Source organism: Phyllobates terribilis, unplaced genomic scaffold, assembly GCF_046119375.1.
Source record: "Phyllobates terribilis strain yellow unplaced genomic scaffold, ASM4611937v1 Scaffold_10__3_contigs__length_209671492, whole genome shotgun sequence".
In the NCBI taxonomy this organism is placed as follows: domain Eukaryota; kingdom Metazoa; phylum Chordata; class Amphibia; order Anura; family Dendrobatidae; genus Phyllobates; species Phyllobates terribilis.
The window spans coordinates 41460017-41532105 of NW_027362770.1; the positions used below are offsets into that span (position 1 = coordinate 41460017).

The 72089-nt window shown below is 46.1% G+C and overlaps 1 protein-coding gene across 1 annotated transcript; it reads right to left on the minus strand.

Moving 5' to 3' along the window:
- Positions 1-32539: 32539 nt before the first annotated feature.
- On the minus strand, positions 32540-59237 carry NUDCD2 (NudC domain containing 2). The gene is made up of 4 exons (XM_073649534.1): positions 58965-59237; positions 54025-54073; positions 49392-49543; positions 32540-34833 (listed from the first exon to the last, which is right to left on the minus strand). The coding sequence occupies exons 1-4, from the start codon at positions 59151-59153 to the stop codon at positions 34750-34752; spliced, it is 474 nt and encodes a 157-aa protein (XP_073505635.1). The 5' UTR covers positions 59154-59237; the 3' UTR covers positions 32540-34749.
- Between the last annotated feature and the right edge of the window lie 12852 nt (positions 59238-72089).

A 72089-nucleotide genomic window follows, 5' to 3' on the forward strand; every position in this document is an offset into this window, starting at 1 on the left:
GGGAATTATTTTGCCTATTTGGATATATACAGTCATGGTCGAAAACGTTGGCACCCTTGAAATTGTTCCATAAAATAAACCATTTTTCCCAGAAAATTATTGCAACTACACGTTTATTTCCTTTGTGTGTATTGGAACAGCACAAAAAAACTGAGAAAAAAAGGCAAATTGGACTTAATTTCACACAAAACACCAAAAACTGCTGGACTAAATTGTTGACACCTTCAACTTAATATTTGTTTGCACACCCTTTGGAATAAATAACTGCAATCACTTCCTATAACCATCAACAAGCTTCTTACACCTCTCAACTGGAATTCTGAATCACTCTTCTTTTGCAAACTGCTCCAGGTTTCTAATATTTGAAGGATGCTTTCTCCCAACAGCAATTTTAAGATTTGCCTACAGGTGTTCAATAGGATTTAGATCCGGACTCATTATTGACCACTTCAGAACTCTCCAGTGCTTTGTTTGCATCCATTTCTAGGTGCTCCTTGAAGTATGTTTGGGGTCATTGTTCTGCTCGAAGACCCATGACGCAAACCCAGCTTTCTCACACTGGGCACTACATTGCAACCCAAAATCCTTTGGTAATCTTCAGATTTCATGATGCCTTGCACATAGTCAAGACACCCAGTGCTAGAGGCAGTAAAACAACCCCAAAACATCTTTGAACCTCCACCATATTTGACTGTAGTTACTGTACTCTTTTCTTTGTAGGCCTCATTTGGTTTTTAGCTAACAGTAGAATAATGTGCTTTATAAAAAAGCTCTACCTTTGTCTCATCTGTCCACAAGACGATTTTTCAGAAGGATTTTGGCTTACTCATATACATTTTGGAAAACTGTATTCTAGCTTTTTTATGTCTCCGTCAGCAGTAGGTTCCTCTGGGTCTCCTGCCAAAGCGATTCATTTCATTCGAATGTCGACAGATAGTTCGCGCTGACACTGATGCACCCTTAGTCTGCAGAACAGCTTGAATTTCTTTGGAACTTGATTGGGGCTGCTTATCCACCACCCGGACTATCCTGCGTCGCAACCTTTCATCAATTTTTCTCTGCCGTCCATGTTCAAGGAGATTAGCTACAGTGCCATGGGTTGTAAACTTCTTAATTATGTTGTGCACTGAGGACAAAGGAACATCAAGATTTTTGGAGAGGGACTTGTAACCTTGAGATTGTTGATATTTTTCAATAATTTTGATTATCAAGTCCTCAGATGTTTTTCTTCTCCTCTTTCTGTTTTCCATGCTTAGCGTGGCACACACAGACACACAATGCAAAGATTGAGTCAACTTCGCCCCTTTGTATTATGTTTGAGGCGTAATTTTCATATTGCCCACACCTGTTACTTGCCACAGGTGAGTTTGAACGAGCATGACATGCTTTAAACAAAGTTGTTTACCCACAATTTTGAAAAGGTGGCAACAATTTTGTCAGGCCCATTTTTGGGGTTTTGTGTGAAATGATGTCCAATTTGCCATTTTTTTAATCAGTTTGTTTGTGTTGTTCCAATACACGCAAAGGACCAAAACATGTATATAACAAAACTTGTGTAATTGCATTAATTTTCTGGGAGAAATTCTTAATTTTCTGGAGCAAATTCAAGGGTGCCAACAATTTCGACAAAAACAAAAGACAGATACCTAATCAGGTCCCAAGTAAATCAGAAAAACTAAAAAAGACCCTTCTACTATCTACAACAACTTTAATTACTCAAAATTAAAAGGGTGAGCTTTATCAGACAGGGGTAGATCACATAAACGAGCATTGGGGACTCTGGCCTTAATTTTGGCCTAATGGTTTCCATACTTTGCCATGGAGGATGGCACCCTAAGGAATGATATTTTGCGCACCGCTCAACGTTGGCTCGCCCTCAATGGCCCTGTTATACCCTGCAAAGAAGTAGCATCACCGTGAATACAACAACCAAGTATACGTGAACAAAAGGTGATCCAAATAGTAACCTTAAAGAATTAAGGAAAATAGTTGTGTCCAAGACACTAAATATATTAGTCAGCCTTTGTCAGGCAAGGTGTAGGAAAAACTAAGTGCAACTCAAAGAGAAGGGGGAAAAGGAGGCCCAGACTCTAGGGAAAGGGGGTAGTGGAGACCTCCTAGGCTGACCTCATATCACCCTGTTTCCCCTAACGTCCCTATATTGGTTCCGCACCAATTGCCACGCAGGAACCTCGCCCTGTCTTTCTCTGGCACTTGGCCCTGGCTAGGGAAGGGAGGGGATGAGCGCTAGTCGATCCACACTGACAACTAAAGACAACAAGGGGGAACAAACAAGGGAAGATAGCTTAGTTTTAGTCAACTATCGTATTTTTCGGACTATAAGATGCACTTTTTTCCTTCAAAATTTTGTCCGAATGTGGGGTGATATATATATATTATATACACAGTACAGACCAAAATTTTGGACACCTTCTCATTTAAAGATTTTTCTGTATTTTCATGACTATAAAAATTGTACATTCACACTGAAGGCATCAAAACTATGAATTAACACATGTGGAATTATATACTTAACAAAAAAGTGTGAAACAACTGAAAATATGTCTTATATTCTAGGTTCTTCAAAGTAGCCACCTTTTGCTTTGATTACTGCTTTGCACACTCTTGGCATTCTCTTGATGAGCTTCAAGAGGTAGTCACCGGAAATGGTCTTCCAACAATCTTGAAGGAGTTCCCAGAGATGCTTAACACTTGTTGGCCCTTTTGCCTTCACTCTGCGGTCCAGCTCACCCCAAACCATCTCGATTGGGTTCAGGTCTGGTGACTGTGGAGGCCAGGTCATCTGGCGTAGCACCCCATCACTCTTCTTCTTGGTCAAATAGCCCTTACACAGCCTGGAGGTATGTTTGGGGTCATTGTCCTGTTGAAAAATAAATGATGGTCCAACTAAACGCAAACCGGATGGAATAGCATGCCGCTGCAAGATGCTGTGGTAGCCATGCTGGTTCAGTATGCCTTCAATTTTGAATAAATCCCCAACAGTGTCACCAGCAAAGCACCCCCACACCATCACACCTCCTCCTCCATGCTTCATGGTGGGAACCAGGCATGTAGAGTCCATCCGTTCACCTTTTCTGCGTACCACAAAGACACGGTGGTTGGAACCAAAGATCTCAAATTTGGACTCATCAGACCAAAGCACAGATTTCCATTGGCCTAATATCCATTCCTTGTGTTCTTTAGCCCAAACAAGTCTCTTCTGCTTGTTGCCTGTCCTTAGCAGTGGTTTCCTAGCAGCTATTTTACGATGAAAGCCTGCTGCACAAAGTCTCCTCTTAACAGTTGTTGTAGAGATGTGTCTGCTGCTAGAACTCTGTGTGGCATTGACCTGGTCTCTAATCTGACCTGCTATTAACCTGCGATTTCTGAGGCTGGTGACTGGGATAAACTTATCCTCAGAAGCAGAGGTGACCCTTGGTCTTCCTTTCCTGGGGCGGTCCTCATGTGAGCCAGTTTCTTTGTAGCGCTTGATGGTTTTTGCAACTGCACTTGGGGACACTTTCAAAGTTTTCCCAATTTTTCACACTGACTAACCTTCATTTCTTAAAGTAATGATGGCCACTCGTTTTTCTTTACTTAGAATTTGTATTATGGCAAGAAAAAAGCAGCTAACAGTCTATTCAGTAGGACTGTCAGCTGTGTATCCACCAGACTTCTGCACAACACAACTGATGGTCCCAACCCCATTTATAAGGCAAGAAATCCCACTTATTAAACCTGACAGGGCACACCTGTGAAGTGAAAACCCTTTCCGGTGACTACCTCTTGAAGCTTATCAAGAGAATGCCAAGAGTGTGCAAAGCAGTGATCAAAGCAAAAGGTGGCTACTTTGAAGAACCTAGAATGTAAGACATATTTTCAGTTTTCACACTTTTTTGTTAAGTATATAATTCCACATGTGTTAATTCATAGTTTTGATGCCTTCAGTGTGAATGTACAATTTTCAAAGTCATGAAAATACAGAAAAATCTTTAAATGAGAAGGTGTGGGTGGGGAGCACTGAATATTCATTCTCCTTAATAGCCTGCACACAGTGTAGCCGAAGCGTGGCAGCTGATGTCAACTTGTGAGGGCGCATGGCAGTGATGCCATGCGCTGCTCACATGGTGAGATCAGTGCTGGCAGCAGAGCAGGACGCAGCGCTGGAGCACAGGGAAGAAAGGTGAGTAGAAGTGTTTATTTACAAGGATAGGGATGAGGGGTGCCATGCATACCAGGATAAGGATGAGGGGTGCCATGCATACCAGAATAAGGATGAGGGATGCCATGCATACCAGGATGAGGGGTGCCTTGCATACCAGGATGGAGGGGTGCCTTGCATACCAGGATGGAGGGGTGCCATGTATACCAAGATGAGGGGTGTCATGCATACCAGGATAGAGGGGTGCCATGCATACCAGGATGGAGGGGTACCATACATACCAGGATAGGGGTTAGGGGTGCCATGCATACCAGGATGGGGATCAGGGGTGCTATGCATACCAGGATGGAGGGATGCCATGCATACCAGGATGGAGATGAGGGGTGTGCCATGCATACCAGGATGGGGATGAGAGGTGCCATCAATACCAGGAAGGGGGATTGGAGTGCCATTCATACCAGAATGGGGATGGGGGTCACGTATAATAGGAAGGGGGGGCATATATACCAGGATGGGGGATATTAACAGAATTGGGGGACATTACCACTATACCAGTGTCAGAAGAGGACTCTCTCCCCCTTAACAGTGCACCGTGACCACATTTTTTTACTTACATTTTTTTTCTATTTTCCTCCTCTAAAACCTAGATGTGTCTTATGGTCCGGTGCGACTTATAGTCCGAAAAATACAGTATTTATACACCCAGACCAGGGTGTTAATTAGCAAGAGGAAGGTAGCCGCTGGATCCTAGAGAGACATCTTCTAAGAAGGTGTCTGTAATGCCAAACAAAGAGATCCAACTGCAGGGCGACTGTCTGTCACTTCTGACACACCCGTGACAATACCTCCTCCTCTACGAGTGGCCTCCGGACACTCAGAACCGGGTTTCTCAGGATAAGAGGTGTGGAATGAATGAACGAACCTGGGAGCGTTCACCTCTGATGCTGAAATCCACATCCTCTCCTCTGGACCATAACCCTTTCAGTGCACCAAGTATTGTAGAGAACGACGTTAGAGACGAGAATCTACAATCCTCAATCTGGAACTCCAGATTACCTAAACCATTACTAGGGGTGGTGGTAGAGGTGAGGGCTCAATAGGTTCCACATACTTCTTGAGTAAGGACCTGTGGAACACATTGTGGACCTTAAGGGCCTGAGGAAGTTCAAGACGGTACGCTGCTGGGTTAATGACGGCGGTTATTTTGTAGGGACCAATAAACCGAGGTCCCAGCATCCAAGAAGGACCTTTCAATCTTATATTCTGGGTAGACAACCACACAAAGTCATTCACATTCAGGTCCGGACGTGGCAAGCGTTTTCTGTCAGCCATACGTTTATACCCGTCTCCCATGATCTTTAAATTACTCAGAACACCCTGCCATACTGAGGAGAGCGCCAAAGAAAACCGTTCCTCCTCAGGAACTCTCGAAGATCCTCCCCACTAAAGGTACCAAACTGTGGGTGGTAACAGTATGCACCGAAGAACGGTGACTTGCCAGTGGATTCTTGTCGATGATTATTAATGGCAAATTCTGCCAGTGGTAAGTAGGATGCCCAATCCTCCTGATTTTCGGAAACGAAACACCTAAGGTAGATCTCCAAATTCTGATTGACACGATCGGTCTGTCCATTCGACTGATGGTGGAAGGCAGAGGAAAAGGACAGCTGCACCCCCAGGCTAGAACAGAATGCCTTCCAGAACTTGGAAACAAATTGGGTCCCCTGATCTGACACCACATCAGAGGGAACCCCGTGAAGCTTCACAACCTCATTTATGAACACCTGAGCAAGTGTCTTGGCATTTGGAAGTGCAGGTAATGCGACAAAGTGAACCATTTTACTGAACCTATCTACAACCACCAAAACCACCATTTTGCCTGCAGAAACCGGTAGGTCAGTAATAAAATCCATGGACAAGTGTGTCCATGGCCTACTAGGGATAGGTAACAGAAGAAGAGTACCAGATGGACAGGTATGCGAAACCTTAGAATGCGCACAAATACTACAAGCAGCTACATGTTCAATCACATCCCGATGCAACCCCGGCCACCAAAAACGACGAGAGAGGTTTGCGGTTGCCTTACCACCTGGATGCCCAGCAAGCACAGAGTTATGATGTTCTGTAATAACCTTACGGCGCAGATTGGATTGTACAATTAATTTTCCTGGAAAGCAGGAGGCAGGGGCGTCCCCCTGAGCCTCCAACATTTCACCCTCCAGTTCAGGATATAATGCCGAAATGACTACCCCCTTCTGTAATATCGGGGCAGGGTTCTCATGGTTACCGCCACCAGGCAAGCTCCGGGACAAAGCCTTGACATTTTTGATCCCTGGATGAAAAGTGACAACAAAATTGAACCAAGTAAAAAAGAAGGCCCATCTGACTTGCCTAGGGTTGAGACGTTTAGCTGACTGGAGGTATGACAGGTCCTTATGGTCAGTAATAACAGTAATAAGATGGAAAGCCCCCTCCAACCAATGTCACCATTCTTCGAACGCCAATTTGATCGCCAAGAGTTCCCTATTAACCACATCATAATTTTTCTCAACCGAAGACAATTTTTTAGAAAAGGCGGCGCATGGACATCACTTACCATGGGACAGAGCCTGAGACAACACATCCCCAACCTCACATCCAATGCATCAACTTCCACAATAAAGGGCTGTGAAACATCGGGTTGACCGAGTATAGGTGCAGTAGCATAATATTTCTTTAAGGAAGAAAAAGCCTGGAGGGAGGCCTCCGATCATTTGGAAAAATCAGCCCCTTCTTAGTCATGTCAGTAAGGGGTTTCACAATTACTGAGTAATTTTGGATGAATTTCTGGTAAAAATTAGTAAAGCCGAGTGTGCTGTCCAGCTCTTTGTTTGCAAAGACTTTCAGCCATTACAGGAACATTTTCCTAATGTTACATGTTTATTGTATTTGTTGTACTTTGCTGCCATCTTTACTGACCGTTGTTATGTATTATCACCACTGTGTTACCCACAATCCTTCCTGTCTGTAACTTCTCCTATCTTCTTCTCCCTCACTTGCTTCTGCTGGTCTCAGTGCCATTTTGACAATACAAGCTGCAGGACTGAGAAATGATTCTCTCCTTAACTGTAACCCGTGCTTCTGACTTCATCTCACCTCTACCTCATCTTCATCCCTTCACCTTCCCTCATCTCACCTCATCAAGGACTGTGAATAAACCTGTTGAATTCATCACTGCATCATCCTTCCGGACTAATCATGTGCAGTTCATAAGGAATAGAAGCACAGGTTAGTGAGTTAATGCTATCCCCCATCACTTATACAGAGATCCGTGTTCACATCCCTCAGACACATCTCGCCCCACCTACATTGGTGGCAGAATAGTAAGGAGAGAATCCTTTGTCTTCAGTGTCTGTGTGCATATGCATTGTCTGCTAGCAAGTTTATGACCGTCCACCATCTTAGCTAAAGCATGTCCACAAAAAGCACCATGGATCCCTCTGTGGGAGAAGCACATCATGTTCCTGACACCACAGATGCTCCAGGAGCAGAGTCCACACTTACTGCAGAGCAGGATGTACGAACCAAACATGGAACCAAGCCGACACAAAAGGTCAGAGAGAACCTGCAGACAACCAGAGATGAGCTACATGATAACATAAATCATTTATGGGGTAGAGTTGATCACTATTTAGCAGCTCTTCCACGCGCTAACAATGACGCAGCAGATTTAACCGCCAAATTGAATAGTTTATCCACTGCCTATGATCGCTACCAGAGACTGTCTGTTAAGTACATTACATTCCTGAGTAACTGTAATATGGATGATGCCCCAGCTGGCTGAAAGGGAGACTCTTCTCCAAGAAAAGACCAAATTAGTGTGAGATGCCCAGGATAAGGCAGAACTCCGCATTGCATACCTCCAAAAGGTTAGGTCACATCGTACAACCTCGACCAAAATCACATCTCGGTCTTCCAGATCATCTCACTCCAGGAAGTCAACATTATCTGACAAGTTACTGGAATTCCATGCCACTGCAGAGGAAGCTAAAGTTAGAAGCTCCTTTGCCAGGCCGGAAGCTGAGATGGAAACCCAATTAAAAATACTCCAAGCAGAAAGGGAAGAAGCAGCCCTTGCACAACTGAAGGTCCTTGAACAAGCACTATGTCAAGATACTGATATGGACTGCCTCATTCCAGGAGAAATGGAGAACCCAGCTGACCGCACTACAGACTATGCGCTAGGACATTTACCATCTGTACCAGCGCCACCTCCTATCCACCGCACGGATGCTCCCGCAAACCAAGAGATGTCGCCACCTACTGCCAACAAGGTAATTTCCAGCACTAACCCACAATTTAGGCCGCAGCTAGCAGACCCCACAGAGACTAAACCACAACTTAAAACTCATGTTGCATCATTTCGTCCTGATCCATCTCAGTCATATAAGCCAGAGAACTTATATTCCCCAGGGATACCAGAAGTTAATCCTGCAACTATGAACGGGAGATCGGACATGTCTGAATTTGCCAGATATATGATTCGCAGGCAGTTAATAAACATCAGTCTCTCAAAGTTTGATGATCGTGCCGAAAATTATAGAGCCTGGAAATCAACTTTTCAAGCAGTAATCCAAGACCTTAACCTCATCGGCAAGGAACAACTAGATTTGCTTGTCAACTGGTTAGGCCCTGAATCAGCGGAGCGCATGAAGACAATAAGGGCAGTTCATGTGGACTATTCAGATGCAGGTCTTATTGCAGCATGGGAGAGGTTGGAGCAAACCTATGGCAGCTCAGAAGCCATAGAGTCAGCCTTATTTAAGAGACTGAAAACCTTCCCAAAGATGACTAACAAGGACAATCGAAAACTTCAAGACCTGAGTGACCTGCTAAAAGAAATAGAATTGGCAAAATTAGACCCACGTCTTTCAGGACTGAGCTACCTTGATACTGCTCATGGCGTGACTCCAGTAGTTCTCAAGTTGCCAAAAGGCATGCAGGATAAATGGGCAGACCACGGCTCACAATATAAAAGACAGCATAATGTGTATTTTCCTCCCTTTTCATATTTTTCCAGGTTCGTCGGTGATCAAGCTCTGAAGAAGAATGATCCCAGCTTCGACTTCACTAAACCTACTCCTACCTCGTCATCTTCTACAAGGTATGATAACAATATCACCAAATGTAGAGAGTTAAGGAGCACAGTATCAGTGAGAAAGACTGACGTTCCACTTACTGTACCCTCATTCACTAAAACAAATGCTGTTGCTCCTAAAGTTATGGACAGTAACAGTATGTGCCCTATCCACAAAAGATCTCACCCACTTAAGGAATGCCGTGGACTCAGGGCAAAGACTTTGCAGGAACGCAGAGATACTCTCAAGGAGCTAGGGATATGTTACAAGTGTTGCGCCTCCTCAGACCACCTTGCTAAGGACTGTAAGGCCGTCATTAAGTGCACAGAATGCAGTAGTGACAAACACGTTACATCTATGCATCCCCCGCCAGCTCCACACAATTCACAACCTTCTGCAGCATCCAATCCGGCTCAAAAGCATGGCGGGGAGCCACAAGTTCCTGATCCAGCTGCAATTGCTGTTTCCTCCTCATGTATGGAAATATGTGGAGAAGGGTCTGGTCCTAAATGCTGCGCTAAGGTATGTCTGGTCAAAGTCTATCCAGAGGGACAACCCGACAAGGCCTCCAAAATGTATGCTATAATAGATGAGCAAAGTAACAGGTCTCTAGCAAAGCCCAAACTCTTTGAGATCCTCAATATAAAGGGACAAATAACTCCATACACCCTCAACACTTGCTCTGGTCATATTGAGACTTCTGGTAGGAGAGCCTCTGGGTACATTATCTCTTCAATCAAGGGGAACGTGCACATACCCTTGCCAACTTTAATTGAATGTGACCAGATACCCGATAACAGGGAAGAAATTCCCACTTCGGAAGCCGCGCTCTATCATCCCCACTTGAGGCATCTAACTAACGAAATTCCTCCTCTGGACACGAATGCTGATATTCTAATCCTACTAGGGAGGGACATTCTAAGGGTCCACAAGGTGCGCCAACAATGCTATGGCCCAGATGATGCTCCATACGTCCAAAGACTTGATCTAGGCTGGGTAATCGTGGGCAATGTATGTCTGAATAAGTGTGTCGGCCATTGTTGCTGTGGTTTTGTGCTTGTGGGGCGGCACGGCCTGAAGTCATGGGGACTTGGCCTTGCAGCATGGGTGCTGTGAGGCACCAGGCCGCCCGCCCTGCTGGTGCATTGTCGCTGCGGTGGTGGTTGGCGCACGGCTCCGCTCCCGTTCAGGCAGGAAATGTTAGGACCCACTAAGAGGTTTGCCGTGACGTGGCAGTGGGCTTCATACAGTCTGATCAGAATGTTAAACTAAGAACCTCATGTTCAGTTTTATATAATTTTGCCGAGAGGCATTAGATCAACGTATGTTTTTGGAGGTGCTGTCCATTCTTTTTTTCAGCTTAACCTTATGTCTGGATAAGAGTCACAAGGCATCCGAAGTCAACTCCTTTAAAACGTATGTACTTCAAAATGGTCGCACAACTCACTTCAAACCATGCTCATCACTATGAAGTGAAAGAAAGGTTCTCTGACTTCATCCAAGAGCCGGACATAATTCCTACTCCCTATGGTGACAACTTAGGGAGAACAGTGTTTCGCACAACACAAGATGACAACAAGGTTGCCTTATCAATAGAAGACAAGGAATTTATTAAAATAATGGACAGTGGATTCTTCAAGAATGAATCTGAACGTTGGGTTGCTCCCTTACCCTTTAAAGCTACAAGGGCCAAGCTTCCTAACAACCGAGAACAGGCCTTATCCAGGTTCACCTCACTGCAGAGAACATTGAGAAACAAGACTAAAATGAAGGACCATTTTGTAGCCTTCATGGACAAGATATTTAGCAATGACCACGCAGACCCTGCTCCACCCTTGCAAGCCAATAAAGAATGTTGGTATCTACCTTCCTTTGGAGTATATCATCCAAAAAAGCCTAAACAAATCAGAGTGGTGTTCGATTCAAGCGCCAAACATGATGGTGTATCTCTAAACGACGTTCTCCTCACTGGTCCCAACCTGACTAATAACCTGGTGGGAGTGCTCATGAGATTCAGAAAAGAGCCAGTCGCCATTACTGCTCACATCGAACAAATGTTCCATTGTTTCATCGTGCGACAAGATCACAGAAATGATCTCCGTTTTCTATGTCACTGAGACAACGACACCAACAAGCAAATGGTTGAATACTGTATGAAGGTGCTTGTGTTCGGAAACAGTCCTTCTCCTGCAGTTGCTACATACGGCCTACGTAGGACTGCTACTGATGGCGAATCAGAGTTCGGGAAGGATGCCCAAAAGTTCATTGAAGAGGACTTCTACGTGGACGATGGACTCAAATCCAAGCCCACAGCGGAAGAAGCCATAGATCTGCTCAAACGAACACAAGGTATGCTTTCTAAAGCTCATTTAAGATTGCATAAAATTGCCTCCAATAGTGCTGTTGTCATGAAGGCCTTTCACTCTAATGATCATGCTGCAGAATTCATAGTCTTGAATCTAGGTTCAGACGACCCACCAGTACAGAGAAGTCTGGGCTTGAGATGGAACTGGTTAAAGGACTCCTTCAGCTTTCAGGTTAGTGGTGCAGAAAAACCATTTACTAAGCGTGGGGTTCTGTCAGTGGTGAAGAGTCTATACGATCCACTCGGGTTTGTTGCACCCCTGACTATACAAGGCAAGCTTCTATTAAGGCAACTCTCAAGTCTATTTAGGACTGGGACGTACCACTTCCTGCTGACAGACAACTAAAATGGAAGTCATGGAGGGAATCTCTTTGTGCCTTGGATAAAATCCATATACCACATTGTTATACTCCAGCATCCCTTGGTACGAGTCAAAGGAAAGAGATCTATATATTCTCTGATGCCTCTACTGAAGCTATTGCAGCTGTTGCTTATTTGAAGGTTATAGACTCTAACAATGAAGCCTATGTTGGATTTATATTTGGACAAGCTAAATTGGATCCTAAACCTGAGCACACCATACCCAGACTTGAGCTCTGCAGGGCTGTTTTAGACACAGAGATTGCAGATTTCATACAAAGTGAACTAGCTATTCACGTGGATGACACAAGATTCTACACGGACATCAAGGTTGTTCTGGGCTACATACAGTTAGGTCCATATATATTTGGACAGAGACAACATTTTTCTAATTTTGGTTCTAGACATTACCACAATGAATTTTAACCAAAACAATTCAGATGTAGTTGAAGTTCAGACTTTCAGCTTTCATTTGAGGGTATCCACATTAAAATTGGATGAAGGGTTTAGGAGTTTCAGCTCCTTAACATGTGACACCCTGTTTTTAAAGGAACCAAAAGTAATTGGACAAATTAAATAATTGTAAATAAAATGTTCATTTCTAGTACTTGGTTGAAAACCCTATGTTGGCAATGAATGACTGAAGTCTTGAACTCATGGACATCACCAGACGCTGTGTTTCCTCCTTTTTGATGCTCTGCCAGGCCTTCACTGCGGTGGTTTTCAGTTGCTGTTTGTTTGTGGGCCTGTCTGAAGTTTAGTCTTTAACAAGTGAAATGCATGCTCAATTGGGTTGAGATCAGGTGACTGACTTGGCCATTCAAGAATATTCCACTTCTTTGCTTTAATAAACTCCTGGGTTGCTTTGGCTTTATGTTTTGGGTCATTGTCCATCTGTAGTATGAAACGAATAACCAATCAGTTTGGCTGCATTTGGTAGGATCTGAGCACACTGTATGGCTCTGAATACATCAGAATTGATTCGGCTGCTTCTGTCCTGTGTCACATCATCAATAAACACTAGTGACCCAGTGCCACTGGCAGCCATGCATGCCCAAGCCATCACATTGCCTCCGCCGTGTTTTACAGATGATGTGGTATGCTTTGGATCATGAGCTGTACCACGCCTTCGCCATACTTTTCTCTTTCCATAATTCTGGTAGAGGTTGATCTTGGTTTCATCTGTCCAAAGAATGTTCTTCCAGAACTGTGCTGGCTTTTTAAGATGTTTTTTAACAAAGTCCAGTCTAGCCTTTTTATTCTTGATGCTTATGAGTGGCTTGCACCGTGCAGTGAACCCTCTGTATTTACTTTCATGCAGTCTTCTCTTTATGGTAGATTTGGATATTGATACCTCCTGGAGAGTGTTGTTCACTTGGTTGGCTGTTGTGGAGGGGTTTCTCTTCACCATGGAGATGATTCTGCGATCATCCACCACGGTTGTCTTCCTTGGGCGCCCAGGTCTTTTTGCATTGATGAGTTCACCAGTGCTTTCTTTCTTTCTCAGAATGTACCAAACTGTAGATTTTGCCACTCCTAATATTGTAGCAATTTCTCGGATGGGTTTTTCTGTTTTTGCAGCTTAAGGATGGCTTGTTTCACCTGCATGGAGAGCTCCTTTGACCGCATGTTTACTTCACAGCAAAACCTTCCAAATGCAAGCACCACACCTCAAATCAACTCCAGGCCTTTTATCTGCTTAATTGAGAATGACATAACTAAGAGATTGCCCACACCTGTCCATGAAATAGCCTTGGAGCCAATTGTCCAATTACTTTTGGTCCCTTTAAAAACAGGGTGGCACATGTTAAGGAGCTGAAACTCCTAAACCCTTCATCCAATTTTAATGTGGATACCCTCAAATGAAAGCTGAAAGTCTGAACTTCAACTGCATCTGAATTGTTTTGTTTAAAATTAATTGTGGTAATGTCTAGAACCAAAATTAGAAAAATGTTGTCTCTGTACAAATATATATGGACCTAACTGTATACAACCAGAAAAAACGCTTCTATGTCTATGTCAGTAACCGCATAGAAAGGATCAGGAAATCCTCTAAACCTGAGCAATGGCAGTATGTTCCATCCCATCTTAACCCTCCTGACCTTGCTACTAGGTCAGTGTCTGTTGGTGCTTTTGCAAATACTTCTTGGTTAACAGGACCAAAGTTCGTTCTCGGCCAGTGTGAAGACACTGCCGTTGAGGACAGCTTCAGTCTTCAGGATCCAGATGTTGACCCAGAGATCCGTCCTGATGTCAGCACCCTCATCACCAATTCCAAGGAGAAGTTTGGCTTGGACTGTCAGCGATTTGATCGCTTCTCCAGATGCACAAGGCTTGTTCATGCCATTGCAAGGTTAGTCCACATTGCACAATGCTATCGCAATAAGGACAGTAACACTGAGTGTCGCGATTGGCACATCTGTCATAACCCTCTCTCTGCAGAAGACTGTGCTCTGAGTGAACTGATTGTGATACGTAATGTGCAGCAGAATGTTTTTCACAAGGAAATGAAATGTATAATTAAAAAGCAAGATGTTCCTAAAAAGAGCCCCATTGTCCACTTACATCCAGTAATTGACAAGAAGGGTTTACTGAGAGTCAGTGGTCGTTTAAACAAGGCCAAGTTGGAGGAGGCAGAAAAGAATCCTTTAATCATTCCTGGCCGTCACCACATCACAACTCTACTAATACGATATTACCATGAAAAAATCAAACATCAAGGCAGACACTTCACTGAAGGTGCCTTAAGAGTTGCAGTCCTCTGGATTGTGGGAGCAAAGAGACAAGTTTCCCATTTAATTCATCTTTGTGTTCAGTGTCGCAAGACAAGAGGAAAACTGCAACAACAACAGATGTCTGATTTGCCTGCTAATAGGACAAGCACAGAGCCACCGTTTACCTATGTTGGTTTGGACGTTTTTGGCCCGTGGGAAATCACTGCACATAGGACCAGAGGCGGACATGCAGAAAGTAAACATTGGGCAGTGTTGTTCACATGCATAAGTGTACGAGCAATACACATAGAAGTAATAGAATCAATGGATTCCTCCAGTTTTATCAATGTCTTAAGACGATTCCTCGCCATACGGGGACCAGTCAAGCAAATAAGGTCTGATTGTGGAACAAACTTCATAGGCGCCTGTCGATACCTACAATTAGATTCAACACCAGTCCAGTCCTCCAGTCCACCAGTCCAGGAAACCCTCCTCATGCTTCCCATATGGGCAGATCAGGGGAAAGAATGATAGGCATCACTTGTCATATACTGGAGTCTATGTTGATGGACTCAAACCTCTCGAGACTCACTCATGAGACCTTAACCACTTTCTTAGCAGAAGTGTCCGCTATTGTAAACTCAAGACCACTTGTTCCCATAGCTACGGATTCAGAATCTTCTGCTATTCTTACACCAGCAACTCTCCTCACTCAGAAACTTGGAACCGTTCCTAATCCACCTGAAGACTCTGTGTCCGGTAACAAATATCAGAGATGTTGGAAACATCTACAACATCTGGCTAACTGTTTCTGGAGTAGATGGAAGAGAGAGTACCTTACTCTTCTTCAAGGATGAAGAAAATGGCAACAAGTTAAACCTAGCTTACAAGTAGGAGATCTTGTTCTCATGAAAGACCAGAAGGAGGAGAGAAATGCATGGCCTATGGGAATTATATCAAAAACCTTTCCAAGTGAAGATGGCAAGGTGCGCAAAGTGGAAGTGACAGTCACGAAGCAAGGTGACTCCAAATCTTTCATTAGGCCTGTTTCAGAGGTTATATTACTTATGTCGGTTGAGAATTAAAAACTATCCATTCAACCACAAGGAACTTTCCAGGAACTGTAACCTTTGGGTTACAACTGGGTTGGAGACAGTTTGGCCTAGTGCGGCTTCTCCAATCCAAAGATGGGATATCCTTTAGATTACTTCAGGAACTTGTTATAGACATTTGTCTACCTCGTTAAATGTTATTGTTGCATTGCATGCATGTTTTTTTCTTTCAGGTTGAGGTATCCCTCAGTGTACTTCAGGAAAACACCTCTACCTCAAGACTGTTAAAATAGTGAAATCCAGGGATTTCAGATGGGGATTGTGCTGTCCAGCTCTTTGTTTGCAAAGACTATCAGCCATTGCAGGAACATTTTCCTAATGTTACATGATTATTGTATAAGGAATTAAGGATTAAGGAATTGAAGCACAGGTTAGTGAGTTAATGCTATCCACCATAGTTTATACAGAGATCCGTGTTCACATTCCTCAGACACATTTTGCCCCACGTACATCGGTGGCAGATTACCCAGAATACATTGTAGAGCCTTCATGTTCTCGGGACGGTCCCAATCAAGGACTGCATGGATCTTCTCCGGATCCATCCAAAAACCCGAAGATGACAAGTACCCCAGAAACTGCACCTCCTGAACAGAGAAAATACATTTTTCCCATTTGCATAGAGTTTGTTATTCCTTAATATCTGGTGCACCTGTTTAACATGCCCCCGATGTGTCTCAAAATCAGGTGAGGTGAGTAAACCAAAATATCATCTAGATAGACCACCACAAACCTCCCCACCAAATGATGGAAAATATCATTTATGAAATGCTGGAATACCGCAGGTGCATTGGTTAAACTGAAAGGCATAACCAGAATCTCAAAATGCCCTTCAGGGGTATTGAACGCTGTTTCCCATTCGTCCCCTTCTCTGATTCTAACCAGATTGTAGGCTCCCCTTAAATCCAACTTGGAGAATACCTTTGCTTCCACAACCTGGCTGAACAAATCGGGAATCAGAGGAAGAGGGTATGGATCTCGGATGGTAATTTGATTTAATTCCCGGAAATCTAAACAGGGACGTAGACCGCCATCTTTTTTCTTCACAAAGAAGAACCCTGCTGCCACGGGCAAAGATGAGGGTCTGATATGTCCCTTCTCCAATCTTTCTGCAATGAAATCCTTCATGGCTTGTCTCTCAGAACCAGAAAGATTATACAGTCTGAACTTCAGTAGTTTAGCTCCGGAGTCAGGTTAATAGGACAGTCATATGCACGATGTGGAGGCAATTTCTGACACCCCCCTCTCAGAAAAAACGTCCTCAAAACCAGACAGAAAAGCAGGTAATATTCCCGTAGAGACAGTAGCAAGGGAACTATCTAAACAGTTCTCATGGCAGTAATCTCCCTATTTAATGATCTCCATGGCTTGTCAATCCACCAATGGATTATGTTTAACAAGCCAAGGAACTGATTGTTTCACCAGCCAGGGGAAACCCAAAACCATTGGGGTGGGAAGACTGTCCAGGACATAGCAAGGGATTATTTCACAATGAACGGACACCTTCCTCAGTTTTACATTATGTACAATCTGAGTAAATGCTTTCTGTGCAAGTGGCGCCAAGTCAACGGTGAAGATGGAAATAGGGTATTGCTTGCTGTACTTTAGCTAAACCTGAGTTTTCACAAACTCAGCATCAACCAAGCTGACTCCGGCTCCACTGTCAACAAACACAGAAATGTTCTTGTTTTTGCTCTCTAGCACAACCTCTGCTGACAGGACAAAGCGGGAACTGCAGGTTGGTAACAAATGCACCCCTTGCTTATCCAACTCCAGACTACCAAGAGTAAATCGAGTCTCCTTTTGTTTAGAAATTGAAGGACAGGTCCCAAAAAACGTCCCTTTTTCCCACAAAAAAAACACCTTTTTTCTTTCCCGACCCCGACAAGAAGGCCCCGGAGAAGATGGTCTCACCCGCCTATCCCAAAGGAGTCTATCAAGACGTATGGCCAATGACATAGCAGCCTCCAAAGACTGAGGGGTTTCATATACTGCCAAGGCATCTTTCAACCTTTCAGTAAGACCCTCACAAAATTGGCTTCTAAAGGCTGAGTCATTCTATTTAGAATACGTTGCCCATCTACGGAATTCAGAACTGTAGGTTTCCACTGATCGATTCCCCTGCTGAAGGCAACATAGCCTAGACTCAGCCAAGGCGACTCAGTCAGGGTCATCATAGATGAGGGCCAGAGCCCCAAAAAAACCCTCCACAGACTGGAGACAAACTGAATCCTGCAGTAAAGAAAACGCCCACGACTGAGGATCTCCCTGCAGTAGAGAGATCACAATTTCAACCCGTTGCTCCTCATTTCAGGAGGAGTAAGACTATGTGAGCACGTTCAAGATTTGAAGCAGAAATTTCTGCAGCGTTTCTGCATCTCCTTGGCAGGAAAAATGCTGCGGAAAAAAAAGTGCGTTTTTGCCACTTTTTTATACATTTTTTATGTGTTTTTTTAAAGCATTTTTGTACATCATTGAATGCTTTTTGGGGCTAAAGTTATTTTGGTGGGACATTGCTTTAACCCTTGGATTACCATCAGAACTGGGGTGAGTATATTGGTTAATTTAAATGATTAAAGAATGTGTCTGTTGTATTTCAAATAAAGTGTTTACTCTGTGTCTGTGTGTTTATTTAACTCTTTACTTTACTTTAATTAGGTTTGGTGATATAAGGATCTGATTGATACCTTGTCATCACCAAACAAAAGAGATAGGTGTCAGCTAATTTCATTCACCCAAGCTTCATTAGCATTTCCATTCATTTAATTTCTGGGGCAGCTGTGAGCTGCTATTTTTAGCCTAGGAAGGTGCCATTTAGGTAAACATGGTCCCTGACTATTATTAACAGTTCACAGCTGTTTCGTTAGCCACTACGTCCCCACGAACAGCAACAAGCAGAGCTTTGAACGCAGCATATTTTTGCTGCCTCCAAAATGCTGTGCTCTAATGCCGCACTTTTGTTGTCGGTACATGTGAATCCACCACAAATAATGACACTTCAAATTGGTCAAAATCTGCAGAGGAGACTGGCATGTCCACCACAGAAATTGACATGCTGCGTGTGAGTTTGGGTACATGGCCACGATCAGATGTCACTGCAGGTTTGACGCTGCGTGTATATACAGGGTCAAACCCACAGCGTTCAGATGGTACAGCATAGTGGATGGGATTTCTAGAAATCCCATGTCCACTATGCGTGCATCAGAAGCTGCGAATCACCCGTGGACACTGACATGCGGCACGTCTTTCAGGACGGCAGCATGTCAAATTCTCTTGCGGAGTCGCTAATCTCTGCAACAGAAATTTGACCACTAGAAAGTATTGAAAGCTATAAATCCGCATGGTTCAGTGAACACATGCGAATTTACCTGCATTAAATAGAATGCAACATTTCGGACACAGCAAAAATATGCATCCAAAGTGCTGCTACATCCGGATCGTGGGCACAGAGCCTAAAATGTAAAAAAAATAATGGTGTAGGCTCCCGCGTCATTTTTATAACCTGCAGAGGGAAAGCCGACCCCTGGGGGGAAGGGGCCATTAGCCAACAATGTTCCCTGGCTATTAATATCAGCCCCCAGCTGTTTGTTTAGACTTTACTGGCTAGATTACAGGGGGGCCCCAGAAACAAATTTACGTAGGGTTCCCCTATAAAATCTAACCAGAAAAGGCTAAACATACAGCTGCGGCTGATATTAATAGCCAGGGAAGGGGCCATGGATACTAGCCCCCTCCGCGGCTAATAATATCACCCCTCAGCAATCCCAGAAGTGGCGCATCCATAGGATGCGCCAAATCTGGCACTTAGCCTCCGCTCTTCCCGCTGCCCTGTAGCGGTGGCGAGTGGGGTAATGGGGTTGGGGTTCACGTCAGCCTTGTATTGGTGGCTGATGTGAAGCCCAGGTTAGTAATGGAGGACATCTATAAGACGCCCTCATTACTAACCACATAGTAAAGTTGTTGCCACTTTTTCAATAAATACACGGCCAGAATAAAGTTTTTTAATTAAATAAAATGACACACGGTCTTAAATTTTTTTTTTATTGTATGCTCAGTCCCCGAATCCCTTGACTCCTGGAAAAAAAAAAGTAAAATAAAAACAACCATATCCCTCACCTGTCCGCCGCCTCAACATAGTCCATGATTACAGCCATCACGATTGTCCATCGGTGATCCGGGTCACTTCTACAGCAGTGACATCAGCAATCACTGATGTCACTGCTGTAGAAAACAGCAATGTACACTGACAGGGGTGTAAAATCACTCCTATCAGTGTACATGCTGCTGCAGGAGTGAGGTCACTGGGGTTCATCAGCTGAAGATCAGCTGATCAGCCCCACTGATCTCAGCACCAGTACCACGCTGCACCGATGCTGTAAAGTGAGGTCAAGTGAGCTCTTCAGCTGAGAGCTCACGTGACCGCAGGTCCTGGCAGTGCAGTACACTGCTGGGAGTGAGCGCGCGCCCTGCAGTGTATCGCCGGACTGAAGACATCGCCGGGGACATCGCGAGGATCGGGGGCCGCCAGACAAGTGAGAATGTACACTGCATGCACTCCGGCTCGGCTGAGGACAGTAACACTCCACTCAGCCGCGCCACTCTCGCTGTTGTCAGCGGTAGTGGCGATAGGATGAGGGGAGTAGTAGTCCTCCTCTGCCTTCCCAGGTACACCTCGCAACGTTTCCGCATTGTTTCACCGCCAATTGACTAATTGAAATGCAGCGAATCCGCAGGTATAAATATTATACCTGCGGATTTGCTGCGATTCAATTAAAGTCAATGGGCGGGAAATGCTGCATATAAAGGACATGCTGCATATTTTTTTCCGCAATGGCAATCCTGAGCGGAAATTTCCGCATCATGTGCACAGCACATCAGGTTTCCCATTGCAATAACTGGCAGATCGATTACCAAGCGTTTTTGATGCATTTCCGTGCCGAAAAAAACACTGCAAAAACACATCAAAAACACTACGTGTGCACTTAACCAAAGGACGAAGTTTAAAATACAGTTTGCAGCCTACTTGAATACAAAAAACTTGTCCTTACCTCCTGAAAACCTGTCCGGGAGAGAAACCTTGGGTTCAGGCTGGACAGGCCTACCTGCAGAAAGCCCCACATTAGCGACCGGTAGCCGCTGATGCTGTTGCTGAACCTCACAGCGGAGGTCATTCACCTGCAGAGACAGACTGCTGAGCCGCTCTGTGAGCTCTGCAACTGAACCCATACCAAGGGAGAAAAGAAAAAAAAAGTCCACGCCCAAAACCACACACAGAAAAAAAACAAAAAAGTGTCAGTTTTTTTTTCCTTTTTACAATGTGCACAGCCGGCGATAATGTCACGCAAGGTGTAGGAAAGACTAAGTGCAACACAAAGGGAAGGGAAGGGGGAAAAGGGGTCCAGACTCTAGGGAAAGGGGGATAGTGGAGACCTCCTAGGCTGACCTTATATCACCCTGTCTCCCCTAACGTCCCTATATTGGTTCGGCACCAATCGGCGCACAGGAACCTCGCCCTGTCTTTCCCTGGCATTTGGCCCTGGCTAGGGAAGGAAGGGGATGAGCGCTAGTCGATCCCCACTGACAGCTATAGATAAAAAGGAGGAACAAACAAGGGAAGATAGCTTAGCTTTAGTCGACCAGAGAGGAAGAAGTAATGCACTTGCTCCAAGCCTTCAACAAGGAGTCATGTGAGTATCACTGGCACCTCCCTCTAGCAAATAGCAGGTATTTATACAGCCAGGCCAGGGTGTTAATTAACAAGAGGAAGATACCTGCTGGGTCTTAGAGAGACAGCTTCTAAGAAGGTGTCTGTAATGCCAAATGTAGAGATCTCCTGCAACCAACTGCAGGGCGACTGTCACTTCTGACACACCTGTGACAGCCTTATAGGGTAATTGATTATAGTAGCACCATGAATAAACATCACAGGTTCACGTGACCACAAAGTGATCCAGTTGATAGCCTTAAAAAATTATGCAAATAGGGACAAAATTGTGTCCAGGATACTAACAATGTCCATCATATCTCATTCGTTCATTCCATTTTAAGTCTTTCACATACACCTAATTAGATAGACAATAAGTATTGTGAGTGCTGTTTAATATGACCAGACCAAAACGGGGCCTGGGCTGTGACCCTGAGTAATCCCTAAGCATCGTATAGAGGTATAAAAACCGGAAATTATGAACTGAAAAAGTAAATTAGTGTGCATGCAGTGTAAGTACATGTTCACACATGGCCATTGAACAGAAAAAAACAAAGACAAAAGCACAATACATAGTTACCCTAAAGTAAATAAACTGCAAAACTGCATGAAGGTAATGATAATAATGAAAATAATAAAGGGAATTTAGCTAACATAATTTTGATCAAAATAATGTAAAAGCCATCCCGCCTCGTCACGGCATTAGTGAATATAAGGGAGTGCCCACCCTTTCTATGAACTGGAAAATCCATTCTGCTTCCCAGGTCTCTGCTATTACAAGTGGCTCAGTCTCTCATCCTTATTCATATGCATGTCACTTGACAAATGGTAAGGTTTTAATACAGAGTTAGGACTGTCCCGCAAGGGCTGCCGTGACGAGGCGGGATGGCTTTTACATTATTTTGATCAAGAGTGAGGTCCAAGTGACTATTTTTTTATCGGATGCCTGATTGCCGTGCGAGATGAGAGAAGGACTATCCGTTAGCAGCGCTAACAACAGCGTCTGGTTATGCTACACCTACATAGCGCTGGCAACAGATAGTCCTTCCGCCTCTCACATGGCAATCAGGCATCCGATAAAAGAATAGTCACTTGGACCTCGCTCTTGGTCCCTTTACATACTAACATAGGTTGAATAAAGACCTAGGTCCATGAGGTTCAACCTTTCTCCCCCAATTTACTCCCTACACTAACACTACACTAACTTACTGGCACTAGGCTTTTCATATCCTTTCCTTCGTTGGCTTTTTCCGATATAAATGATCTTGCCTATTCCTTTAGAAAATCACGCCTTTGAACAAGGATAGTGAATCTTTATTGCACTGATAAATATTATTATTGTATCTGATGCTGTATGTTCTGATTAAGGTCTGAAAAATACCAAAACGTTTCACTGTATGGATTGCCAATAAACCTATATCCCAGACTGAGATGATATCATGCTGACATGGAGCGCACTCAGCGTTCCACACTTATATTAAACATGGCGCTCCTACTTTCTTGCAGGGTATAACAGGGTCATTGAGGTTGAGCCGACGTCGAGCGGGGGCACTATATCGCTCTTTAGGGTGCCAACCGGCAAGGTAGAGAAACAATCAGGCCAAATACTAGGGCCAGAATCCCTATTGATCAGGTATGTGACCTATCCCTTTCTGATAATCCAGACTCCACTCTGGTCTGGTTATATGAATAGCACTCACAGGTTTGACTGCCTATTTGATGAGTTATATATACAGGTATATTACGTACAATCAATTATCCTATAAGACTGAATAATATATTTAGTGTCTTGGACAACTATTCTCCTTAATTCTTTAAGGTTACTATTTGGATCACCTTTTGTTCACGTATACTTTGTTGTTGTATTCATGGTGCTGCTACTTCCTTGCACGGTATAACAGGGTCATTGAGGGCGAGCCGACGTTAAGCGGGAGCGCCATATCGTTCCTTAGGGAGCCAACCTCAGCAGCAAGGTAGGAAAACCATCAGGCCAAAATTAGGGCCATAATCCCTAATGCTCATATATGTGACCTGCCCTTGACTGACAAAGCCCCCTTTTTAATATTGAGTAATTAAAGTTGTTGTAAATAGTAGAAGGGTCTTTTTTAGTGTTTTTGATTTGCCAACACTTTCGGCCATGACTATATATAATGTAATATGCAGTGACAGGTCATGTTTGCTGAGCCACTGAGTTGCCAGAACAGCATTTCTTTTTGTGGTACATTGTAGTATCCAATAAATTGATTGTGCTTCTGGAGACATGCACCTCATAAATTCAGTGGGCTCTCCTCACTATGGTAATGCCAAACATGTGGGCACTAACTGCAGTTTAGGCACATTGTGGTGCTCATCACTTTTTAAACCTTGGCTCACATTTATCCTGTGCTCTACGCTGAGCACTTGCATCAAGGTGTATGTCTAAATCTCCAAAATACGTGATTCAGACAGAACCACTAATGGATCCATCCACTATAATGAGGTAGCAGAGTTACTCTGGACTCCGTCTGGCCTTTGTTCAGCGGTGTCCTTCTTTTCAGAGGTGCACAAAACTGTGGTTGACTGCACTTTTCTGCATGACTAAAAAGATGGATCGTACGTCAGGCAGAGCCCAAAGTGCCTTCATCTGCCTCATTATAGTGAATGTTCCATTGGAGATTTTGTCTCAACTTTAAGTTTTTTGGAGACTAAGACATAAACCCAATGTAAGTGCTCAGCATAGAGCGCAGTCCAAATGTGAACCGTGCCTTACTGTAATCACCTTTTTTTTTTACATCACTTACCATAAGGTATAAGTGATCAGACAGCTTTATTCAGTTCAGTGTAATTACTGATACCAGATTTATATGGGCTACAAATTTTCCGCTAAGAGTCATGTTGGGGCTGGTTTTTGTGGGATTACTTGACGTTTTTATTGATATCATTTTGGGGTACAGACAGCACGGTGGCTCAGTGGTTAGCACTGTTGCATTGAAGCCCTGAGTTCAAATCCCACCAAGGACAACTTCTGGAAGAAGTCTGTATGTTCTCCCCGTGTTTGCGTGGGTTTCCACCGGGTTCTCCGGTTTCCTCCCACAATCCAAAGACATAATGATAGGGAATTTAGATTTTGAGCTTCAATGGGGACAGTGCCGATAATGTCTGTGAAGCGCTGTCTAATTAATGACGCTATAGAAGTAAGTAAAATAAATTAATAATCGGAGGAACTACCGGTGACCCCCGCTAGGGTCAGTTTAATGATCAGAGGTGTTTATAGTGACGACGACGGGGACGGGCCTAGTACCGAGAGTGATAACAAGAATAGTGTATGTAATAGAACGTTACATAGATATTGTATTTAGTCGTATTGCTGTGTCATAATATACGGTATTAACCCTGTTACTATAACCATAGTTACAGTAATATAGTGCTTACTTGTGTGTATGTATATATAATTTGTAAATAGATTTTCCTTTTTGTGTTCGTTAAATAAATTGTGTTGGTTACGTATCACTGTCTCCTCATTGTCTGCACTGCTTAAACCTCGATGGGATTTTTTTTTCCAATAAATTGGTGAACAAGGGATTGTGTGGGGAAGTCTTTATTTGAATAAGGTTTTTTTTCTGTTTGATAGACACATCTCTATTATTAACTCCAGGGGTTGATGGCAGCTGTGTTTTTTGACAAATCACAGCTGTCATCAAACCAAACTACCATTACCCAACTATGCACGCCTCTTCATGAATCAGGAGCATCTGACTCCAGCACGCTTTTGGCCCCACTATGCTTACTTCCCATTGACATCAGCTCAGAATTGTCAGCAACTAGTGGAAACCAGCTACACCCATCTATTATTCAGAAAAGTCTGGCCAGATGTGCTTTTCATGGAAGAATAGAGGCCAAAACCCATTCCTTAGATATGGAAATAAGGCTAAGCGACCCAAATATGCATGAAACCATAGGAACTGAGGTGCAGAAAAATTGTAGCAGGCGTTCTGGACTGATGAGTCAAAATTTAAAGTAATTGTAACAGAAGGTAGTTTGTTCTTCGTAGGCTGTAGAGAGTCTGCAGGCAACAGTGAAACGTGGTGGAGGGTCTCAAGTTTGCAGAATTAAAGTTACATTTCAGCAAGTGGTGTTGGAAATTTAGTCAATATAATTGGTGAGCTCAATGCTGAAAAATACAGACAGATACTTATCCATCATGCATTAACATCAGGGAGGCGTCCAGCAACAAAGTTATTCTGCAGATCAACCATCCCAAACATAAAGCCAATGTCATTAAGAGCTGTCTTAAGAGTAATTAAGAACAAAGATGTAATATCCTCGGTTACTGCTTTGGCCTGGAACTTTTGGTGCCGATAAATCAGGGAGCTATGGGATTAATTCTAGTTTGGCTTTGATTATTCCTTCCTGAGAATCCTGGATCTCCGACTTCCCCAGACAATAAATTCACCTGGTCTATGGCCCAAGTCCTTGGTCCTGTTATTTCTCCTGATTTATCCCGATTTCTGACCTTGGCTTGTATTTTGACAACCAGCTTGCCTTCTGATTTTGTCCCTGATATGACCCTGAGTGACTACCTTTCTTGCCACTCCCTTGCTCCACCGGTCAGCAGCAGACTCTGTGGCCTCATCCCTTGAGTCCCCTATGTAAATCTAGATTCCTGTACAGGGGTTAAAGGGTAAAAGCTATGGCAACTCATGAGAACCAGTAAATGGAGTGACTTAAGTGAAGGCTGTCCATGGAAGCTCTATTAACAGCTGCCAAGCTTCCAGAAATAGTGTAACCGTGACAAAGAAGTCCTGGACGTGATGATATGGCCCCACAGAGCCTTGATCTCAACATCATCAAGTCTGTCTGAGATTACAAGACAGAAGGATTTGTGGAAGCCTTCATGCACAGAAGATCTGTGGTTGGTTCCCCAAGATGGTTGGAACAACCTCTCGGCTGATATATTTCAAAACCTGTGTGCACGTGTAACTAGAAGAACTGGTGCTGTTTTGAGATCAAAGGGTGGTCACAGCAAATACAGATTTGATTTAGATTTCTCTTTTGTTCACTTGCTCTGCATTTTATTAAAAATAAACCAACACCACGCTTTTTTGAAAAGTATTCTTACTTAGCAACATTTTTTCCACATCGACACTTTGAAATTGAAAAGTTTTTGCTCAACTGAGCCAAGGTCGATGGCTTAAAGGGGTAGTCAGAAGGCAAAACATTTTCCCCTATTTAGTCCCATAATCTAAGCTATTTTCTAATATACTTGCTATAAAAATCCCCTACCATTCTCTAAATACACTAACTACTTTTGTATTTTTTTCTCAACTTCCTGCCTGATCACGATTCCATTGGATATCACTAGTGCATGCTGGGATACTCAACAAAGCATCATGAGGGCAGTCATTGTCACAGCCTCTGTCCCCTCCCTGAAACGAAGCACCATCAGTGACGCTTGTTTCAGAGGCTGGTACCACTCTGTCTCTCCCTTATGCAGTGTCTCCCCCGGTGCCTTGCGCGATGAGCGCAGCGTCCAGTGTACGGTCTGCTTAGCTGGATAGTAAGCCGGCAGCAGCGCTAGCTTGTGTTTTTGCTCCCCTTAATTCACCCCTTTTGGCATTCATTAGCCTAAGCTTGGCCCCCTTCTGCCCACATCAACACAAAAAAGTGGTACGGCAAAGCCCTTCATTCTTACCTTTCTTCCTAGATGGGTTATTGCCAATTCTGATATGTACAGGATCAGGTTATTGTTCTTTGTGTAGCTCTGGTTAGGACGTAGCCACTTTACCTATTTTCTGTAGTCGGTTATAATCGTGCTAAATCTAAACTTAGTCCATCACATCTCTGCAGTACTGTCTGCACTATTTGCATGCTTTACAGGGGTGGATTAAGAGTAGCAAGGGCCCCGGGCAGTTTAGAAGGCGCGGCGCACCCCCCCACACACACACACCTGATGTATCACATCACATGATCCCCTGTGATAGATAATGTGATAGTTCACGTGAAATTAATTTGGCACAATATTAATATATTAATTATAATAATTTTTTTTAGGCTGTGTGCCCACTATGTGTTTTTTTAAGCGTTTCCACAGCGGCAATTCTGCTGCAGAAACGCTTAAAAAACGCTTGGTAGAAGGCCTGCCATGTTCCCCAATGATAATCCGCATGTGCTGTGCACATGCTGCGGAAATTACCGTTGTGGATTATCATTGTGGAAAAATCCACAGCACTACCAATTATTTTGCGGAAGCGCTGCGTTTTCGCCGCCATTGACTTGCATTGGAACGCATGGATTACGCATCACTGCATGTGTACATGTGGATTTCATGCGTTTCAATGTGCGGATGGTACCCGGGTCTGGAGGACAGGAGACTCTCCTCCGGAGCCGGGTACCATAGAAACTGTAAAAAAAAGAATAAAATAAAAAATAAATATTATACTTACCTTCTGATGGCCCCAGGTGTCTTTATCCGATGCGTCCTGGCTAGCCAGCAGCTCGCGGTAGACTAAAGGACCTGTGGATTGGTTGCATGGATTTATATAGTGTGACCAAGTTGTCAAGTACTTTTCCTAGTGATGCTAAAATCGCTTGGAAAGCGCTTGACAACCCGCATGCGGAAATGCATGTGACGAACGCTTCACATCCCCTTGTCCCTGGCAGGAAAACGGCGAGTACAATCCGCATGCGTTTTTTCTGCTAGGGAGATGCAGAAACGCTCAGGAAAAAATCCTGAGCATTTCTCCATCGTGGGCACATAGCCTTACATTAATTGTCTGGCTTAATATTGAGCACACGCAGCCATCTATACACAGCAGGATGCAGCACGGCGCCATCTATACACAGCAGGATGCAGCACGGCGCCATCTATACACAGCAAGAGGCCGCACGGCGCCATCTATACACAGCAGGAGGCCGCACGGCGCCATCTATACACAGCAGGAGGCCGCACGGCGCCATCTATACACAGCAGGAGGCCGCACGGCGCCATCTATACACAGCAGGAGGCCGCACGGCGCCATCTATACACAGCAGGAGGCCGCACGGCGCCATCTATACACAGCAGGAGGCCGCACGGCGCCATCTATACACAGCAGGAGGCCGCACGGCGCCATCTATACACAGCAGGAGGCCGCACGGCGCCATCTATACACAGCAGGAGGCCGCACGGCGCCATCTATACACAGCAGGAGGCCGCACGGCGCCATCTATACACAGCAGGAGGCCGCACGGCGCCATCTATACACAGCAGGAGGCCGCACGGCGCCATCTATACACAGCAGGAGGCCGCACGGCGCCATCTATACACAGCAGGAGGCCGCACGGCGCCATCTATACACAGCAGGAGGCCGCACGGCGCCATCTATACACAGCAGGAGGCCGCACGGCGCCATCTATACACCGCAGGAGGCCGCACGGCGCCATCTATACACCGCAGGAGGCCGCACGGCGCCATCTATACACCGCAGGAGGCCGCATGCAGTCAAGCACACACACAAACATATACAGACATATACATACACGCATAAACACATTTGAAACACAAAAATACATATAAACAGACATCACACAATGATATCTGCCTGCACACACACACACACACACACACACACACACACACACTCACTCACTCACTCACTCAATCACACCATCCCCCAGCTCGGTTCCAGTCCTCCAGCTCTCCGGTTCAGCAGTGCAGCGCGCACTGCATGATGTCACACTAGCAGACACGGCCGCGCACAGGGCCGTGTCTCCTTGCTGTGACGCGGCCGGGCCAGCACACAGGGAAGTTAACAGGTGCAGTGCTGGCCCGGCTGAAGTAGAAGCAGTGGCCGTGCGCCGCTGCTGGGGGAGCGGTCCGGGGGCCCCCCGCCTCTGACTGCCGGTATGTGCCGCACATATTATAATGAGGGCAATCTGGCCATGGACCCCCGGGAGCCCTGGGCGGTAGCCCAGATTGCCCTCATTATAATCTGCCTATGATGCTTTACCTCCGCCAACAAGCAGCAAATGTACTAACCACAGATAGGATTTCTGACATGGACACTCAGTGATTGGTAATTGAGCCAATCATAAAGGCAATATCTGACATAGCTACACAGTTATTGTCCATAATAATCAACCACATTACCTACTTTCCAGGTGAGTATTGTGCTAGCATAGACATGATATCAAGCACAGCTACGCAGTCACCCTTCACATAACCAGTATGCTCTGCCCATCGAGACAACATCTAAAGAATCACCATCATAGACCTCTCTGCTTAAAGTGATAGCCACAAATAAAACATGTACAACTCATGATTCATTCCTTTGTCGGCTTTCTTCTTGACATGTTCTCTTAAACTTTTTCTTCCTAGAGATGGCCTGGTATTCTGATCTACACAACAAGAATTCGGCCTCTTCGCCTGCAACCCTTAAGATCATGCAAAAGCCTCCCTCCAAGCACACACATCATGATGTACATTCTTAGGCTACCTACCTGTGCGCTAACTATATGAGTAGAACTACTCCCGTCCCAAGTCTCTGAGGGGCGGCTTTTTTGGATATATGTGAACCTCAATATTTTTATCATCTAGGGTATGTCATGCACCCAATTTTAATGAGGTATTCTCAAGTTACTAAATTGCATTAGTTAGACTACATGAAAATAAGCAAGTTTGCAACTGACTTGCTTTTTCTATTTTTTATAGATTACAGCTGATTTCCATAGAGCTTGACCACCAGTACCTGCCCAGACTCTGGCCCAGTGTGTGCAGTCGTTCCATTCCAGGAGAGGGGTTAACTCTTACCATACAAGTTAGCTCTCTCCAGCCCTTTGATTTCTATACAGCAATCAGTTGCTCACCTCCATCCCCTTCCCGAAGAGCTGCTCTTAACAATCCCGTAGAATAACAATCCCTGACACCTAGCATCACTGCTCTCACTGTCTGGAGCTGTGTGCTTGTTCAAATGTCCTGGTATATCTGTGTGTAAACTGTAACATCCCTGGCAGCGTGTCTGCATGGCTTCCCATCCCCCACCATGCAAAGACGCCGACATACTCAGCAGTCCAGGCCGTGCAGTGTGTATCTTATCCTCTGCTTGCTGTGCATGCTTCCTGGCTACCTGCTAGGGCGGCCGCACCTGCACTTCCTGATTCTTAATAGAACAGTGTGCGGATTCCTAATGTGTCCCCAGCCTATTGCTGATAGGCACTGGCTACTTAAAGCAGCTCCACCCTGTGGGAGGGGCATCAGCAACGCGTTCTTTCAGTGTGTGCTTGCAATGGAGTTGCCAGGTCCTGTCTCTAGTCTGTTTTCTGCCACCCTGGGGGCCGCATTCCCAGGCCTGTACCCTGAACCTATACATATCGTGCCTGATTCTGCCACCCTGGAGGCTGTATATCCAGGCCTGTATCCTTATCCTGTTCTTGTGTCAGTTCCTGTCTGAACTGTGTCCTATCCCAGAACCTGTTTGTATCTATGTCTGATCATTCCCTTTACCTTCTGTGTCTGTTCCAGTACCTTTCTCATAACCTGCAGTGTCTGAACTAGAATTCATCTCCAATCTGTTGTCTCTGTACTCCATTTTGTGAGTCGTGTGTTCACTCGCTACTTCATAGAAAGTACCTTCTGTTAATCTGACTGTCTGTCCTGGGTATTTATCCTCTGTGTAGTTGCTATTTTCCTGACCCTGTCTGTTCCATGTGAATAGAGCCCTGTCTTGCCTGTCAGCGCCTGTATTCCTGCCTGTAGTGGGCCCTATGAGTTCCTGTATTCCTGCCTGTACTGGGCACTATGCGTTCCTGTCTGTATACCAGCCGTACCAGCACCTGTATGCCAGCCAGACCTGCCAGTGCTTAGCGGCATACCAGCTGAACCTGCCAGTACCGGCATACCTTGTTGAATGTCAGCAGCCATGTGACCGAGGTCTGGCCTGGTGTAGCACCTGACTCACCTCCCTCGTCCCTCCTCGGATCACGGAGTCGTTAAGCCGCCGTACATCCAAGGTCGGATTTGGTGGGTGAGGTCCCTATTCATGCCCCTCAAGGCATTCCTCAGTCTGTGGCCCAGTGGGACCACAATCCACGCTCATGCCAGACATTTCAGGCGTGAGCGTAACATAAATATAATGATAGTGTAAACTCCAGGACAAACCACTCATAGCTGAAGCTGCAGCTCTAGTTATGGCATGTTTTCAAGCATTTCCCTATTGGCGTCTCTATGAGAAAAAGGGCTAAAAACAAAAATGCTTGTATAAAAAAAAAAAATTGCATGAAATTCAAGGCGTTTTTTTAAAAAAAGCCACTAACAGCCAGCAAAGAATTTTGACAGAAGTAGATATTAACCCTTCATGCTCCATGTTGTACTATTACTTCATGGAGCATCTCAGGAGATTGATGCGGGCAAAGATACACCCACCTCCAAGCAAGAGCGATACCAGCTATATTATACATCTGCCACTAACAGCAACGAAAGAAGTGCCCCCTGATCGCTGCTGTCAATCAGTGACTGTGGCATTTAAGCACCACGATCCGCCCTGGACATTAGTTCCGGCGCCCATTGGCCTATACGATGGATTGCTATGACAGCCAGGGGCCCATGGGTCTGCCTCAGGTGAACTCTTCTGTGACATCAGGCATTGCTGTATAGTTAATATGATGGTTCAAGTCCCCTAAGGGGACTGACCAATATAGTAAAAAATAGAAAAAAAAAATGGAATCACCTCCCTTTTCCACATTTAATAAAGAAATGTAAAAAAAAAAATTATACACACATTATATGCACAGACATATTTGATATCATTGCATCTAGAAAAATGCGATCCATCAAGATATAAAATTAATTAAATCTAATGGATGACGCTATAAAGGGAAAAAAACAGCAAAATTGCAGTGTTTTGGTCATCACAATAATGCTAAAATATACAATTAGAAGTGATCAAAGCAAGGTATGTAATTCAAAATTGTATGAATAAAAACACTAGTCTTCCATGCAAAAAAACAAGCTCTCAAACTCCTGCATTGATAGGAATAGGATATTACATGTTGGTATTGAAATTTTTCATCATTTTACTACACTTGGAATTCCTTTTGGCATTTTTCCTTACTCTATATGGTAAAATGAATGGTGTAATTCAAAACTACAACCCATCCCGCAAAAAAACAAGTCCTTATATGTCTATGTTGATGGAAAAATAAAAACGCTATAACTATTTAAAAAAAGGGAGAGAAAGCAAAAACTAGAACTGGCTACAGAGGGAAAAGGGTTCATAGATGTGCACCTTTCAATACATTTGATGCAATTATTCTCCTTTTCAGAGGGCATCTCCCTATGCAGAGAGACCTGAAGGGATAGTTTAAGCTGTGTAGGGACACGCTCCGATCTGGTAACACTCAGTTGTCAATTTAATCATGCATTTCTAGTAGGAATAAGAAAGGAACAGACAAAACAAAAAAGTTATAGGAAACAATGCTATAGATTTGTTGTTTTGTAAGGAATACAGTGGTATGAAAAAGTGTTTGTCCCCTTCCTGATTTTTTATTATTTTGTATGTTTGTCACACTTAAATGTTTCACATCACAAAACAATTTTAAATATTAGACAAAGATAACACAAGTAAACATTAAATGCAATTTTTAATTGAAGGTCTTCATTATTAAAGGGAAAAAGAAATCCAAACCTACAGGGCCCTGTGTGAAAAAAGTGTTTGGGCCTCCCTCCCCACCTTAAAACATACATTAACTGCGGTTTATCACATCTTAGGGAAGAGGAGTTCAATTTCCCTAGCCACACACAGGCCTGATTACTGCCACACCTGTTCTCATTCAAGAAATCACTGAAATAGGACCGTCCTGACAAAGTGAAGTAACCCAAAAGATCTTCAAAAGATAGACATCATGCTGCGATCCAAAGAAGTTCAGGAACAAAAGAGAAACAAAGTAATTGAGATCTAGGAGTCTGTAAAAGGTTATAAAACCATTTCTAAAGCTTTGGGACTCCAGCAAACCACAGTGAGCCATTATCCACAAATGGTGAAAACATGGAACAGTGGTGAACCTTCCCAGGAGTGGCCGGCCGACCAAAATTACCCCAAGAGCACAGCGACGACTCATCTAAGACGTCTCAAAAAAAACCACAACAACATCCAAAGAACTGCAGGCCTCACTTACCTCAGTTAAGATCAGTGTTCATGACCCCACCATAAGAAAGAGACTGGGCAAAAATGCCATGCATGGCAGAGTTCCAAAATGAAAATCACTGAGAAAAAAAATAAATAAAAGAACAAAGGTTCGTCTCAGTTTTTCAGAAAAAGAACATCATACCAACAGTAAAATATGGTGCTGGTAATGTGATGGTCTGGGGCTGTTTTGCTGCTTCAGGAACTGGAAGACTTGCTGTGGTAAATAGAACCATGAATTCTGCTGTCTACCAAAAAATCCTGAAGGAGAATGTCCGGCCATCTGTTTGTGACCTCAAGCTGAAGTACACTTGGGTTATGATGCAGAACAATGATCTAAAAACACACCAGCAAGTCCACCTCAGAATGGCTTAAGAAAACAAAATTAAGACTTTGGAGTGGTCTAGTCAAGGTCCTGACTTTAATCAGATTGTGATGCTGTGGCATGACCTTAAAAAGGCGGTTCATGCTCAGAAACCCTCCAATGTGGCTGAATTACCACAATTTTGCAAAGATGAGTGGGCCAAAATTCCTCCAGATCGTTGGAAAAGACTCATTGCCAGTTATCGCAAAAGCTTGATTGCAGTTGTTCCTGCTAAGGGTGGCCCAACCAGTTATTAGGTTTAGAGGGCAATCACTTTTTCACACAGGGCCCTGTAGGTTTGGATTTCTTTTTCCCTTAATAAAGACCTTCATGTAAAAACTGCATTTTGTGTTTACTTGTGTTATCTTTGTCTAATTTAAATTTGTTTGTGATCTGAAACATTTAAGTGTGACAAACATGCAAAAGAATAAGAAATCAGGAAGGGGACAAACACTTTCACACCACTGTACACTTCTACTACTACTAGAGCAGCAGATAGGATTATATATTTGTCATAATGAATGACTACATTAACTCACTCCATTTGGTCTGAAATGACACTTGAACTTGCATGGAGCTCATCATTTGCCTTGTATACGTAATAAGGTTACCCTAACTTTTCCTTTACACAATAAGTAAAAAATGTATGTAGTTGTATCATTTTATTTCTATCCTGCAATTGTAAAAAAAAATATAAATAGTCCATTGAGAATTGGCTCATTTTTGTAAATTGGAGAAGTCCGGCCCCCCTTTGCTGTAGTTTCCTGAAATTTCTGCTCCACTGAAGTCAAATCCAGGATTCTGAAAGAGAGACATAAGAACAATGGGTTACTGATTTCATAACCTATTATGAGTAGGTACAAGTAGAGTACGCCTGTGAAAATATTCCGGGTGCAAAAATCGGCGGCTGACCCCCAGATTTCTGGAGATTGCGGATTTGCAGTTTGGACTACCAGGTGGCTTAGTCACACAATGGGACACGTCACTGTGTGGCCATCATTTTCAATCCATGATGGAAACATCTGCGGCCCTATTAATGGAAATGCGGATTTGTTATGGGGAATAATGGGATGCTGTCCATGTCGCCACACGGAGATCTGCATGAAAACAACCATACATGGATTTACCCTAAGTGCTACAGCCGCCCATGATGTATTTCAGGAATGGAAAGAATGACAGTATGTAACATCACAAAGTGGGGTTTTCATTCCCATTCCAAACTTTGTCACCTATACAATTCTAGGGATCATAAGGGAGGAAGACCTTCAATAAGATCCAGCATGGAGGCTGACAAAACATCCTGCACTTTCCTAGAAGATTTAGAGCAGAGGTCCCCAACCTTTTTTGCACCAGGGACCGGCTTTAAGCAAGACCAGTTTTCCATGGCCCGGTGGGGGTGGGGGCGGGGCTTTGGTCATATGGGGGTGGGGTTATGGAGGGGTGGAGCTGTATGGGGAGGATGCTGGCGGGACCTCGGTGTACAGCGCTGCTAAGTAGCAGCATTGTACATTGAGCGTCAGTGTATACAGCGCTGCTGCTTAGCAGCGCTACACACTGAACACCGGTACCGGGAGCCGCGTCACTGAAGCCAGTCTGCTGCCCCAGCACGCCCCACATAACATGTTCTGCCGGGGGCGTGTCAGTGAGGAGAGCCTGCCGCCCCACCCCGTCAGGAACACACCATGCTGTGCAGGAGGGCCGCGTCACTAAGACCCGCCCCGTGACGTACAACAGGTACCATGCTGTGCTGTGGAGGGCTGCGTCACTAAGACCCGCCCGACGCCCCACCCCGTCCTGCATAATGTTCTCTGCCGGGAGCTGCGAGCTGTCACGGCTATGGCAGAAAACATTATAAATCCACACAGAGCGAGTTCTGACCAGGCGCAGGGCCGCGGAGCTAGCTGTCAGCGGCAGGGCCGGCTCCAGGTTTTTCTGGGCCCCGGGCGAAAGAGTCTCAGTGGGCCCCTTTAACACATACCACGATTCATGATGCAGAGATACGGCGGAGAAATATATATATATAGTACAATGCAAAGATTTCACTTCATGAGTGATATCTATTGTAAATTCTACAATAGCTCAGAAACCGGTGAATCGCTCCACACAGAATACTGGCCCCCATATAAGGCCCCATACGGAATACTTGCCCCCATATAAGGCCCCATACGGAATACTTGCCCCCATATAAGGCCCCATACGGAATACTTGCCCCCATATAAGGCCCCATACGGAATACTTGCCCCCATATAAGGCCCCATACGGAATACTTGCCCCCATATAAGGCCCCATACGGAATACTTGCCCCCATATAAGGCCCCATACGGAATACTTGCCCCCATATAAGGCCCCATACGGAATACTGGCCCCCATACGGAATACTGGCCCCCATATAAGGCTCCATACAGAATACTGGCCCCCATATAACGCTCCATACAGGATACTGGCCCCCATATAACGCTCCATACAGGATACCGGTCCCCATATAATGCTGCATGCAGGCTGTTACCCCCCACATAATGCCCCATACAGGCTGTCCCCCCCTTATAATGCTCCATGCAGGCTGTTACCCCCCACATAATGCCCCATACAGGCCCCTCCCTTTTAATGCTCCATGCAGGCTGTTACCCCCACATAATGCCCCATACAGGCTGCCCCCTCCCCTTATAATGCTCCATGCAGGCTGTTCCCCCCCACATAATGCCCCATACAGGCCCCCCCCTTTTAATGCTCCATGCAGGCTGTTACCCCTCCTCTTTATACTGCCCCATGCAGGCTGTCACCCCTCCTCTTTATACTGCCCCATGCAGGCTGTCACCCCTCCTCTTTATAATGCTCCATGCAGGCTGTCACCCCTCCTCTTTATACTGCCCCATGCAGGCTGTCACCCCTCCTCTTTATACTGCCCCATGCAGGCTGTCACCCCTCCTCTTTATACTGCCCCATGCAGGCTGTCACCCCTCCTCTTTATAATGCCCCATGCAGGATGTCCCCCCCTCTCTTTATAATGCCCCGTGCAGGCTGTTCCCCACCTTATAATGCCCCATGCAGGCTGGTCCCCACCTTATAATGCCCCATGCAAGCTGTCACCCCTCCTCTTTATACTGCCCCATGCAGGCTGTCACCCCTCCTCTTTATAATGCCCCATGCAGGCTGTCACCCCTCCTCTTTATAATGCCCCATGCAGGCTGTCACCCCTCCTCTTTATAATGCCCCATGCAGGCTGTCACCCCTCCTCTTTATAATGCCCCATGCAGGCTGTCACCCCTCCTCTTTATAATGCCCCATGCAGGATGTCCCCCCCTCTTTATAATGCCCCATGCCTCCATACATTAAAAAAAAAAAAAAAAATCAAATACTCACCTCCCTTCTCCTCACCTGCTACCTGCTGCCCGCCGCTCGGCTCCGAACTCCAGCGTTGTCGTTTCTTCCCGCTCAGCGCTCCCTGTGACGGCTCAGGGGAGGGCGCGGTGTAAAGACGTCACCGCGCCCTCTGACCTGAGACGTCACAGGGAGCGCAGAGCAGGAAGACAGCTGATCTGCGGAGGCACGGGGAGAGGTAAGTATCGGGCTGCCGGGGCCCTGAGCAAGCGGCGGAGAAGGGCGGGCGCTGACACCGCTCTCCTCCACCCATAGCCCAGCGGGGTGCGCGACCGCCAGTGGGCCCCTCTGCCTGCTCAGAGCCCCGGCATTTGCCCGGGTGCTGACGCCGGCCCTGGTCAGCGGCGCCGCGGACCGGCTGAAAAACCCCAACGGCCCGGTCCTGGTCCGCGGACCGGCGGTTGGGGACCTCTGATTTAGAGCACAAAAGAATATCTTCCCACAGCAATTTATGCAGGTGGGCCGAGGAAACAAAACATACAATTATGTACTAAGTAGTAAAACTGTCACAGAAAACACTAAAAAAGAGACGGTGTCCATTTTGGTGGAGTTGGTATAAAATGGACAGACTCCTACTCCTGAAATAATAAATTGGGTTCAGTATTACAATGTAGGATGTGCTGTAAATTTTTTCATAAGAATTTGGAAAGTTATGAAATGTCCTACAAATGTCGGTTCTGTTCCTGATCTAAGGATCTCGGCTTTTAGTTGAGATGAATCTGTGCTGCACTTTATGTACACGATCAGTAGTGACCAGTGCTGTGGATTTGGGAGTCGGGGAGTAAGGAAAATTGAGGAGTTATTAATATTATAGCGCCATTTATTCCATGGCACTTTACAGGTGAAAAAGGGGTATACATACAAGAACAATTACAATAATCTTTAACAAAACGTGACGGCGACTGGTACAGGAGGAGCGAGGACCCTGCCCGCGAGGGCTCACAATCTACAAGGGTTGGAGGTTTGGCTTACCAACTCCACAGCCTTGATGACAAGAACATAGTTTTGCCACTATACAAGTCACTAATGTGGCCACACGTGCACTGTACTAAGTTAAATTTTACGCTCCAGTGTATAAGATGGATATAGCTGAACAAGAGATGGTGCAGAGAAGAGCAACCCAGGTTATTAAAAAGTTATTATTTATTTAATTTTTTTTAAATTGAACATCTGTCCTAAAATATAGAAATAGAACTACCAACCATATGAATGTAAATCCAGCACGGTAGAAGGTATAATAAAATATAAAATATATTAAAATGGCCGAATGGCTCAAGTAAAAAGACAATGGACAAGAAAATCCAACAAACGACACACAAAAGCTTCAGTCATTAACCCAGGAGGGGAAGGGTCAACATGCCCAAAATTGCGACCCCCCCCCCTAGCAAAATGGCAGTGACATATAAATAATTGAGAAAGGAACAATCTCACCATTAGCTGGAGTATGGCCTTACTCAAGGTAACAGAACATCCCCACTAGCCGGTATTTCATCCAGAGAGGCACAATCCACAGAGGAGATATAAAGCAAAAAGGGGGGGGGGAATCACCAACACAATACCCATAAAGAAATATCTCATGTATAGATGATGAGCCGGGGATCTATTGCACATGTCCCATAAGGTTTCCCATTCCCTACACGTTTCGTTAGTTACTCATCAGGGGATAGTGTGGGAGAAGGGACCACTGTATTGGCACAACAGGAAAGGATTCCCAAAAAGTATAACAGGGAATTACATGTGCTGCAGACACAAATCCATTGGTGGCTTTTTTAAATATGCTCACTTCTGGCGCCAATTACAAGCATCAGACGTCATTTCCGGTGCGCCATGTGACGCATCACGGTGCCTTGGCACCCAGACCTAGGGCGCAGGCATTAGTATGTGATGCGCTCCAAGCTGGAACGCATAGACGGACGCTCGCGCCACAGGGGAACCGGAAGGGGCGGGACAAGCACGCGACCTCCGGAACACTGCGCTCCAAGCTGGAACGCACCGGCAAATCCTGCGCAGGAGTGTCACCGCCATATTAACAAGGGGACGCGTGCATCAAAAAGTCTGCGCTCCATCAGGGACACCCAACTGATATACAGTTATATGAAAAAGTTTGGGCACCCCTATTAATCTTAAGCTTAATGTTTTATAAAAATTGGTGTTTTTGCAACAGCTATTTTAGTTTGATATATGTAATAACTGTTGGACACAGTAATGTTTCTGCCTTGAAATGAGGTTTATTGTACTAACAGAAAATGTGCAATCTGCATTCAAACAAAATTTGACAGGTGCATAAGTATGGGCACCTCACCAGAAAAGTGACATTAATATTTAGTAGATCCATCCTTTTGCAAAAATAACAGCCTCTAGTCACTTCCTGTAGCTTTTAATGATTTCCTGGATCCTGGATGAAGGTATTTTTGACCATTCCTCTTTACAAAACAATTCCAGTTCAGTTAAGTTTGATGGTCGCCGAGCATGGACAGCCCTCTTCAAATGATCCCACAGATGTTCAATGATATTCAGGTCTGGGGACTGGGATGGCCATTCCAGAACATTGTAATTGTTCCTCTGCATGAATGCCTGAGTAGATTTGGAGCGGTGTTTTGGATCATTGTCTTGCTGAAAGATCCATCCCCTGTGTAACTTCAACTTTGTCACTGATTCTTGAACATTATTGTCAAGAATCTGCTGATACTGAGTGGAATCCATGCGTCCCTCAACTTTAACAAGATTCCCGGTGCCGGCATTGGCTACACAGCCCCAAAGCATGATGGAACCTTCACCAAATTTTACTGTGGGTAGCAAGTGTTTTTCTTGGAATGCGGTGTTTTTTTGCTGCCATGCATAACGCCTTTTTGTATGACCAAACAACTCAATCTTGGTTTCATCAGTCCACAGGACCTTCTTCCAAAAAGAAATTGGCTTCTCTAAATGTGCTTTTGCATACCTCAGCCGACTCTGTTTGTGGCGTGCTTGCAGAAACGGCTTCTTTCGCATCACTCTCCCATACAGCTTCTCCTTGTGCAAAGTGCGTTGTATAGTTGACCGATGCACAGTGACACCATCTGCAGCAAGTTGATGCTGCAGCTCTCTGGAGGTGGTCTGAGGACTGTCCTTGACTGATCTCACCATTCTTCTTCTCAGCCTTTCTGATGTTTTTCTTGGCCTGCCACTTCTGGCCTTAGCAAGAACGGTCCCTGTGTTCTTCCATTTCCTTACTATGTTCCTCACAGTGGAAACTGACAGGTAAAATCTCTGAGACAGCTTTTTGTATCCTTCCCCTGAACAACTATGTTGAATAATCTTTGTTTTCAGATCATTTGACAGTTGTTTTGAGGAGCCCATGATGCCACTCTTCAGAGGAGATTCAAACAGGAGAACAACTTGCAAGTGGCCACTTTAAGTAGCTTTTCTCATGATTGCATACACCTGGCTATGAAGTTCAAAGCTCAATGAGGTTACAAAACCAAAAAAAGTGCTTTAGTAAGTCAGTAAAAAGTAGGTAGGAGTATTTAAAACAAGAAAATGATAAGGGTGCCCATACTTATGCACCTGTCAAATTTTGTTTGAATGCAGATTGCACATTTTCTATTAGTACAATAAACCTCATTTCAAGGCAGAAACATTACTGTGTCCAACAGTTATTACATATATCAAACTGAAATAGCTGTTGTAAAAACACCATTTTTTTATAAAACATTAAGCTTAAGATTAATAGGGGTGCCCAAACTTTTTCATATAACTGTATGAATACATAAATGAGGCGCCATTGCCATAACATCCACAAATATAAAAGGGTGGACAGGGTAGGGGAGCATCCAGTAGGGATATAAATTCGTGTCCATCTGGATAATATTATAACAATCTTGAATGTAAGCCATAATGCTTATTCAAAACAATGAATCTCAAATGTTGATTATGAAGAAGGACAAGGAAGCAATCATAAATACACAATGAGTATCTCAAATTTATAAAATTACAAGGGTACAATCAGCAATAGTACAAAAAACATAACAACAATCACCCAAATAATTTTAGCAAATAGAGTCCTACAACCCAGGGTATAACACACCCAGGGGAGGACAAAGTTTATTAACGTGGTAGTTGAGGCGGGCCAAGTGGCCAAGGGTCATGAAGGGACATAGACAAAATGTATTGTAGACAGGCAGGTACACAGATGGAGCACCGAGATGGAGAATGAGGAGGGAGAAGAAAAAGGGGGGGAATGCCCTAATATCCCCTAGTTAAGCTATTCTGACAACCTACCTGACAGTGGAGGTTGGCACCCTAGGGGAAAACGAGAATGGCGCCCCCGCTCCACGGCGGCTCTCCCTAAATATCCCTAATAGGCCCTAAACTAAGGGAAACAGATTTAAAGGAAACAGCCAAAAGTTAATGTCTCATTGAGGCCCAGTGGAGATTAGGTTTTGAGACAAAAAATCCATCTGGCCTCACATTGAAGGATTTGTTTGTCCCAGTTGCCACCCCGTAAAGGGACATTGACCTTATCGATTCCCATGAAAGTCAACAGTGAATCGTCACCCCCATGTACTATGTTGCTATGTCTTGCAAGGGGGTATCCCTTTTATTAGCGATGTCTCTCAAATGTTCCCCAATTCTTCTTCGAAATTCACGGGTGGTCTTTCCTATATATTCTAGCCCACATCCGCATGTAGCTTTATAAATGACCCCCTTCGTGCGACAATTAATAAAGGAAGAAATGGTGTACTCTTTCCCTGTGACATTACTGGAGAATTTCTTCCCTGTTTTCAGAACCAGACAAGCGATGCAACCACCGCATCTATAACAGCCCTTAATATTACTAGATGTTAGCCAAGTGGAATGACAAGGGGGGACAAAATGACTGTGAACCAGTCTATCACCAATGGAACGGCCTCTATTGAAGGTAACTAGAGGGTGCGAACCAATGAGTTCACCAATATCGGTGTCCATCAGTAGTACCTGCCAATGTCTCTGCAGGATAGAACGAACCTCCTGCGAGCTGTTGTCGTAAGTAGTAATATAGCGAATAGACGTCTGTTCCTTTTCTTTCGGTCTAGGAACCAATAATGATGTTCTGTCCCTAGACTTAGAGTCATTATAAGCTTTTTTAGGATGCCATCTGGGTACCCCCCATCATGAAAGCGCCGTCTAAGATCCCTTGCCTGTCTCTCAAAGGATTCAGGCAAGGAACAGTTTCGCCAGGCTCGAAGGTATTGTCCCTTAGGAATACCCTTTTTCTGGGAAGTGGGATGGTTGCTATCCCATCGTAACAGGGAATTAGAGGAAGTAGATTTCCCAAAAGTTTCTGTTGACAAATGCCCTTCTGGTGTTTTTCGGATCATAATGTCCAAAAATGTTCCTTGGTTTGTTCAGAAGTGCCACAAACCAAGAAAAACTAGCCCGGTCTCCCTTCCAGATGTCCAGGATGTCATCAATGTATCTTGTCCAAAAGGACAATATGGTGGGTCCCCTCCATTTCTGTTTCTCCAAAAACTACTGTTTCTTCCCACCAGCCAAGGAGCAAATTAGCATAAGCGGGGGCATCGCTGTGCCCCTGAGCTAGTGGTAGAACTGTTCATCAAAAAGAAAAATTTTTTTGGTGAGACAAAATTCTAACAGAGATAGGAGAAAGGTGTTGTGACCTGCACATTGGCGACCTCGACTCTGTAGAAACGTATTGCCTCGAGTCCTTTAGAGTGTATAATAGATGAGTAGAGTGCCTCCACATCTATACTACACAGGATTGTGTCAGGTTCCAGAGTGATCCCATCCATCTCAACAAATCCATAGAGTCTCTGGTGTATGAATTTAATGATGTAACAAATGGTTGTACTAAAGTATCCAAATATATGCCGACATTTTGACAAAGACTCCCTACACCAGAGACTATAGGTCTCCACTTAAGGGGTGTTAGGCCCTTGTGTATTTTGGGGAGACAGTAAAACGTTGCCACAATCAGATGTCGAGGAAGCATAAAATTGAACTCATTTTTGTCAATAAAGTTATTGTTCAATCCATCAAGCAAAATATCTTTAAGCTGAGCTAAAAAGATGGTCGTGGGATTAGAGGATAATTTGGTATAGCTAGAAGGATCACTGAGAATAGCCGTACACAAATCCTGGTAGTTAGATACATCCATAATCACTATATTTCCACCCTTGTCTGATGGTTTGATGACAATCTGTGAATCTTTCTCAGGGTTATGTAGGGCTTCCATTTCAATTTTAGATAAGTACACAAAATAGAACAGGCAGATAGAACCTATTTGTTCTAGATCTCTGGTGACCAATTCAACGAATACATCAATAGTAGGCAAGTCATTCTGAGGAGGAGGCATTTTTACACTTTTTAATTTTAAATTAGTGAAAGGGCCTTCACCTGTATTGACTGGAATAGGGTCATATAAATTGTAAAGGAATCTTACATCTGAAAGAGAATCTGGAATACCAATATCCCTGCATGTACGTTTATCTTCCCTGATAAAGTCTTTCCGCCATTTAAGTTTCCTTGCGAACAGATGGAGGTCTCTGACCCTCTCAAATAGACGGAAGTCAGACGTGGGGACAAATGAGAGACCTTTGTCTAAAATATGTTTATCAAGAGGGCTTAAGATTTTTTTTAGATAAATTAATGACTTGGGGTTTATAGGACTTAACTAGTTGTTGGTTCTCTTCCTGAGAATGTACCCTTGGTCTAAAAAATGAGTACCCGAAGGTCTCTCGTTTGAAAGTCCCCCTCTGAAGCCCCGACCTCTATGTCTGCCACCTGAGTTCTTTGGGCGGATGTCTAAATCTGATGCCTCAGTATCAGTGGAAGATAAATCGGTTTGAAAATTCCTACCAGGATTTTTATTGTTAGGGATTTGGTAAGCTCTATTGTCCTTAAATTCTTGAGAATCTCTAATAAAGTTCTTGTGCTTGCGCTCTTTTAAATGGAATTGAAAGCGTTCCCGACTATTCTGCAATGTCAATTCTTTAGAAACAAAATCAGGTTCTGAACAGAATTTTTTTGTTATATCAATTTGTTCTTTGAGATCCTCGCTCAAAGCAAGGAGGTTTTTCTTCTCTTCCTCCAACATAATTTCCATAAACCTCAAAGAACTCAATTTTCCCACTTTTCATGTAGAGCCGAATTGTGATACCTGTAGCCTGGACTCAAAGTAATCCGTAGGTTACAGGGAACAATTTTCACTTTAATATAGTTTTCAAGGCTCTGGACCTCCCACCAGGATGTAATCTGATTTTTATATACTTTTAATAGTTCCTTGAAAGCACTATTATATGAGGGAGTGTATTTAGGTTGAGAAAATTGATTTTCAGAAAAAACGTCCTTGGCTTCAGCGAGCCACATGTGAGTATCAATCTCCTTGGCCAAAAAACCCGCCATACCACAATTAAATCAAAATATAGAAATAGAATCCAGCACGGTAGAAGGTATAATAAAGTATAATATATTATAGGTCACTGCCATTTTGCTAGGGGGGGGGGGGGGTGGCAATTTTGGGCATGTTTACCCTTTCCCCCCCTGGGTTGATGACTGAAGTTTTTGTGTGTTGTTTGTTGGTTTTTCTTGTCCATTGTCTTTTAACTTGAGCCATGCGGCCATGAACATCTGTCCCCACACGCAATTTGTTTAAAGAACAAAAACCTGGCTTTACTCACCCTCCCCAGGTCCGGAGTGGAGTCTCCTTCCAGTGATCTTAGCGGTTGTGAGTGACTCATGCCATCTCCTTGAGCAGAGCCTCTGAGTTATTGGCTGCAGCGCTGTTGATGTGACGTCAGTGCTGCAGACAATAAAATGCAGCAGAGACTCATGACTGGACCAGGGGAGGATGGGAAAGAACACTTTTTTTTTTTTTTTTTAATAAAACCAAACACTGGAGACAGGTGAACTGCAGTAACAAGACAGGTCATTAAACTTAGTTACTTTTATGGTACTATGATCGCCCCAAGCCTTCATTTTTCCAACATACAAATCGATGATAACAGAGATCTGTATAATCATTTTTTTAAGGATCTGAGAGTGACCTCACAGTAAATAATGCATAGAGGGGCTCTGGGAAAATCAACGCACTGGCAGACTAGGAACTCATTTCCATAGCGAGAATGAAGAATGAAACTTGATTTTGAATGTACAGTCCTGAACATAAACGAGTACAGCTCCTCTGAAAAGTAAGATTTTAATCAATATCTCACGGAACACAAGAACAATTTCCAAAGTTTTGACAAGGATGAGTTTCATAGAACTTTTTTCACCCAGAACATGCATTTTGTATAACCGCCATGATTTTGTAAGGGCAGCACAAAGTCTTCTAGCCATGGAACTAACAAGCTTCCTTCATGGACGACACACAGTCTACACCGTACTGTGTCACAGGAAACACGCACCCTGGTTTGGCATTCTATTTCGTTAGCTAACTCCACAGAACCTACATGTTGATTTTCTTCAACCCTTCTCATCAGAAGACACTGCTGCTTAGGTGTTAACTTCCGTGGTCAACATGGACATCTCTGTGAGATGGTTGTAGTTCCATCTTTGAAAAACATACAAAAAAGTTAATGTCTGCTCACCACCTCCTGGAGCACACGGATCCTGCTGTGCGGCAAAGTTTTCAGAACTTAGAAAGGAATAAGTCCAGCACTGTTAGTCCATTAAAAATCCATTCTTCATTTATTTCATAACTTCAAATGGTATAAAATCCATTTAGTCACAGTCCAGACATTAAAAACATACGCGTTTCGACGCAAAGCAGTGACAAGGATCTGATGGCAGACTGAACATTTTAAACTGATTTAAATAGCTCATCATAATGCATAACTAATAGCTCATCATAATGCATAACCAATAGCTCATCATAATGCAAAATTTCCCCTGCTTTGGATGGGGTAGTGAGCCCCCTTCCATCTTGGGCCCCTGTGTGACTGCACAAATGATATGTCTGCCTCTGCAATGCAGTATATATAAGAGTTGTAGGGAAGCAGGAGGTAAAGTCCTGGATGGCAGGTATGTGTCACTGAGGTGGCTGGTCTCTGTGATGCAAGTCCTGGAAAAAAGCTCACCAGTAACAACAGGTTAGGATTTTTTAGTGGACTGGATTTTGGGTCCAGGATTTAGGAGTGACTAAAGGAGCCTGTGTGGGAAAGGTCGCTCCCATACACTCCACTCCAGCCCAGGCTTTGCTTGTCTAACAGGCAGCTGGGCTAGTTCAGCAGTGTTGGTGGTGTTTGGACAGGGAAAACACCATTAATGGTGGACAGTCTCTGCCAGAGCCCGAGAGGTGGACTTAAAACTGAATGGATGAGACCGTTTTGAACTATTTTGCCTAACTAGTGAAAGGAATGTTTGGTTATTCGTTTGTGCCGGGAAAAGGCTGTTTCTTTTCATTTGAGCGCTGTGGAAGTTTATAAAGTATAATAAATCTTACACTGTTTGATACAAGAACCCGATGCCTGTGTAAGCCCTAATGGCTACCAGAGAGCTCGAATCCTTACAGAGTACAGTGCCTACAAGTAGTATTCAACCCCCTGCAGATTTAGCTGGTTTGATAAGATGCAAATAAGTTAGAGCCTTCAAACTGCAAACGAGAGTAGGTTTTATGAACAGAACCATAAATCTTACAAACCAAAAAGTTATGCTGCTCAGTTGAATTTTATTAAATTTTAAACATAAAAGTGTGGGTCAATTATTATTCAACCCCTATGTTTAATATTTTGTGGAATAACCCTTGTTTGCAATTACAGCTAATAATCGTCTTTTATAAGACCTGATCAGGCCAGCACAGGTCTGTGGAGTTATCTTGGCCCACTCCTCCATGCAGATCTTCTCCAAGTTATCTAGGTTCTTTGGGTGTCTCATGTGGACTTTATTCTTGAGCTCCTTCCACAAGTTTTCAATTGGGTTAAGGTCAGGAGACTGACTAGGCCACTCCAACACCTTGACTTTTTCCCTCTTGAACAAGGCCTTGGTTTTCTTGGCTGTGTGCTTTGGGTCGTTGTCTTGTTGGAAGATGAAATTACGACCCATCTTAAGATCCTTGATGGAGGAGCGGAGGTTCTTGGCCAAAATCTCCAGGTAGGCCGTGCTATCCATCTTCCCATGGATGCGGACCAGATGGCCATACCCCTTGGCAGAGAAACAGCCCCACAGCATGATGCTGCCACCACCATGCTTGACTGTAGGGATGGTATTCTTGGGGTCGTATGCAGTGCCATCCAGTCTCCAAATGTCACGTGTGTGGTTGGCACCAAAGATCTCGATCTTGGTCTCATCAGACCATAGAACCTTGAACCAGTCTGTCTCAGAGTCCTCCAAGTGATCATGAGCAAACTGTAGACGAGCCTTGACATGACGCTTTGAAAGTAAAGGTACCTTACGGGCTCGTCTGGAACGGAGACCATTGCGGTGGAGTACGTTACTTATGGTATTGACTGAAACCAATGTCCCCACTGCCATGAGATCTTCCCGGAGCTCCTTCCTTGTTGTCCTTGGGTTAGCCTTGACTCTTCGGACAAGCCTGGCCTCGGCACGGGAGGACACTTTCAAAGGCTGTCCTGGCCGTGGAAGGCTAACAGTAGTTCCATAAGCCTTCCACTTACGGATGATGCTCCCAACAGTGGAGACAGGTAGGCCCAACTCCTTGGAAAGGGTTTTGTACCCCTTGCCAGCCTTGTGACCCTCCACGATCTTGTCTCTGATGGCCTTGGAATGCTCCTTTGTCATTCCCATGTTGACCATGTCTGAGTGCTGTTCACAAGTTTGGGGAGGGTCTTAAATAGTCAGAAAAGGCTGGCAAAAGAGATCTTTAATCCACACATGTGAAGCTCATTATTCTTGGTGCCTGAACTACTTCTTAATACTTTAGGGGGACCAAACAGAATTCTTGTGGTTTGAGGGGTTGAATAATAAATGACACTCTGAATTAACTTTTAACGTTTTTAAAAAAAAAAAAAAAGCAAAAACAATTTGCTGCAGTGCATTTCCCACTTCCAGGCTGATCTACAGTACAAATGTCACAATGCCAAGTTAATTCCGCATGTGTCAACCAGCTAAATCTGCAGGGGGTTGAATACTACTTGTAGGCACTGTATATCCTAGTGTCAGGGACCACTTCATGGGAAACTCTCCCCTAAGTGAGACTTCAAGAAAAGAGCAAATACCCATTAGACAGAAGGACACTTATTTAGCAGACAGCTCTCTCCCAGCTCCTCCATAATGTAATCTGCTGCCAGACTGCTTTGGCAGAGGCTTCTCTCCAGGGAGAATAGAAATAATAGGCTCTTAATCACAACAGCCTTGATCCTTCTCCTACCAGACATCAAATGTCAGGAGACCCCAATATACATCAGATGGTCCTGCCGAAATCAGCAGGTTTGTCAAACTTTAATGTTAACAGGGGTCCTTTAAAGGGGTTGTCTGCCAACCCTAACTTCTGCATCGGAAGCTCCAACATTGTCATGACCAACAAGGCATTTGTAAGATTGGTAGGTACAGTAGGTGTGTTCTACATGATCCCGCAAACCTACCAGGATGGGTGCAAAAAATATTCAGGTGTCGCGCCCGAGTCCCATTCTAATGAGAGGCAGGCGTCGCGCCCGCGTCCCAGTCTAATGAGAGGCAGGCATTGCGCCCGCGTCCCAGTCTAATGAGCAGGTATCGTGCCCGCGTCCCATCATAACGATAGACTGGTAGTGTCCCGTTCTAATAAACAGTACAGGTACATATTACCTGCTGCACAAGTCTTGGCAGCTGTGCGGGGTCGTAACATTATCAGCACAACTCACCTCCAATGCAGATATGAGTGGTGCAGAACAACCCATTAAATTCTTACAGCCAAGATGGAGAAATACTCACACAAGATCTCATGGATACACTACGCTTCCATGGATATATACACAGCATACTGTCATTTTAGGCATGTTGGAGGTATAGAAAAATGTGTGTATTAGCGTGTGAATAACTATTTTCCAGGATAATTAATGAATTACCTCTCTCTGGAATCTCTCCAGTGTCAGTTTTTTTTGCATCTCCTCTTGAACCCAAGGATCAGCCGAGTACTCTCCTTCTAGTAAAGATGGCCAACAATTGCCAGCATCCCGGTTGGACTTGGTTAGTACTATTCGAATAAGTTTCTTGTCCTCTTCAATAAAAATAGATAAATAAAATAAATACATATTTCCATGAAGAAAAATAAAATAAATGACACTAAACAGAATGGAAATATTTTTGCCTGAAGTATAATTTTTGCAATTATTTCCACTGGACAGTAAAAGCATGCTCATGCCAATCTGTGCAATAAAAATAGATAAAAACTTGGCATTTTATGAAAGTGGTCAAGTAAAAAGTATTTCTAAAGCCTGACATACAAGCCTTCGGTTTTTCATACAGTGGATATAAAAAAAAAAATCTACGCACCCGTTAAAATGCCAGGCTTTAGTAATATAAAGAAATCATTTCAGAACTTTTTCCATCTTTAATGTCACCTAGAATTATAATCTGTATAGAGTATAGACCCATTGAGAAACAACCTGAATTCATTTTGAAGGGGAAAAATAAAAACAAAACTAAAATACTATGGCTGCAAAAGTGTGAACACCCTCTTATAATTTGGAGATCTGGTTGATACCAAACAAGAATAGTTTTTTTTAAGTGGTGAAAAAAAAAAAAAATGTAAAAAAATTCTTTTGCTTATGTCACCATCTTCCAAGACAAGAAACGTTTTCAATTTTCAATTGATGGAGCTGTGCGAGGGTTGGTTTTTTTTGCACCCTGATCTGATGTTTTCATTGATACCAGTTCGAGCCCGCATCATAGTTAGGGGTCCAACATATCAGTACATCATATGTCAGTAAGTGGTTAAACACATGTTAAATAGAAGTTAATTAACAGCTGCTATCATGTACAGTAATTCTGATTAATACCACAAAGTTAACCTGTTCCTGACATTTTCTTAGTTCTATTTTACAGCAAAAGCATGGTCAATAAACAGCATACAACACAGCAAAGGAAACTCATTGTTGAAAGCTATCAGGAAAAGGGTATACAATTTTTTAAGGCATTAAATATATCATGAAACACTGTGAAGACTCATCAAAAACAGGCTTAAATTTGGCACAACAATGACATTGCCTAAAACTGGATGACCCCCAAAAATTGATGAAAAGACAGCAAGAAAATTGGTCCAGTAGGCTGCCAAGAGGCTTACAGCAACATTAAAGGAGCTGCAGGAATTTCTAGCAAGTCCTGGTTGTGTACTGAATGTGTCAACAATCTCCCATATTCTTCACATGTCTGGCCTGTGAGTTAGGGTGGTAAGACACAAGCCTTTTCACACAAAGAAAAATATGTAAGCTCAGATATGTATTGCCAAAAACTAGTGTGTATCGAGTGTGCCAAAAGCATGTGGGATAATATGTTTTGGTCTGATGAGACCAAAATTGAACTTTTTGGCCATAATTCCAAAATCCTACGCAGCGCGTTACCAAAATAACACCATATCCACAGTGAAGCATGGTGGAGGCAGCATTATGCGTTGGGGCAATTTTTTCAGCAGCAGAAACTGGGAAGTATGAACAGTGCCAAATATCAGTAAATTTGCTACAAAACCTTCAGGCCTGTGCTAAAGATGAATTTCACCTTTCAACACGACAACGTCCCTATGCATAGCTCCAAAATCAACAAAAGAATATCACAATTTTGGAATGGCCCAGCCAGAGCCCATAACTGAATCCAACTGAAAATCTGTTTGTGACCTGAAGAGGGAACTGTACCCTGGAGATGCTCTCGTAATCTGACAGATTTAGAGTACTACTGCAAGGAAGAGTTGTGCCATGCTGATAGACATGTAACCAAAACTACTGTCATAAATTCAAAGGGTACTTCAACAAAGTATTAGCTTAAGGGTGTTCATATTTATGCAGCCACATTAGTTTACTTGTTTTTCATTTTCCAAATAAAAAGATTTCAGTTTATTTTTCAATTGAATTCTACAGATTATAGGTGACATTAACACCTTCCAACGCAGTCAATTTCCATTTTTGCGCTTACATTTTTTTCCTCCCCTTCTTCCCAGAGCCATAACTTTTTATTTCTCAGTCTACATAGACATACGAGAGCCATTTTTTGGCGGGACAAGTTCTACTTTTGAATGACACCATTCGTTTTAAACAAATTGTGCTTTGGGAAACAGGAAAAAAAATCCTAGTGCGGTTACATGGCAAAAAAAATCCCCAAACCCCCCACACAATTCTGACATTGTACACAGTAAAAAACAAATTCCCCAAAAACAATGTGTGATAAAAAGTATGATTATAACAAACATCCATTTTTTTAATTTTAGTGGTCAAATAAAAAAAAAGTTATTATCAAGTTTGGAAAAAAATAAATAAATAAATAAATTTGGGGCTGTGTCGCCATTTTCCAAGACCCGTAACGTTTTCATTTTTCAGTGCATGAAGCTGTGTGAGGACTTAATTTTTGCAGGGTGAATCAACATTTTTATTTATAGCATTTTGGGATAGATATGACATTTTGATTGCTTGTCAACGCATTTTTTTTTTTTTTTGTTTACGGTGTTTAAACGATCGGGTTAATTATTTTATATTTTGATAGATCAGACTTTTCACGACGCAGTGATTTGTGTATTTTTTATGGGGGAAAAGGGGATTGATTTGAACTTTTTTTTTTTTGTTATACTTGTTAGTCCCCTTAGGAACCTGCGATCATCTGATCACTTGTGCTGTATTACTACAGTATTGCTGAATATAATAAATATCACGGCCTCTTTTGAAACCCGGCCACAGGATTGGGATTCAAGGGAGCTCCGTAATAACATGTAAGGAGATCTTCAACAGATCCCCGGCTGTCATAGTAACCAATCGGCGACCCGCAATTATGTTAAGGGTGTGCCGATGGGTCGTATTGAATGACGCGCCCCCATGCCGGCGTACTGTTAACGCTGCTACTGTAAGAGTTTGACAGCTGCATTTAACAGGTTAACAAACATGGGCGGAGCTTCGTGACACCCATGATTGTTAAAGGCTAGTTATGAGCGGACCTGTGGATGTTCAGGTCCATCGATTTTGGTTGAACATTTAAAAAAAAAAAAAAAAAGGCTCAGTTTGGGTACCAGAACGGTACCCAGACTCGAACCTGGAGCCCATTCAAATGAATGGGGGGCCAGAACATCTAGTGTTAACCACACTGTCATCTATTCATCTATGTGACAGCGCAATAAACACCAGCTCAGAGCGCTACGGTTCCCACACTCTCACAAAGATGACAGCATGTGAGCCAACAGCTGTGACCAGTGGTAAAAAGGTTATCGCCAGTCACAGACGTCGGCTGATGAGAGTACTACTCTTATTGTACGCCTGGCAAGCGTACGCTGATGAGAGTATTTCACCAGCTGGTGCCTGTGCAATAAATACATTTTAAAAAAAATGGTGTTGGGTCCCCTCTATTCTTGCTATCCAGCTGCATTCCTCAGCTGTCAGGTTTATCTTGACTGGTTATCAAAAATAGAGGGGTCCCCATACCGATTTTTTTAAATTATTTAAATAAATAATAAATTTAAAAAAACAGCGCGATGTCCCCCATCATTTTTGACAGCCAGCCAAGCTAATGCAGACAGCTGGCCTCAGACTGGGAAGGGGCCACTGGTATTGGTCCTCCCCAACCTAAAAACATCAGCTCGCAGCCACCCCGGAAAAGGGGCATCTACTAGATGTGCCTTTTCTGGTGCTTTGCCCGGCTCTTCCCACTTGCCCTGGTGCAATGGCAAGTGGGGCAATAGTACTGGGCGTTAATCTCTGCTTTGTAATGTCAGCTGATATTAAGCCCAGGGGTTAGTAATGGAGAGGCGTCTATAAGATACCCCCCATTACTAACTCCATAATCAAAAGTAGTAAGATAATGCTGATAGCTGGGGGATGCAGCCGGCATCAGTCAGCTTTACTTGCGCTGGTTACCAAGAATAGAGGGGACTGCATGTTTGTTTTTTTTTAAACACACATTACTCCGGCCAATCACAACTATGCGAATACTGGACATGGCTGTGATTGAGCTGGAAGATCTCATACAGCAAGACTTGTTGATTGGCTGCAGCCTTTCAACAAGCTTTGTTCTGGCTCCCGAACCCAAACCGTAACATGGACTTCCTGGAGAAGTCCGTGTTCTGGGTCCGTGCACGGACACTAGGTGTTCGGTACAGACCTCGAACTTTACCATTCAAGTTTGCCCATCCCTATTAGAGGCAGATCCTGACTGTAATACATAGTCATTAACTGCTGGGTATGGGGAGAACTCACCCCATGAGCCCACTCCATACACCCGCTACCACGTGTGCCTACATGTATGGCGGATGTCGGTAACCATGACTTAAATTACAAAAGTTACTCGTTTTTAAAGATTTACTAATTGAAATTTACTTTAGGGTTTCGGACTAACTATTTAATGCAATTACTAAAGCAGTTCCCAATCCTTTTGCAATAAAGCATTGGATATTGTTTTTTATAAATAACAGTAACAATCTATTAGGTCACATTTACCATGTTCTCTAAAACCTTTTAAAACACATTTATTTTTCAGTTATCCATGCAAGAAAGTGAACTCTGCTCTTACCCAACGTCCAAGTGCTTTCATCACTGATAGTGGAGTCATACAGCCGTCCCTAAAACATAAGAAGGTAATTGGTTTCAGGGGAAGACAGAGAATTAGTTCTTAGTATGTCACCAATGACAGAAGAGGGGTGGAGCTAAAAATCTAAATTGTCAATTTTGTAAAAAATAAAAATCACGCTGACATCCAATGGTGAATTATTCAAAGTAATTAATTTAATCACCCAGCCCTATTTCCAAGCACGTGTGACATTTTTGGGACTGACACATGCCGACTAGGGGGAATGCTGATTATACCATATCTGTGTAGCGGGCCGTGATGGTGTCCCCTTCTGGACCCCATTATAAGGAACTTATTGCATGTCTACGATACGTCCAGAGTTACATTTATCCTGCTCTTTATTCCTTTTTGAGTGTTCATACCATGATTAGGTGGCTCCACTTAAAGCATATCTAATAAACACTATGATTTTATGAGATTACTATTCTGTGAATACCTCTGTCTAACATTTCTAGTTGTCGGTGTAGCGCCATTACCGGCGCCCCTGCATGGTGTCCTCTTCTCCCTCCATGCAGGGACGCCGGCTTACTTACTGCCCCGGTCCGGTCCCCCGGCATGCTCCTACCTCCTGTCACTTCCTGGTATGTACGCTGGCGGTGTACCAAGTGCGCGCGCTCCCCTGTTTTTAAAAGGGGCAGCGAGTACACATTGTAAATGCCCCCAGCTAACAGCTGGAAAGCATTTAGTTAATGCGTGTTCACCTGCAAGGTGTCTCCCAGCCAATAGGTGGGAGACATCTTGTATAAAAAGCACCCTCCCCAATAGGGAGGTGCCTGAGCAACCCCTATAGTTACTGTTAGGTGGTTTGGTGTATACAACTGTATGTTGCCAGGTCTCCAGTCCCTAGTCTAAGTATCCTGTTAGTCCACCATAGGTAAAGGGGTTTTCCCACAAAGAAAAAGTTAATTTTAATCAATAGATCTTGGAATAATAATATGCCATCAGAAATTACTGTTAGGCCACACGTCAGGGCTGAGAAGGAAGGAGCGCTATTTGGCTTTTGGAGGATAGATTTTGGTAGAATAGTTTGTGGGCGACATTTGCGGAGCCCCTAAGGTGCCAGAACAGCAGAAAAACTCCAAAAGTGACCCCATTGTAGAAATGACACCTGTCAATGAATTCATCTACTGCAGCAGTGATTATGTAACATCCACGCCAGGCTTTATTCTGGAGAATTCCAAATATGCCAGTTTAGTGCCTATAAAGTATAGTGCCCCCATACATTTCTCCTGGTGACACACACCTGCTACAATACTGCCAAACATGTGGCTGCTTACTGCGGTTTAGGCACAGTGGGGCTCAGAAAGAGGGGGCATTTGGATTTAGGAGGGAAAAATTCACTGAATCTTATTTGAGGGGGCAGGAGCCATGTCGCTTTTCCAGAGTCTTTGTTCTACCAGTAACGTGGGACCCCCTATAGTCCCAGTGACAGATGACTAACCTGAGATTGGGCTGGTTTTGTGTGGGATAAATTAGGCGATTTATTGGTAACAATTTGGGGTACATAATTTTCGATTGCTTCCAGAATAAGACTGGATTGCCAGTCTATGCTGAGCACTTACGACGAGGTTTCTGTGTAAAACCCACAAAAATTCAATTCAGACAAAACCCCCAATGGAACCACCCACCAAAAAGAGGCAGATGGAGACACTTTGGAGCCCGTTTGACGTCTGCTCCGGTGGTCTCCATCTTTTTAGTGTGGTCGTCCACACTTGTGCGCTAAAAAAAAAAAGCCTAAAATGATGGGACGCCGCTGGAACAGAGACCAGTCCAAAGGAACTCAATCAGCCTCATAAGTGAGTGGCTCCATCTGGGTTTTTTGTCTGAATTGTCTTTTTGGTGAATGTACACAGAAACCCCAATGTAAGCGCTCAGCGGAGAGCGAAGGATAAATGTGAGCCGAGCCTTATTCCGATTTTTTTGGAGGCAGAATGAAGAAATAGTCAGCAGTACCAGAATAGTTCTTATTTTTGTTTTTTTGCGGTTCACCATGCGATATAAGTGATCAGCCAGATTTATTCTCAGGGTTGGTGCGATTACAGTGATACCAGATTTATATGTTTTTTTTAGGTTTTGCTGCCATCACACAATAAAAATGCTTTTTTTTTTTTTTTATATATAAAAAGCAGTTTTTTCCGTCGCCATATTCTGAGAGCTGTAACTTTTTTTATTTTTTTGCAAACAGAGCAGTATGACGGCTTATTTTTTGCGGGACGAGTCGCAGATTTTTTTGGTACCATTTTGGGGCACATAGTAATTTTTTAGCGCTTTTTATTCAGATTTTTCAGACACAGAATGAACCAAAAACAGCAATACAGTTATTGTTTTTATTTTTTGCGCCGTTCAGCGTGCGGTAAAAGTGACAAGACAGATTTGTTTGTTGGGTCGGTATGATTACAGCGATACCAGATTTATATATATATATATATTTTTTATGCGTTGCTATTTTTACTGACTAAAAACAGTATTTTACAAAAAAAACCCCTTGATTTTGCACTGTCCTATTCTGAGAACTGTAACTTTTTTATTATTTTGCCGAATGAGCCATATTATGGCTTGTTTTTTGCGGGACGGTTTGGCGTTTTTATTTATATAATTTTTTTACGTATGACTTTTTGATCGCTTTTTATTCATTTTTTTGTCAGTCAGTATGATGAAAAAGTGTAATTTTTGGTATGTTTTTTTTAAATTTTTTTTTACGGCGTTCGCCAAACAGACTAAATAACGTGACAGCTTTATAGAGCGGGTTGTCCCAGACGCGAGATACCAATTATGTGTACGTTTTTTTGTTTTATCACAAACGCTGCGTTTTGAAGGGCGAAACAGATTTTAGTGATTTGTGCGTTTTTGTTTTAACTTCATCACCAAGTTCCACTGTGGACATGAGTAATTCTCACTTTGATCGCAGGTCTCATACACTGCAGTACCTCTATACTGCAGTGTATGAGGCCTATCAGTGAGTCACTGAACTCACTGACTGTGCCTGTGAGATCCAGCTTATTGTCATCATCACATGATCTCAGGGAACCATGGCAACCATTGGGACCCGCGATTCTCATTGCGGGGGTCCGACAGTTACTAAGGAGGGGGGGGGGGTCGCAAGACCCCCTGATAAGCACTTAAATACAGCTGTCACGATCAATCATGGTATATCGGTCCCGATCGGTATAGAGACTGGCCGGGGCCGATACTGCAGGGTGTCAGCTGTCACCCACAGGAATCGCTGTCGGGCGGCGCTATACACTTATTCTACAGCGACGTATTTCAACGGCGCTGTAGAATAAGTTCCCTTAATGACTGCCATAAAAATGCGTTACGGCGGTCGTTAAGGGGTTTACACTGAACGATAATATAAGCTCTATAAAACTATGTTCACATGATGCATTTTTGCAGCGTTTTTTTCTGCAGCCATTTTTTCTTGCCAGTAAAAAAAACTGCTTACAAAAAAACATGTTTTGGTGCAGAATGTGTCATCTGTCTACAGTACAGTTTATGAAAGATAGTGTTATTCACCAACAAAGCATGGTTGCGGTTTTAACCCCTTTACAGCCTGGGACGTATTAGAACGCACCAGGCTGTAACCCCCGGTTCAGTGAGGTGGAATCCACCCGCGGCTATTAACATGTTAAATGCCGCTGTCAATCACTGACAGCGGCATTTAACATCGCCGCGCCACAAGCGCGTCACTTACCCCACCCATCGGTGACCAAGTCACGTGATTGTGGGTCACTGATGGGTGGGCATGACAACCCGGGGTCTGCAGCAGACTCCAGTGGTTGTCATGATCTGGTCGCTATGAGAGCCACCTAGTGGTCGGCGCTCATAGCACAGGACCATTTCCGCTACATACAGGTGATCTGCTGATCATCTGTATGTAGCAGAGGCAATCGGACAGTTGCTACTTCTAGTCTCCTATGGAGACTATAGAAGCTAGCAAAAAGTGAAAAAAAAAATGGTTTTAAAAATATAAAAGTTTAAATCACCCCCCTTTCGCCCCATTCAAAATAAAATAATAAAAAAAAACCCACATACACATTTGGTATCGCCGCGTTCAGAATCGCCCGATCTATCAATATAAAAAAAGAATTAATACAATCAGTAAACGGCGTAACGAGAAAAAAAAATCTAAACGCCAGAATTACCTTTTTTGGTTGCCGCAAAATTGCAATAACTGGCGATCAAAACATCGGCTCTACCCCAAAATGGTATCAATAAAAGCTTCAGCTCGGTGCACAAAAAATAAGCCCTCACCTGGCCCCAGATCCTGAATAATGGAGACGCTACAGGTCTCGGAAAATGGCGCCATTTTTTTTACCAAACTTTGGAATTTTTTTTCACCACTTAAAAAAGAACCTATACATGTTTGGTGTCTAAGAACTCGTAACGACCTGGAGAATAAGAATGGCAGGTCAGTTTTAGCAATCTGTGAACGTGGTAAAAAAAAAAAAAAAAAAAACAACATCTGTGGTATTGCACTTTTTTTTGCAATTTCACCGCATTTGGATTTTTTTCCCGTACACGATATGGTAAAACCAATGCTGGCGTTCAAAAGTACAACTCGTCCCGCAAACAATAAGCCCTCACACGGCCATATTGACCAAAAAATAAAAACACAATGGCTCTGTGAACAAGGGGAGCAAAAAGAAAATGCAAAAACGAAAAAATCCCAGGGTTGCGAAAGGGTTAACAGCGTTTTTTCTGCACTCTCTCATTACTTTCTATGGGGAAACAGCACTGTAACAGTTCACATGCTGCAGATTTACCGCAGCACTTGGTAAAGTGGATGAAAGAAAATAAACAAAAAAATACGTCAGGATGGAAACTGATGAAGGGGTCGACATGTAACCACGTGCCTGGCTCACGTGACACTGCTCGTGCCGCACCTGTAGGATGACGGTGTCCCGCACGGTCAGTGCCAGCTCTCGGATCCCCAGCTGACAGCGCACGTCCCGGCTCTGAGTACCGGGGGGCACCTGCACTTCTATGTACACCTCCTCCATGGTCTGGTACCAGCAGCCCCACGGAGTCTTGCACTGCACCACCCCGCTCCGCTCATCGAAATTCACCGACATCCCATGCAGGTCAGCGGGGGAGAGACTATTCCAAGAGGGCTATAGGACCTCTGCTGACGTCATGCCCATGTGATGTGATTATGTCATCGGAAGGGGCGGGGCCTCTTTCTCCGAGGCAATCCTGATACCAGGAAGCCGCGTTCTGCTGCTGCTGCTGCTGCGGAGGTTGTGTAGTGATGACATTGCAAGTGGGAAAGGAGGGGTCCTGTTACTTGCATGGAGCTGGGGGTCTGCGTGAGGAGGGAAGGGGTCCTGTTACTTGCATGGAGCTGGGGGTCTGCGTGAGGAGGGAAGGGGTCCTGTTACTTGCATGGAGCTGGGGGTCTGCGTGAGGAGGGAAGGGGTCCTGTTACTTGCATGGAGCTGGGGGTCTGCGTGAGGAGGGAAGGGGTGCTGTTACTTGCATGGAGCTGGGGGTCTGCGTGAGGAGGGAGGGGGTCCTGTTACTTGCATGGAGCTGGGGGTCTGCGTGAGGAGGGAGGGGTTCCTGTTACTTGCATAGAGCTGGGGGTCTGCGTGAGGAGGGAAGGGGTCCTGTTACTTGCATGGAGCTGGGGGTCTGCGTGAGGAGGGAGGGGGTGCTGTTACTTGCATGGAGCTGGGGGTCTGCGTGAGGAGGGAAGGGGTCCTGTTACTTGCATGGAGCTGGGGGTCTGCGTGAGGAGGGAAGGGGTCCTGTTACTTGCATGGAGCTGGGGGTCTGCGTGAGGAGGGAGGGGGTGCTGTTACTTGCATAGAGCTGGGGGTCTGCGTGAGGAGGGAAGGGGTCCTGTTACTTGCATGGAACTGGGGGTCTGCGTGAGGAGGGAGGGGGTCCTGTTACTTGCATGGAGCTGGGGGTCTGCGTGAGGAGGGAAGGGGTCCTGTTACTTGCATGGAGCTGGGGGTCTGCGTGAGGAGGGAAGGGGTCCTGTTACTTGCATGGAGCTGGGGGTCTGCGTGAGGAGGGAGGGGTTCCTGTTACTTGCATAGAGCTGGGGGTCTGCGTGAGGAGGGAAGGGGTCCTGTTACTTGCATGGAGCTGGGGGTCTGCGTGAGGAGGGAAGGGGTCCTGTTACTTGCATGGAGCTGGGGGTCTGCGTGAGGAGGGAAGGGGTCCTGTTACTTGCATGGAGCTGGGGGTCTGCGTGAGGAGGGAAGGGGTCCTGTTACTTGCATGGAGCTGGGGGTCTGCGTGAGGAGGGAGGGGTTCCTGTTACTTGCATAGAGCTGGGGGTCTGCGTGAGGAGGGAAGGGGTCCTGTTACTTGCATGGAGCTGGGGGTCTGCGTGAGGAGGGAGGGGGTGCTGTTACTTGCATGGAGCTGGGGGTCTGCGTGAGGAGGGAAGGGGTCCTGTTACTTGCATGGAGCTGGGGGTCTGCGTGAGGAGGGAAGGGGTCCTGTTACTTGCATGGAGCTGGGGGTCTGCGTGAGGAGGGAAGGGGTCCTGTTACTTGCATGGAGCTGGGGGTCTGCGTGAGGAGGGAGGGGGTGCTGTTACTTGCATGGAGCTGGGGGTCTGCGTGAGGAGGGAAGGGGTCCTATTACTTGCATGGAGCTGGGGGTCTGCGTGAGGAGGGAAGGGGTCCTGTTACTTGCATGGAGCTGGGGGTCTGCGTGAGGAGGGAAGGGGTCCTGTTACTTGCATGGAGCTGGGGGTCTGCGTGAGGAGGGAAGGGGTCCTGTTACTTGCATGGAGCTGGGGGTCTGCGTGAGGAGGGAGGGGTTCCTGTTACTTGCATAGAGCTGGGGGTCTGCGTGAGGAGGGAAGGGGTCCTGTTACTTGCATGGAGCTGGGGGTCTGCGTGAGGAGGGAGGGGGTGCTGTTACTTGCATGGAGCTGGGGGTCTGCGTGAGGAGGGAAGGGGTCCTGTTACTTGCATGGAGCTGGGGGTCTGAGTGAGGAGGGAAGGGGTCCTGTTACTTGCATGGAGCTGGGGGTCTGCGTGAGGAGGGAAGGGGTCCTGTTACTTGCATGGAGCTGGGGGTCTGCGTGAGGAGGGAAGGGGTCCTGTTACTTGCATGGAGCTGGGGGTCTGCGTGAGGAGGGAGGGGTTCCTGTTACTTGCATAGAGCTGGGGGTCTGCGTGAGGAGGGAAGGGGTCCTGTTACTTGCATGGAGCTGGGGGTCTGCGTGAGGAGGGAGGGGGTGCTGTTACTTGCATGGAGCTGGGGGTCTGCGTGAGGAGGGAAGGGGTCCTGTTACTTGCATGGAGCTGGGGGTCTGCGTGAGGAGGGAAGGGGTCCTGTTACTTGCATGGAGCTGGGGGTCTGCGTGAGGAGGGAGGGGGTGCTGTTACTTGCATGGAGCTGGGGGTCTGCGTGAGGAGGGAAGGGGTCCTGTTACTTGCATGGAGCTGGGGGTCTGCGTGAGGAGGGAAGGGGTCCTGTTACTTGCATGGAGCTGGGGGTCTGCGTGAGGAGGGAAGGGGTCCTGTTACTTGCATGGAGCTGGGGGTCTGCGTGAGGAGGGAAGGGGTCCTGTTACTTGCATGGAGCTGGGGGTCTGCGTGAGGAGGGAAGGGGTCCTGTTACTTGCATGGAGCTGGGGGTCTGCGTGAGGAGGGAGGGGTTCCTGTTACTTGCATAGAGCTGGGGGTCTGCGTGAGGAGGGAAGGGGTCCTGTTACTTGCATGGAGCTGGGGGTCTGCGTGAGGAGGGAGGGGGTGCTGTTACTTGCATGGAGCTGGGGGTCTGCGTGAGGAGGGAAGGGGTCCTGTTACTTGCATGGAGCTGGGGGTCTGCGTGAGGAGGGAAGGGGTCCTGTTACTTGCATGGAGCTGGGGGTCTGCGTGAGGAGGGAGGGGGTGCTGTTACTTGCATGGAGCTGGGGGTCTGCGTGAGGAGGGAAGGGGTCCTGTTACTTGCATGGAGCTGGGGGTCTGCGTGAGGAGGGAAGGGGTCCTGTTACTTGCATGGAGCTGGGGGTCTGCGTGAGGAGGGAAGGGGTCCTGTTACTTGCATGGAGCTGGGGGTCTGCGTGAGGAGGGAAGGGGTCCTGTTACTTGCATGGAGCTGGGGGTCTGCGTGAGGAGGGAGGGGTTCCTGTTACTTGCATAGAGCTGGGGGTCTGCGTGAGGAGGGAAGGGGTCCTGTTACTTGCATGGAGCTGGGGGTCTGCGTGAGGAGGGAGGGGGTCCTGTTACTTGCATGGAGCTGGGGGTCTGCGTGAGGAGGGAAGGGGTCCTGTTACTTGCATGGAGCTGGGGGTCTGCGTGAGGAGGGAGGGGGTCCTGTTACTTGCATGGAGCTGGGGGTCTGCGTGAGGAGGGAAGGGGTCCTGTTACTTGCATGGAGCTGGGGGTCTGCGTGAGGAGGGAAGGGGTCCTGTTACTTGCATGGAGCTGGGGGTCTGCGTGAGGAGGGAAGGGGTCCTGTTACTTGCATGGAGCTGGGGGTCTGCGTGAGGAGGGAGGGGGTCCTGTTACTTGCATGGAGCTGGGGGTCTGCGTGAGGAGGGAAGGGGTCCTGTTACTTGCATGGAGCTGGGGGTCTGCGTGAGGAGGGAGGGGGTGCTGTTACTTGCATGGAGCTGGGGGTCTGCGTGAGGAGGGAAGGGGTCCTGTTACTTGCATGGAGCTGGGGGTCTGCGTGAGGAGGGAAGGGGTCCTGTTACTTGCATGGAGCTGGGGGTCTGCGTGAGGAGGGAAGGGGTCCTGTTACTTGCATGGAGCTGGGGGTCTGCGTGAGGAGGGAAGGGGTCCTGTTACTTGCATGGAGCTGGGGGTCTGCGTGAGGAGGGAGGGGTTCCTGTTACTTGCATAGAGCTGGGGGTCTGCGTGAGGAGGGAAGGGGTCCTGTTACTTGCATGGAGCTGGGGGTCTGCGTGAGGAGGGAAGGGGTCCTGTTACTTGCATGGAGCTGGGGGTCTGCGTGAGGAGGGAAGGGGTCCTGTTACTTGCATGGAGCTGGGGGTCTGCGTGAGGAGGGAGGGGGTGCTGTTACTTGCATGGAGCTGGGGGTCTGCGTGAGGAGGGAAGGGGTCCTGTTACTTGCATGGAGCTGGGGGTCTGCGTGAGGAGGGAAGGGGTCCTGTTACTTGCATGGAGCTGGGGGTCTGCGTGAGGAGGGAAGGGGTCCTGTTACTTGCATGGAGCTGGGGGTCTGCGTGAGGAGGGAAGGGGTCCTGTTACTTGCATAGAGCTGGGGGTCTGCGTGAGGAGGGAAGGGGTCCTGTTACTTGCATGGAGCTGGGGGTCTGCGTGAGGAGGGAGGGGGTGCTGTTACTTGCATGGAGCTGGGGGTCTGCGTGAGGAGGGAAGGGGTCCTGTTACTTGCATGGAGCTGGGGGTCTGCGTGAGGAGGGAGGGGGTCCTGTTACTTGCATGGAGCTGGGGGTCTGCGTGAGGAGGGAAGGGGTCCTGTTACTTGCATGGAGCTGGGGGTCTGCGTGAGGAGGGAAGGGGTCCTGTTACTTGCATGGAGCTGGGGGTCTGCGTGAGGAGGGAGGGGGTGCTGTTACTTGCATGGAGCTGGGGGTCTGCGTGAGGAGGGAGGGGGTGCTGTTACTTGCATGGAGCTGGGGGTCTGCGTGAGGAGGGAAGGGGTCCTGTTACTTGCATGGAGCTGGGGGTCTGCGTGAGGAGGGAAGGGGTCCTGTTACTTGCATGGAGCTGGGGGTCTGCGTGAGGAGGGAAGGGGTCCTGTTACTTGCATGGAGCTGGGGGTCTGCGTGAGGAGGGAGGGGTTTCTGTTACTTGCATAGAGCTGGGGGTCTGCGTGAGGAGGGAAGGGGTCCTGTTACTTGCATGGAGCTGGGGGTCTGCGTGAGGAGGGAGGGGGTGCTGTTACTTGCATGGAGCTGGGGGTCTGCGTGAGGAGGGAGGGGGTCCTGTTACTTGCATGGAGCTGGGGGTCTGCGTGAGGAGGGAAGGGGTCCTGTTACTTGCATGGAGCTGGGGGTCTGCGTGAGGAGGGAGGGGGTGCTGTTACTTGCATGGAGCTGGGGGTCTGCGTGAGGAGGGAAGGGGTCCTGTTACTTGCATGGAGCTGGGGGTCTGCGTGAGGAGGGAAGGGGTCCTGTTACTTGCATGGAGCTGGGGGTCTGCGTGAGGAGGGAAGGGGTCCTGTCACTTGCATGGAGCTGGGGGTCTGCGTGAGGAGGGAAGGGGTCCTGTCACTTGCATGGAGCTGGGGGTCTGCGTGAGGAGGGAGGGGTTCCTGTTACTTGCATGGAGCTGGGGGTCTGCGTGAGGAGGGAGGGGTTCCTGTTACTTGCATAGAGCTGGGGGTCTGCGTGAGGAGGGAAGGGGTCCTGTTACTTGCATGGAGCTGGGGGTCTGCGTGAGGAGGGAGGGGGTGCTGTTACTTGCATGGAGCTGGGGGTCTGCGTGAGGAGGGAAGGGGTCCTGTTACTTGCATGGAGCTGGGGGTCTGCGTGAGGAGGGAGGGGGTCCTGTTACTTGCATGGAGCTGGGGGTCTGCGTGAGGAGGGAAGGGGTCCTGTTACTTGCATGGAGCTGGGGGTCTGCGTGAGGAGGGAAGGGGTCCTGTTACTTGCATGGAGCTGGGGGTCTGCGTGAGGAGGGAGGGGGTCCTGTTACTTGCATGGAGCTGGGGGTCTGCGTGAGGAGGGAAGGGGTCCTGTTACTTGCATGGAGCTGGGGGTCTGCGTGAGGAGGGAAGGGGTCCTGTTACTTGCATGGAGCTGGGGGTCTGCGTGAGGAGGGAAGGGGTCCTGTTACTTGCATGGAGCTGGGGGTCTGCGTGAGGAGGGAGGGGGTGCTGTTACTTGCATGGAGCTGGGGGTCTGCGTGAGGAGGGAGGGGGTCCTGTTACTTGCATGGAGCTGGGGGTCTGCGTGAGGAGGGAAGGGGTCCTGTTACTTGCATGGAGCTGGGGGTCTGCGTGAGGAGGGAAGGGGTCCTGTTACTTGCATGGAGCTGGGGGTCTGCGTGAGGAGGGAAGGGGTCCTGTTACTTGCATGGAGCTGGGGGTCTGCGTGAGGAGGGAGGGGTTCCTGTTACTTGCATAGAGCTGGGGGTCTGCGTGAGGAGGGAAGGGGTCTTGTTACTTGCATGGAGCTGGGGGTCTGCGTGAGGAGGGAGGGGGTGCTGTTACTTGCATGGAGCTGGGGGTCTGCGTGAGGAGGGAAGGGGTCCTGTTACTTGCATGGAGCTGGGGGTCTGCGTGAGGAGGGAAGGGGTCCTGTTACTTGCATGGAGCTGGGGGTCTGCGTGAGGAGGGAGGGGGTGCTGTTACTTTCATGGAGCTGGGGGTCTGCGTGAGGAGGGAAGGGGTCCTGTTACTTGCATGGAGCTGGGGGTCTGCGTGAGGAGGGAAGGGGTCCTGTTACTTGCATGGAGCTGGGGGTCTGCGTGAGGAGGGAAGGGGTCCTGTTACTTGCATGGAGCTGGGGGTCTGCGTGAGGAGGGAAGGGGTCCTGTTACTTGCATGGAGCTGGGGGTCTGCGTGAGGAGGGAGGGGTTCCTGTTACTTGCATAGAGCTGAGGGTCTGCGTGAGGAGGGAAGGGGTCCTGTTACTTGCATGGAGCTGGGGGTCTGCGTGAGGAGGGAGGGGGTGCTGTTACTTGCATGGAGCTGGGGGTCTGCGTGAGGAGGGAAGGGGTCCTGTTACTTGCATGGAGCTGGGGGTCTGCGTGAGGAGGGAGGGGGTCCTGTTACTTGCATGGAGCTGGGGGTCTGCGTGAGGAGGGAAGGGGTCCTGTTACTTGCATGGAGCTGGGGGTCTGCGTGAGGAGGGAAGGGGTCCTGTTACTTGCATGGAGCTGGGGGTCTGCGTGAGGAGGGAGGGGGTCCTGTTACTTGCATGGAGCTGGGGGTCTGCGTGAGGAGGGAAGGGGTCCTGTTACTTGCATGGAGCTGGGGGTCTGCGTGAGGAGGGAAGGGGTCCTGTTACTTGCATGGAGCTGGGGGTCTGCGTGAGGAGGGAGGGGGTCCTGTTACTTGCATGGAGCTGGGGGTCTGCTTGAGGAGGGAAGGGGTCCTGTTACTTGCATGGAGCTGGGGGTCTGCGTGAGGAGGGAAGGGGTCCTGTTACTTGCATGGAGCTGGGGGTCTGCGTGAGGAGGGAAGGGGTCCTGTTACTTGCATGGAGCTGGGGGTCTGCGTGAGGAGGGAAGGGGTCCTGTTACTTGCATGGAGCTGGGGGTCTGCGTGAGGAGGGAAGGGGTGCTGTTACTTGCATGGAGCTGGGGGTTTGCGTGAGGAGGGAAGGGGTCCTGTTACTTGCATGGAGCTGGGGGTCTGCGTGAGGAGGGAGGGGGTCCTGTTACTTGCATGGTGCTGGGGGTCTTCGTGAGGAGGGAGGGGGTGCTGTTACTTGCATGGAGCTGGGGGTCTGCGTGAGGAGGGAGGGGGTCCTGTTACTTGCATGGTGCTGGGGGTCTTCGTGAGGAGGGAGGGGGTGCTGTTACTTGCATGGAGCTGGGGGTCTGCGTGAGGAGGGAAGGGGTCCTGTTACTTGCATGGAGCTGGGGGTCTGCGTGAGGAGGGAGGGGGTCCTGTTACTTGCATGGAGCTGGGGGTCTGCGTGAGGAGGGAAGGGGTTCTGTTACTTGCATGGAGCTGGGGGTCTGCGTGAGGAGGGAAGGGGTCCTGTTACTTGCATGGAGCTGGGGGTCTGCGTGAGGAGGGAGGGGGTGCTGTTACTTGCATGTAGCTGGGGGTCTGCGTGAGGAGGGAAGGGGTCCTGTTACTTGCATGGAGCTGGGGGTCTGCGTGAGGAGGGAGGGGGTCCTGTTACTTGCATGGAGCTGGGGGTCTGCGTGAGGAGGGAAGGGGTCCTGTTACTTGCATGGAGCTGGGGGTCTGCGTGAGGAGGGAGGGGGTGCTGTTACTTGCATGGAGCTGGGGGTCTGCGTGAGGAGGGAAGGGGTCCTGTTACTTGCATGGAGCTGGGGGTCTGCGTGAGGAGGGAAGGGGTCCTGTTACTTGCATGGAGCTGGGGGTCTGCGTGAGGAGGGAAGGGGTCCTGTTACTTGCATGGAGCTGGGGGTTTGCGTGAGGAGGGAAGGGGTGCTGTTACTTGCATGGAGCTGGGGGTTTGCGTGAGGAGGGAAGGGGTCCTGTTACTTGCATGGAGCTGGGGGTCTGCGTGAGGAGGGAAGGGGTGCTGTTACTTGCATGGAGCTGGGGGTTTGCGTGAGGAAGGAGGGGGGGTGCTGTTACTTGCATGGAGCTGGGGGTTTGCGTGAGGAAGGAGGGGGGGTGCTGTTACTTGCATGGAGCTGGGGGTTTGCGTGAGGAAGGAGGGGGGGTGCTGTTACTTGCATGGAGCTGGGGGTTTGCGTGAGGAGGGAGGGGTGTTGTTACTTGCATGGGGCTGGAGGTCTGCTTGGGGAAAGGAGGTAGGGGGTTCTTCTACTTGAGTGTGGCTGCGTGCTTGGGGTCTGGATAGGGAAAGAGGGGTCCCGTTGTGTGAGGCTGCATGGTGGGGGTCTGCGTGGGGAAACAGGGGGTCCGGTTACTTGTGTAAGGCTGGGGGTCTGCGTGGGGAAAGAGGGGGTCCTGTTATTTGTGTAAGGCTGGGGGTCTGCGTTGGGAAACAGGGGGTCCGGTTACTTGTGTAAGGCTGGGGGTCTGCGTGGGGAAAGAGCGGGTCCTGTTATTTGTGTAAGGCTGGGGGTTTGCGTGGGGAAGGAGGGGGTCCTGTTAGTTGTGTGAGGCTGCATGGTGGTGGTCTGCGTGGGGAAAGGGGGCCCTGTTGTGTAAGGCTGGTGGTCTGCGTGGGGATAGAGATGGTCCGGTTACTTGTGTAAGGCTGGGGGTCTGCGTGGGTAAGGAGGGCATGCTGTTACTTGCGTGGGGCTGGGGATCCTGTTACTTGCATGTGGCTGCTTGCTGGGGGTCTGCGTGGGGAAGGAGGAGGTTGCATACTGCGCAGGGAAGTGTAATTTTAAAAGGAAGGAGGATAGTACACACTGGCACTACACAGAAAAGGAGGGAGGGAAGCTGCTGGTAGTTTGGCAGGTCCTGTGTGTGTGTGTACCTGCCCGTAAATTATAAGAAATAAAGAAATGCCAAGTACTACCGCACTAATGCAACACCAATGGATGCTCCAAATAAGAATGTGTGTGTCCCTTTAATGCCCAAAATAGGTCATCCTGGGACTTGTACCAGGATCTCCGTGTCCTGAAGCAGCTCATACAAGTCCATAGAAATACATTGTGTATAGCAATGTATTTTTATGGTGCCTGTATACTGAGCTGAAGAAAATGATTTTTTTGGTCATATAAATAAAAGTAGTAAATTTATGAGCAATTACAAAAATGTTTTTTTTTTCCCTGTGAGTCCCTGGTCTTCAACCCACAGCCTTTAAATCATTACTGACACAGACAGTAACCTGCAGAGCCATAAAGTATAGTGATGTCATTGGTAGAATTCTGTCTACTTCACTGGTACTGCTCTGACTAGGCTGGTAGAAATACACTGCTGTGATCAATGAATGTATTTTTATACATACATTTTACACTGCAGAATAAGAGATTTTTCCAGCCTATAAAATTGCTAAAAAATAATAAAGAAAAACATTTGATAATGAAAAAAAGTCATTTTTAATGTTTTGTAAAAAATAATGAACATCACAAATCAGCAGATCACATGAACATATTTGGTGTCTCTGTAATTGTAACGACCCGCAGAACACAGCGATCAGATTATTTACTAGGATCGGTAAATAACGTAAAAAAAATGGCGTGATTGATATTTTTCCTCTATTAAACCCATAATAAAACTGTAATGCTGAGGCCGTGTTCACACGTAGCGTAAATGCTGTGTTTTTTTCTGCAGGTGTCAATACCACATGACGCAGTAACAATCTTCTATGACTATTGCGTGTTTACTGCGTTTCTTTTATGGGTTTTCCCGCTTATTTGATGTGGTTTTGGGGCAGATATGAAGCAGAGTTTTTAACGCTTTTTAATAGTACCGGAAAAACTTTGATTCTGTGCTTAAAAATGCAGCGGCGGTTTTTATTTCATGCGTTTTTTTTCAGAAGAAGCCTATAGAGAGAAATGCTCCAAAACCGCAGAGTAGTGATGAGCGAACGTGTATTGTTAACCCTTTCGTCACGCACGCTCGGGTGTTTGCAGAGTATTTTCGGCGTGCTCGCAGAGTATTTTCCATGTGCTCAGCATCTACGTTTGAGCAGTAGCGGCTGCGTGTGTCGCGGCTGTTAGATAGCTGTGACACATGCAGCCGCGGCGGCAAAAACATACAGGCCGAGCATGCCGAAAATACTCCGAAGCATCACATCTGCACCAAAACGCATCAAATAAGGGGGAGAAGATTGTTCTTGTGTAGTTTAGTGCGGACATCTGCAGGACACAGATGACGTCGCGCTGCCCCAGAAGATAAGAGAATTGCGGCCTCCCTGCAGCCCTCAGGTAGCACTGATCTGGACCAGAGACCCGGGAATCCATCTACTCATCTCTAGTCCCAACTGTTCTGTATACAGCAGACCGTCCTGGATTTGGGTCTGCACCCTGTAGTCTCAGGCGTCTGCTGAATTTTCCTCACTACCAGTGCCCCTCTGACAACTCCTGCCAGGAGAGAAAGATAATCGTAAATGGGTGTGGACAGGGGCATGGCTTAAATTTGCCGCGGACCACATAGTTTGTCTCTCTTTCCCTTTTTCAAAAGTTGGGAGGTGTGCTTACTCTGATGAGGGTTATTCGGTTTCGAGTGGGTGGCAGAATCCCAGTAGAAGCGGAGGACTGGAGCCGGATCGATGAGAGTGGTTCCCAGGTGAGCCAGCTGTATGGAGCGGGAGCGTCCTGTAGATGCCTCTCCTCGCCGCTTGCTGGTATGTTTAAAAAGCGCTGCACTCTGGCTGGAAGCGCTTGCGCGTGATTGCATAGCAGGCAGGGGGCATGGCACGAATGACGTCACTGCCAAGGTATGGAGCCTTGTTGCGGCCAAAAAGTCATCCAACGCGTTTCATAGGACTCTGTCCTTCTTTCTCAGTGTAGTTTTACTTGGGTGGGGTGATGTTGGGGGATCTGAAGGGAGGGATTCATATTATTTACATGTCCTGTACATAAAGTTGTTTAGCAATAGGCGCCCTCCCCTCCTGGGCGTATTTTCATATTTTCCAGGCACCCTGTCTTCTTGCTGGGAGTTCCACAGGCCGCTTCCTGTGCTCATTTCACCTTTTCAGCTTGGGGGATGGGGGGGAGACATCTCTCCTGGATGGCTCATGTGGACACCAGCGCCCTGACGCTGGTATATCTTGGGGTTGTAATATGAAATGCCCTCTAGTGGCAGGGCATATACTCACTCTTTTGTGTCCTCCAATGTATTCAACCAGAAAGGAATTTTATGGTAAATACAGAAATCAACAATTTTTACGACTTAACGCGCTGGGGACTTGGGTACAAAAGGTTTTTGCTTTCATTGGCCCTAATGTTCAACTTGGCTTAATTCTACGTATTGATTTGTAAAGTTCATTGTTCTACATTTGTATTCTGACATATTTATATCTGTCTCCTTTTTGTTAGAATTATTTGTGTTTTAATAAAACTGTTTGAAAACTTTGGGCTGAATTTTCATTTCTACAATTATAAATCTTGGTGTGATATTAGTGAAGAGTAACTGCAGGTGGATCTGTATCGGGGGGTATTCACACATTGCGATTTGTTGGGGAAATGATCTGCAGCAAAATCCTTCACATCTCACCGACAATTTCTTTTGTCTTTAACCGCAGCCTTTAAAAAAAAACAAAAACACTCGCTTATGCGACTTGGCTTTCAGTGCGGCCCACACAGCCTGGTCATATATGGGGCAAAACATTTTTTGACAGTTTTTTTTTTTGTAAAGAGGCACAAGTTGCTTTTCACTGAGTGTCTGACTGCTGGTGCTGGCGCTGTTCCATAGGACAGAATCTGGCAGAGGTCACATTACATATTTTACAGAGCGGTAAAAGTGCTCCTCTTACAAATTTTGAAGAGTATTTTTAGCCAATGAGGAGGACAGAATTTGCAGTAACTTAAATCTAAGGTACATGGATAGGTATACATAATGCTGTTTCATCTCATCAATAGTATCTTATAATAATGCTATCAAGCTTGAGTGGAGAGAACTTGTTTTCACTGGACAACCCACTTATTGCCCACCCTATCTGGCAGAATGCGGCACTTATCGCCCGCCCTATCCGGCAGAATGCACACTTGTCGCCCGCCCTATCCGGCAGAATGCGGCACTTATCGCCCGCCCTATCCAGCAGAATGCGGCACTTATCGCCCGTCCTATCCGGCAGAATGCGGCACTTATTGCCCGCCCTATCCAGCAGAATGCGGCACTTATCGCCCGTCCTATCCGGCAGCATGCTTCACTTATCGCCCGTCCTATCCGGCAGAATGCGGCACTTATCGCCCGTCCTATCCGGCAGAATGCGGCACTTATCGCCCGTCCTATCCGGCAGAATGCGGCACTTATCGCCCGTCCTATCCGGCAGCATGCTTCACTTATCGCCCGTCCTATCCGGCAGAATGCGGCACTTATCGCTCCGCCCTATCCGGCAGAATGCGGCACTTATCGCTCCGCCCTATCCGGCAGAATGCGGCACTTATCGCTCCGCCCTATCCGGCAGAATGCGGCACTTATCGCCCGTCCTATCCGGCAGAATGCGGCACTTATCGCCCGTCCTATCCGGCAGAATGCGGCACTTATCGCCCGCCCTATCCGGCAGAATGCGGCACTTATCGCCCGCCCTATCCGGCAGAATGCGGCACTTATCGCCCGTCCTATCCGGCAGAATGCGGCACTTATCACCCGTCCTATCCGGCAGAATGCGGCACTTAGCGCCCGCCCTATCCGGCACATGTATCTCTTGTAGAATTGAACAGCAGTGCACAGTTTCGTGCTGAGGAGACTGGAATTGAGTTTTTCGGAGAGTGGGCGGAGCCTCGCGGGGAGAAACGTAAAAGAGCGCAGCCAAGAGAGTCCTCATAATTTACCACATTGGATCAGAGTGGCTTTTTTGAGGACCTCATTTT

Coding starts and splice junctions, on each gene's coding strand:
- NUDCD2 (XM_073649534.1), bottom strand. CDS start 59,153: ATGTCGGTGAATTTCGATGAGCGGAGCGGGGTGGTGCAGTGCAAGACT. Junction 54,074..58,964: donor GGGACACCGTCATCCTACAG/GTGCGGCACGAG, acceptor CTTATGTTTTAG/GGACGGCTGTATGACTCCAC. Junction 49,544..54,024: donor TGAAAGCACTTGGACGTTGG/GTAAGAGCAGAG, acceptor TTTTTATTGAAG/AGGACAAGAAACTTATTCGA.